Here is a 72,089-nt window from a genome sequence, read left to right on the forward strand (position 1 = left end):
TGTTTTCCTGGCAAATTGGTCTTTTTAGTTGATGGTCAATTCGTACGATCGTTCTGAGAAGATCGTGGTCTCACGATTAGGATCTGATCTTTTAAAAATCTCAACATCTATGGCCAGCTTAAAGGGATACTGTCGTGGGAGAAAAAAATTTTTTCAAAATGAATCAGTTAATAGTGCTGCTCCAGCAGAATTCTGCACTGAAATCCATTTCTCAAAAGAGCAAACAAATTTTTTTATATTCAGTTTTGAAATCTGACATGGGGCTAGACATATTGTCAATTTCCCAGCTTCCCCAAGTCATGTGACTTGTGCTCTGGTAAACTTCAATCACTCTTTACTGCTGTACTGCAAGTTGGAGTGATATCACCCCCTCCCTTCCCCCCCCCCAGCAGCTAAACAAAAGAACAATGGGAAGGTAACCAGATAGCAGCTCCCTAACACAAGATAACAGCTGCCTGGTAGATCTAAGAACAACACTCAATAGTAAAAACCCATGTCCCACTGAGACACATTCAGTTACATTGAGAAGGAAAAACAGCAGCCTGTCAGAAAGCATTTATCTCCTAAAGTGCAGGCACAAGTCACATGACCAGGGGCAGCTGGGAAACTGACAATATGTCTAGCCCCATGTCAGATTTCAAAACTGAATATAAAAAAATCTGTTTGCTCTTTTGAGAAATGGATTTCAGTGCAGGATTCTGCTGGAGCAGCACTATTAACTGATTCATTTTGAAAAAAAATGTTTTTTCCCATGACAGTATCCCTTTTAAGCTCTAGGCTACTTTGCTTTGTTCCAATGAAGGGGTAACGTCACCTTTGCGGATAAAAATAGAACTGGCCCTTTAAGAGCTCCCGATCCCATTTTACTCTATGTTTACATAACAATATGGACGCTTCCACTGTTCAATTGATCTAGGGGGGGGGGTTTACCTGGCGGAATGTGTCACAGGTTACTGTTTTAGCTTATCCTTACGCTTGTTGGTCAGAGAGCGACTATCATTGACTGCAGCTTGTTTTCCTGAAAGCAACGAGATAGATACAGGGCAGGGAATGTCTTGGGTTTGATTATGCAAACTCCTCCCAGTTCCCTCCCAACGCCTAATCCAGAGTCCTGTTGCCACGGCACTTGGAAAGCAGCAGGGTTCCATTTGTTGTCTAGAGGGGGAGGAGGAAGAAGGTCGCTCCCGCGAGTCATTCGCAGCCTCTCTCTGTTGCTATCGCGTCGGTTGCAGCAGGGCAGGAGGCAGACGCGCGCGGCTTGTTCCTCGGCAGTGTTGCTGTTGTTTTGGGCCGCTGGAGACAGGCCGCGGCGGTGCGGAAGGATTATAACCTCAGCTGGAGCTGGAAGAAACGGCTGTGAGGGCCGAGCGCGGTGGTGTCTATAAGCTGCGCCACAGGGAAGCCTCTTTGCTTCGTGGATTTATCCGCCAACCGGGCTGGTGTGCTGCGGCATCCGGTGTGTATATGAGCTGCCATGGATTAGAGAGGGTGCGGAAGTGGAGCTCCCCGAGGGATTGTACGGCTGGACGGGGACCGTGCATTGGCAGAGGGTGACGGGGACCGTCTTCTCCATGTTTTCCCCCAGTCAGGAGGAACATTGCGCCCCCAGTAAGGAGCCCGTGAAATACGGAGAGCTGGTGGTGCTGGGGTGAGTTGCACTGACGCTGCACAGAGGGCACCTGCCTGTCTCCCAGTGGGACAACACAAATACAGGCCATTTATGGCTTATTACTATGTATAACACTATAAAACAGCAAAGGGGTCGTTCTCCTTTAAATTAACTCTTAGTATGATATACAGGATGGTATTCTGAGACAATTTGCAATTGGGTTTCATTTTTTACTATGTGGGGTTTTTGAGTTATTTTAGCTTTTTATTCAGCAGCTCTCCTGTTTGCAATTTCAGCCATTCAGATCCCTGTCTCTTATTCAAATCGATTCATGGTTGCTAGGGTAATTAGGACCCTAGCAACCATGCCTTGATTTGAATAAGAGACAGGGATATGAATAGGAGAGGCCTGAATAGAAAGACGGATAATAATACATTTGTAGCTTAAGGGTCAGGGCACACGCTTCGATTCGGGGAGATTAGTCACCTGGCGACAAATCTTCTCTTCGGGGCGACTAATCTCCGCAAACTGCCTCCCGCCGGCTAAAATGTAAATCGCCGGCGCAATGGCATTCGGAGCACTAAATTTTCCGTTGCCTCGCGAGGAAACTTCGGAAAACGAGGCGCTCCGAGTGCCATCCTGCCGGCGATTTAAATTCAGTTCGGGGAGATTAGTCGCCCCCCGAAGAAAAGGATCTCCCCGAACCTGAGCGTGTTCCCTGACCCTTACACAGCAGTTGGTTTTAGAATGGGTCAGTGACCCCCATTTGAAAGCTGGAAAGAATCAGAAGAAAAAGTCAAATCATTTTAAAACTATATATAAAAAAAATAAATAATGAGGAACAATTGAAACATTGCTTAGAATCAGCCAATCTGTAACATACTAAAAGTTAACTGAAAGGTGAACCACCCCAAGGAGAATTCAACCCCCATATAATAAAACCCCCTACCCTACATAGTCCCTGCTCCCGCCTGCACAGGTGATAAGTCAATTAATTGCCCCATATGCAGTAATTACCCCTCGTTGCGGAGTAAATGTTTCCGAAAGATCTTTTCGTTATCGTTCGACCAAGATTATCTTGAAACGATCGTTTAAATGTACGATTTGTCCATCAACTAAAAAGACCATTTGAAGCGAGGTTGTCTAGTTAAAGCCAGGAAAACGGAGGGGAGCTGCCTGCTTGGCCCAGCAAACAATTGGACAATAGATTTCACTGTGACCAATGAAAATTTTCTAACTTGGCCGATCAATTTTCTGACCGAAGTCGGACAAAAGAAATCGCTAGATGAACGATCGTTCGATTCCCACTAACCTCACGATAATGTGACGGATTGGTTGGATTGCACTAAAATCGGTTGTTCGTTAAAGAAAAATCTGCGTCTACTGGGACCTTAAACGCAATGGAGCTCACGGGCACCATCTTCAACGCTTCGGCGATCTTCGGAAAGGAAGTGCCGCATCAGCGCATGCGCAGTTGAACAATCTTCCTGTTCCGGACAACTGCGCATGCGACGGAAACAGCCGAAGATCTGGAAGAAGACACAAAGATCAACAAAGCGGTGAAGAATGGCGCCTGTGAGCTCAGCTGCACTTACTCTGCAACGAGGGGTAATAACTGGATATGGGGCAATTAATTGAGTTATCACCTGTGCGGGGCAGCAGCAGGGAGGGGGGACTATGTAGGGTAGTGGGTTTTATTATATAGGGGGTTGAATTCTCCTTTAAGCTGCAGCCTTCAAACTGTTGTTCAACTGCAATTTCTCATCATCCTACCTGCAAGAAGGTTAGTGAGTTGCACTTGGGCATTCCTCATTTAATGTATCCGCTTCTACATGGGCTAGTAAGCCATTCTGTATTGCTGGGGGGCCCACACTCATAAACACTGGCCCAGACAAAGCCAGCAGCTCAACAACAGGTGTTGATATAAAAGTCCAGCAAGATTCCCAGTATATATATTTAGGGTTTCCCAGAGGTGGATTTTTTTTAGAAACATATACACTCCGGCAGAAGAGCTTACACTTTAGTGAGAGGGTGGTTGTTTTCTATAGGGCATATCAGACCTTCCATGGCAAGTAAAGCAGAGAATCGTAAGTGCCAATTAATAGGGCTAGTTCCTAACCATGCTGGTTATTATTGCACAGTTCTCTAAAAGTTTGTGGGGCACTTATAGAGCAGTGGAACTGGCTCAGTACAATAACCAGTGCACAGTAATGTGAATCAGATATAAATCTACTCGAGGCTAAATGATAATGGCCCTGCTCATAACACCTTAAAGGGATCCTGTCATCGGTAAAAATGTTTTTTTTCAAAATGCATCAGTTAAAAGTGCTACTCCAGCAGAATTCTGCACTGAAATCCATTTCTCAAAAGAGCAAACAGATTTTTTTATATTAAATTTTGAAATCTGACATGGGCCTAGACATTTTGTCAATTTCCCAGCTGCCCCATGTCATGTGACTTGTGCCTGCAATTTAGGAGAGAAATGCTTTCTGGCAGGCTGCTGTTTTTCCTTCTCAATGTAACTGAATGTGTCTCAGTGGGACCTGGATTTTACTATTGAGTGCTGTTCTTATATCTACCAGGCAGCTGTTATCTTGTGTTAGGGAGCTGCTATCTGGTTACCTTCCCATTGTTCTTTTGTTTGGCTGCTGGGGGGAAAAAGGGAGGGGATGATATCACTCCAACTTGCAGTACAGCAGTAAAGAGTGATTGAAGTTTATCAGAGCACAAGTCACATGACTTGGGGCAGCTGGGAAATTGACAATATGTCTAGCCCCATTTCAGATTTCAAAATTGAATATAAAAAAATCTGTTTGCTCTTTTGAGAAATGGATTTCAGTGCAGGATTCTGCTGGAGCAGCACTATTAGCTGATTCATTTTGAAAAAATGTTTTTTTCCCGTGACAGTATCCCTTTAAATATACAAGGTTTCCAGCCATTAGTCTTTTTTTGTTGTTGAATTATAATTCTGAGCATTCCCTGCTGATGTTGTATTTCAGTGCTGTCCAACTTTACAGCTTTGCTCTACTGTGATCTTATGATGAGCTGTTCCATGCTTGCAGGCCTGATGATGCCATACATAGAACTCTGTAGAGTGCAAACTGGAGGCCTGAAAACATTTGGGGGCTGCACGTGAGCCTCCAGTAGGGAAGTTCTGCTTCATGTTGGATCATATTGGCATATATATACTCAAGAAGGGATGTGCCACCTTCAAGTCATTGAAGTGCACAGTACAGTTTTCACTAAAAGTCACATACATAAAGTTTATTCTAGCAACAGTTTGAAGGGTTAAATATTTGACATCTATGATCTAGAAAGATAAATATGTTTTTGGCCCAGATGTCAGGCAAACAACACCCACCCCATGTATTCAGTATTGGGAAATCCTTGTACAACAATCCGTAAGTGGGAAATCTGCAGTCTCGTTTTGTGTTTTAACCCTGCTCTTTACTTTGTAACCCTGACCAACAGCCGTTTCAGTGTTGTGCCTGGTTTCATGTTGCAGGGGTTAATTGTGCTGACCAGGCAGGGCAGGTTCTACTTCATTGTGCATCAACCTGCAGCCCTTTTGGAGTTCTTTTCCTATTCGCTCCGGGTGATACTGCTCAGCATTCAGGTTTAGCTTTGTCAAATCAACATACTAATTAATTCATATATAAACCATATATAAAAAAAAGCTTTAGTTGAAGTTATTATTCATAGGTGCAAATGATTGGAAACCTGTTCTAGATAATGTAACTCCCAATGTAGCCTGTATTGGAGCTGGGCAGTATAAGTGGGCGATTACACTGGTTATCAATATAACGGAAGTCATTTTGTTTGCTGTTTTAGGTCTCTATCCCAGGGGTTTTTTCATGCCCCTTCCTTATTCTATGAAATCCAGTATTTCCGGTGTGAGATCCTCAAACATCTGGATTCCTATTTCTGCTGCATGTTATTGTTTACCTATACGTAATGCTGCAGAGTTTCTCCATATTGCTGTAGCACAAGAAGGGGGTGGAAATATTTGAATACAATTACATATAAATGCAATTCAGGAGAAATGGGATATATTGTTAATTTTTTTTTGCTGCTTGCCTTTCCTTTTATGTCATTGGATTGGTAAAGTGCTGGGGAAATTACAAAACCCCACGCACAGTAACGTGCTCTGTGTGTGTTTCTCCCTTTTTCTGATTGGAACAGTCTGGTGAGCGGATTGTTCCAAGATAAATAGTGAGGGGTAAGATTGGTAAATGCAAGTTTTATGCACATATATGTCATTATCACCCAAGCAGTAACCTATTTTGCAGGCCTGTGCAAACCGCCTATTATATATGTGACAGCTGGGACGTGGTGTATTTATGATTTACTTAAAGGGCTCAAGGCCTGGCCCTGAGCACTTCAGATCAGATTTAGAAGAGATTTCCTAACTGACATGCAGATGAAATGATGCTGCTGTTTCACTTTTAAGTGCTGGTAGGAAAGAAAGAATTAGGAAGGAATTTAGCAAATATTTTAGGCTTGGCTTTTGATGAGAGCAATGTGCTCTGGTATTTTATTTACCACTAAGGTATTTTATTTAGCCCACCCCCTCCATCTGCTATTGCATAAGCAGCAGCTTTTCAAGAGTGAAACGGAATCATGGAAAAGTGAAAGCAACAATGCCGATTACTGGAATTCAGTTTAATGAGACATATGCTTGATTTTAGAGACACCTTCAGGCTGACCTCTATTAAAGGAAAACTATACCCCCCAAACAATTTAGGTCTCTATTAAAAGATATTGCATAAAACAGCTCATGTGTAAAACCCTGCTTCATGTAAATGAACCATTATCATAATAATATACTTTTTTAGTAGTATGTGCCATTGGGTAATCATAAATAGAAAATTGCCATTTTAAAAAATAAGGGCCGCCCCCTGAGATCGTAAGATTCACTGTACTCACATACAAACCACATGTTAGGTCACATGAGCCAATTAACAGACAGAGTTCTGCCTTTTGCTTCCTCACTTCTTCCTGTTACAGTTAGTGTTGTAGTATTTCTGGTCAGGTGATCTCTGAGGCAGCACAGATAGAGTCACGAAATGGTGGTTCAAGGCAAGAGATGTAAAAGGGCAATATTTATGTAAATATATATTCCAGTTTGGTAAGATTCTTTAATATGTCATTCAATTTGATATAAACTATCTGTTGCTTAAGTATTCATTTTGGGGGTATAGTTTTCCTTTAACTAGAAACTAGAGGTAGAGTGGACATGGAAATAGTCCAATGTAAAACAAAACTCAGCAGTAAAACAATGAACATTAGTATAGGTGCTGGTAATATATATATATATATATATATATATATATATATATATATATATATATATATATATATATATATATATATATATATATATATATATATATATATATATATACTGCATTATCATATTTATTTAAGGATCCATGTTTCTGTCTCCAATGTGATATATTTTCCTGTTTATTTCTTTTAAAGGTGTTGTTCACCTTCCAAACACTTTAAGTTCACATTATTTCAGATTGTTCACCAGGTATAAATACTTTTTTTGCAATTACTTTCCATGTTTTGTTTTTGACTTTTTCCAAAAGATGTTTAGGACACACAGTAGATAACAGATAAGTACTACTATAGTTTTATAAACAAGTTGCTGTGTATCCATGGGGGCAGCCATTCAAGCACAGGATACACAGTAGATAACAGATAAGTACTACTATAGTTTATATAAACAAGCTGCTGTTTAGCCATGGGGGCAGCCATTCAAGCACAGGATACACAGTAGATAACAGATAAGTACTACTATAGTTTATATAAACAAGCTGCTGTGTAGCCATGGGGACAGCCATTCAAGCACAGGATACACAGTAGATCACAGATAAGTACTACTATAGTTTATATAAACAAGCTGCTGTTTAGCCAGGGGGCAGCCATTCAAGCACAGGATACACAGTAGATAACAGATAAGTACTACTATAGTTTATATAAACAAGCTGCTGTGTAGCCATGGGGACAGCCATTCAAGCACAGGATACACAGTAGATCACAGATAAGTACTACTATAGTTTATATAAACAAGCTGCTGTTTAGCCAGGGGGCAGCCATTCAAGCACAGGATACACAGTAGATAACAGATAAGTACTACTATAGTTTATATAAACAAGCTGCTGTGTAGCCATGGGGACAGCCATTCAAGCACAGGATACACAGTAGATCACAGATAAGTACTACTATAGTTTATATAAACAAGCTGCTGTTTAGCCAGGGGGCAGCCATTCAAGCACAGGATACACAGTAGATAACAGATGCACTCCCATCATATTCTATTGCAGATCATATGTTATCTGCTAAGTATCCTGTGTATTTTCTCCTTTTTTAGCTTAAATGGCTGCCCCATGGCTACATAGTGGCTTATTTACATACTGTAAACTATAGTAGTCTTTATAAAGCAAATACATATTTACCAATGCATAACAACAGTACATTATATTTTAATTACTTTAAAATGCTTTTTCTGTGTTACTGTTCCTTTGATAAAACTCAGATTCTTCACAGTAGGGACAAATTTAAAAAATGTACCAGCTAAATGTATCAATTTAGAACAGTTTACAGAGTTTGTTACCTTCTAGAGCTGCTTCAAAAAAACTTTGAACTTCAATTTGAGAGAAATGGTCTCAAATAGCAAATATAAAGTATTTGAAAAAAAGTCTCTTTCTGGTGAACTATCCAAAAACAACTGAACTGAAAACAAGTAGATATTCTACTTTCTTCGTATCGTTGAGAATTCCACAATTCCATTTTGCAACCATTCCTCTTGTTTTAGTGATCCTAGCTGAAGTATCTGGCTTTGCCTGAGAAATGTAATGTTTGCACTTTAGAGTAATAGAATTAAAAAAAAAAGCAGCATTTGTCAGCAATATTATGGAATGTTAGTGTTATTGGCCTTTGCTAGGTAGTTGGGCCTTTATCCAGCTTTATCCAGTCCTTTTGATTGCCACTACTTGTGCCTGTGATAAAGAAGTTGCTGCTCTCCTTATATCGCTTGCTATTTAGTGGAATGTATCGTAATACTGGTTTCCCTGGCATCTACTAGTGTTAGGTAATACAGAGTGTAAGTAGCTTTGCAGGGTGAAGGTTTATTGCTCTTGTTTAAAGGAGAAGGAAAGGATAAAACTAAGTAAGCCTTATCAGAAAGGTCCATCTAAATATACCAGTAAACCCCCAAAGTAATGCTGCTCTGAGTCCCCTCTCAAAAGAAACACAGCATTTCTTTCCTTTTATTGTGTACTCATGGACTTCTGTATCAGACTTCCTGCCTTCAGCTTAAACCTCATTGCCCTGGGCAAGAGCATGCTCAGTTTGCTCCTCTTCCCCCGCCCCCTCCCTTCTCTACTGTAATCTGAGCCCAGAGCAGGGAGAGACTCAGGCAGGAAGTGATGTCACACCAAGTTAATACTGCAGCTCCTATCCTAAACAAACAGAGAGTTTCTAGAGCTTTTTACTCGGGTATGGTAAAACATTCTATAGAATAAATATAGCATTCTAGCTTGCACTATTGCAGCTAATCTATTGGCAATAAAATGCCTCCGTAGCTTTCCTTCTCCTTTAATATCTGTAACAACTAATAACATGCTAACCTAACAATAGACTAGATATGCTAATACAGTAACCCAGATTCCAGTACATAAGAATTGTAAAGGTCTTCTGAAGTTGCTAGTCTTTATAATGTAGCTTAAATTTAAGCATTTTGGCGCTATAACTATGGATGTTCCAGCAAGCCCCCAATATAACAGCAAAACATGCTTTTCACACTTAATTACCCATTTTAAGACTTTTTATTACAACTAGAAGATGCTGAGAATACAAATACCAAGTTTAAATCTGGTTCCACTTTATTTTCATAGTCATGGGGCTGCTATGCCTTTGCCCGCAGCTAGCAGCCATGTTCCAGTGGATTTAGAAGCCCACAACCTTCCTGCATGGCTCTCCTTCACCAAGTCTCTTTGTGCATTGCATTGCCATTGAGAGACCCATTTATCATTATTTTATGCCTCCGGATCACTGTATTTTATGCCAGGAATTAAAAAAAAATAATAAAAAAAAACAAAAAGAAAGAAGCAGATTGCTGCAGGATTGCTTTTTTTTCATAGCATTTTCAAGCAGCTGCTGTTTTTTTTAGGGATGCACCGAATCCAGGACTCGGCCTTTTCCAGCAGGATTCGGCCGAATCCTTCAGCCTGGCCGAACGGAATTCAATTTGCATAAGCATGAATTTGCATAAGCAAATGAGGGGGGGGGGGAGGGAAATCGCGTGACTTTTTGTCACAAACAAGGAAGTAAAAAATGTTTTCCCCTTTCCACCCCTAATTTGCATATGCAAATTCGGCCGTATCTTTCACAAAGGATTCGGGGGGTTCGGCCGAATCCAAAATAGTTGATTCGGAGCATCCCTAGTTTTTTTACATGAAATACCTAAATATTATACAATATATATTAAATATATATTATATAGTAGCTTGGGGTACATGGAATGTTGGCTCTGCTGCTCTGTCTGAGGACCAAGTATGGGAAGCACAAGGCCTTTAACTTCAATGGATTAGGGCTTTTGGCTTTAGATAATGGTAAGGTAGCCCCATGACTGTTAAATCAAAGCAGCATTGAAGTTGTCTCACGGAGGCAACTTCAGGCGACTATGGAAAACGCATTGCCGCGTGTGCTTGAGCACAGGCAAATTTTCATTATAGCCTATGAGGAAACACGCTGAGGCAGTTTTTCGCTCAGAAGACGAGGCGATTAGTCACCAGGCTACAAAATCTCCACGAATCTCCTTGTGTGAACTAACCCTAAAGCAGTTTACTTAGAGGCAATTTCACATGATTATGGGATTGGTATTTTTGGTTGTTTTTAAATAACAGTCGGGCAACAAAAATGTCCTGTGTCCAATTACCCTAAAGAGCAATATAGTTTATACTGTGATTTCTTTTAGCAACAGGATTGTTTGTTGTTCATTAGCAAGTGACCCCTTTAAAGCGAATTGTCCTTGTTTACTCTGAGATGAAGAAAAGTCCAGCAACTTCCACTGTTGTGTTGTTTCTAGCCACCATTTCCCCAGAAGTCTTGCATAAAACAAATGTTATCCTACATAAAATAAATATCAAAGAAGTTGTGGACAATATTTTTGTTTGCTGAGCAGGTCGACTAATCTCGCGAGTTGACTTCCGCCGGCTAGAATCGAAATCGCCAGCGGGATGGCACTTAAGAGTGCTAAGTCTTCCAAAGTCGCCCAAAATTTCCTTGTGAGTCAACTTCGGGTGACTTCGGAAAACGAATCACTTTGAGTGCCATTTCACCGGAGATTTATATTATAGCCGGCGGGAAGGCAGTTCGGGGAGATTAGTTGCCCGAAGAAGAGGTGATTTGTCGCCGGGCGAATGAATCTCGTCGAATCTCCACGTGTCTCTTTCCTTAAAAAGATTGTTCACCTTCCAAACACTTTTTTTTCCTGTTTAGTTGTTTTCAGATTGTTCACCAGAAATAGACTTTTTTTCATCTGCTTTCCATTTTAAATTTTTTATTAAGGCCCCCATAAAGTTTTTTTTGTAAAAAAAAATTGATGATCAGGGCCCCCCTACAAGTTAAAAAAAAAAAAAAAAAAAAAAAAAAAATTGGTGGTAGGGCCCCCCTAAAAGTTTTTAAAAAAAAAAAAAAAAAAACATTGGGCCCCCTTACAAGTAAAAAAAAAAAAATTGGTGCCCCAGAGAATATTTAAAAAAAAAACATTAAAAACTGCTGTTTGCTTCAGAAACACTACTATTGTTTATATAAATAATCTTCTGTGTAGCAATGGGGGCAGCCATTCATAGGAGAAAAGGCTCAGGTTACACAGCAGAGCTCTGTAGAACATAATGGTGTTATCTGTTATCAAAAATGCAAATAACTTGTTGCCACAAACCGTATAAATCAGTGATAGCTCAATCCAACAGTGATCTGGGTTTGCCACGTCCAGAAAAGCGATATCATGTAGAAAATGATTTCACTGGAGAGCTTTTTTAGTGAAACAGTGAAGACGTTTATTCAAGATGCATTAAAGCACTACATGTTTCGGACCTTCTGCACCAGAAGAAGGACCCTAGAGGTCCGAAACATGTAGTGCTTTAATGCACCTTGAATAAACGTCTTCACTGTTTCACTAAAAAAGCTCTCCAGTGAAATCTTCATTTTCTACATGTTATCTGTTGTCCACTACTTATCCTGTGCCATATAGCCTTTTTTTCAATTTCCACCATTGCTACACAGCAGCTTGTTTATATGAACTATAGTAGTGTTTCTGAAGCAAACAGTTCAGTTTTACCAGTTCAGAGCAACACTACATGATATCTTTATCACTTTAAAACTCTTTAAATTTTTTGGTGTTACTGTTCCTTTAACTAAAGTCTTCTAATTCAGTGATAAAAACAAATATTCCTTTAGCTGCAGAGAATAAATCTTTATCTGCTTCAAGATCTGTTACTTGTGAGTCAACTATGGCTGTGTTTGTGCATGTGATAAAGCTTGTGCCCATGTGGCTGCCTTTTGATGGTGGTTTTAACAAACTGATACAGCAGATGAACAAATACATTTGCAGCTCTTTGTGTTTGCAGATGCTCTTGTTGCACAATCCCTGCTGTTTAAAAAGAAAGACACTGCTTTGCCATTTATAAATCAAGCAACAATACCACTGCAATCGATTCTCAGGTCCTTTTCTAGACTAATACTGGGCTGGATGGAAGGCAGTAAAGCAGACGTGATGAAAAACAAGTCCAAGGCAGATGTTAAGGGGAAAAATAAACATTTTGATTGTGTTCCAGGAAGTAGGCTGGTATGAGGCCATATGTATACACAGTGTTACTTGTCTTTATAACAATAGAACCCCTAAAGTACTGCTACGTAGAGCTACTCATTTAAGGCCACTATTCAGGTACAATATTGTATGCTGGTTATGTGATCCTGACCGATACATATGTAAGGGTATGGGACCTATTATCCAGAATGCTTGGGACCTGGAGCTTTCTGGATAACAGATCTTTGCGGAATTTGGATTTTCATACCTTAAAGGAAAACTATACCCCCAAAATGAACACTTAAGCAACAGATAGTTTGTCAAATTAAGTAGCATGTTAAAGAATCTTACCAAACTGGAATATATATTTAAGTAAATATTGCCCTTTTACTCTCTTGCCTTAAACCATTTTGTGATGGCCTGTGTGCTGCCTCAGAGATCACCTGACCAGAAATACTGCAGCTCTAACTGTAACAGGAAGAGATCACCTGACCAGAAATACTGCAGCTCTAACTGTAACAGGAAGAGATCACCTGTCCAGAAATACTGCAGCTCTAACTGTAACAGGAAGAGATCACCTGACCAGAAATACTGCAGCTCTAACTGTAACAGGAAGAGATCACCTGACCAGAAATACTGCAGCTCTAACTGTAACAGGAAGAGATCACCTGACCAGAAACACTGCAGCTCTAACTGTAACTGGAAGAGATTACCACAGAAATACTACAACTCTTAAGGTGGCCATACACGGGCTGATAAAAGCCGCTGACAGACCAAGTTGGCAGCTTATTGGCCCGTGTATGGGGCCCCCCGACGGGCTTCCCCGATCGAGATCTGGCCGAAAGTCGGCCAGATCTCGATAGGATAGGACATCCCCATGCGTTGGGATCCGATCGTTGGGCCCTAGGGCCCACGATCGGATCAGCCCGATATTTCCCACCTCAAGGTGGGCATATCGGAGAGAGATCTGCTTGTTTGGTGACATTGCCAAACGAGCGGATCTCTCCGTGTATGGCCACCTTAACTGTAACAGGAAGAAGTGTGGAAGCAAAAGACAGAACTCTGTCTGTTAATTGGCTCATGTGACTTAATAAGTAAAGTTTGTTTGGTGTGTTTGTGTGCACCGTGAATCAGAATCCCAGGGGGACCCCCTTATTTTTTAAAATTACAGTTTTCTATTTATGATTACCCAATTGCACATACTACTAAAAAAGTATATTATTATGAAAATGGTTTATTTACATGAAGCAGGGTTTTACATATGAGCTGTTATATGCAATATATTTTTTATATAAAACATTGTTTGAGGGGTACAGTTCTTCTTTAAGTCTCCTAGTAAATCATGCAAACATTAAATGAACCCAATAGGCTGGTTTTGCTTCCAATAAGGATTAGTTGTATCTTAGTTGGGATCAAGTACAATCTACTGTTTTATAATTTTTAACAATTTGGATTATTTGGATAAAACTGAGTCTATGGTAGACAGCCTTTCCGCAAATTCTGTGTTCTGGGTTTCTGGATAACTGATCCCATATCTGTACTATGGATATTGGTCATTTCATCATTTGGGCATGTTTGAAATTTGAATCTACCAATGCACCATGTTGGCCTGTGTTTGGTGCATTAGCAGATAAGCAAGTGAAGAGAAGCCACAGCTCTTGTCTCAACTATTTTTTTGAGCTGTCCGCACCAGAACAATACAGTGAAAAGACCCTCATACAGTATGTATCCATCAATTAAGCTTGTGGTCAGATACTGGATACGGTTGGAGGCCATACAGGGTCAGTACTGTATGTCTGCCTTAAAGGGGAAGGAAACCTAGTCGGCGCAAACCCCCCTCCCGTTTGTTGCACACCCTCCCTCCTCCCCCCTGGCCTACCAGTCCCGCTGGGCAAATGCCCCTAACTTGTTCACAGACGACATCTTCTTCCACGTGATCTTCTTCCTGCTTTGAACGGCGCATGCGCAATAGGATCATTTCGCCAGTACGATCTACTGCGCATGCGCGTGACTTTTGGCGCATGCGCAGTAGATCCGTACCGGCGAAATGATCCTACTGCGCATGCGCCAAAACGCCGTTCACAGCAGGAAGAAGATCGCGTGGAAGAAGATGTCGTCTGTTAACTCCCTGGACTGGACCTGCGCAGAAGGGTAAGTAACAAGTTCGGGGCATTTGCCCAACGGGACGGGTAGGTCAGGGGGAGGAGGGAGGTTGGCCAACAAACGGGAGGAGGGGTGGGGGCTTTGCGCCGACTAGGTTTCCTTCCCCTTTAAATCAAATGGCACATAAGATGTTTCTTCAGGGATGTATTCAGTTGGTTGAGAAGTGCCAGTACTGATGAGTCTTGGCATAAACATACTCCAGTGCTTGTTTTCGGGCAGAGCACTGCGTGTCCTAGCCTAAGAGTAGAACTGGATGCACAACTTTCTCTCATAATTATAGATAAAAATCTGCTGAGGAATTCATTAATTAATGAAATAATGTAGGTTTACCCTATCATCCTCTTAGCACTAGAGTGAAATAAAATCTATGTGGCTAATTGTAATTTTTTCTTTTCAGCACTTTGGAATATGCTGCACTTTATAAACACTTAATTAGATATGTGTGCGAACTGCACTGGTTTCTATGCCACAATTGAATATATTCCAGCTCTCTGCTTATGGTTGTTAGAAGTACCCAATGCGGGATAAATAGGCTTCTGCACCAGTGGTGCCCCACAGAGATCCCATACATGAAGTTTCCTTGAAAACTGCACTGTTGTTTGTGCATGGATGTTTTGCTGTCCCAATTGGTGAATATTCTGGTAACTTCCTACTCAGTAACTTTGAATGCAAAATGAGTTGCACGGTGCATATTAATACACTTGTTATAAGGCTCATAGCACAATGTTTGTTGCTGCCCCCCTCCTGTGTAGCATCAGCTTATATTACAGCCAGGGAAGCTCATTTTCTGCTGGATAATTAGTGACGAGCCCTAAGCTTAGCTTCTCAACAGCCAATCAGAGCCCACTGAGCATGTGAGTGTCACAGACACTTTCCAAGATGGTGACCCCCTGTGACAAGTTTGAAGTCCTGGATCATTGCTGCTATTGACAAGCTGAAACTTTAGGCCGGTGCAATAAATTCACTATATAAAGTATGGCATTTTTAACCATATTCATTTTTAGGGTTTAGTTCTCCCTTAACAGACATTTTTCCCAGAGGGCACCCATTAGCCCCATGTTCTCTATTTATGAGATGAGTACATTTTCAGTCTGTGTAGGTCCATCTTCTCTTTATAGATGAAAATGTGTTCAGGCCCTCCCTTATAGCTCATAACACAAATAGTTGTAATAAGTCAAATAGTTGTAACACCCACTGTGTAAAACAGGCAGGGTCAGACTGGGCCGGCGGAACACTTGGAAAAAACCTGGTGGGCCCTGGCTCCCGTCGGCGGAGACCCGCTCCCTGTTCGGACTAGGGATGCACCAAATCCAGGATTCGGGATTCGGCCAGGATTTGGCATTTTTCAGCAGGATTCGGATTCGGCCTAATCCTTCTGCCCAGCCGAACGGAATCCTAATTTATGTATGCAAATTAGGGGCGGGGATGGAAATTGCGGGACTTTTTGTCAAAACGAGGAAGCAAAACATTTTTCCACTTCCCGCATGTTTCGGTATTCATCAGAATCTTAAAGGTCAAGGAAAGGCAAAAAAATAAAATCCCATTTTTAGTTTCTTTAATGAAAAAGAAACCTATCTCCAATATACTTTAATTAAAAAATGTGTACCGTGTTTATAAGAAACCTGACTGTATGCAGTGAAATTCTCCCTTCATTTACTGCTGTGGATAGGAATTGTCAGACGGTCCCTAACTGCTGAGCAGGGAAACAATCATACTTATGAACAGCAGGGGGAGCCCTCGCCTTCCCAGCCATGCAGAACTCAAGCAGCTTTGTTTATGACGATCCCTAAGCAGCCCAGACCACACTGAGCATGTGCAGGGTCAGGGGCAGGCAAAGATGTTTAACAAAGTTACAAGATGACAGCCCCCGGTGGCCAACTTTGAAAGCATAAATTATTTGTTTGATTAGGCTTGTGGTGCAGTTAGTTCATGCTTATGTTTAGTATACAAAATACAGCATTTCTAGCCTTATTCTATTTTACACTTTCCTTGTCCTTTAAGCAAAGGATTCGGGTGTTCGGCAGAATCCAAAATAGTGGATTCGGTGCATCCCTAGATCGGACAAAAATAAAAAAAAAATTGCGGTACGGCGCGCCAGATTTTGCACATGCGCACGGGCCCCTGAGGTTTGGAACCCGGTGGGCCCCAAATACGCCAGTCCGACCCTGAATAGAGGAGAACAAATATGCAATCACATGCAGTCTCCCTTGTTGGCTCTGAGGCTTGGCCCTTAGATCTTAGAATAGCCACTGTGTTCTAATGCATGCACCAGTTGGCCACTATGAATGGTGGGAGCCTGGTTATTTTTCCCATTGCTTTAGAGGAAAAAGCCGATATTTAGGTTACAAACCTCTGTTTTGCTGCCACCCAATGTCTAAAGCAGGTTAGCTGGCAGACAAATAGCTGCTGCAGCTGCTTCCCAAATATAGTGTTCCTTGTCGCTGTTATTTAAGCATACTGAAGTGTTGACGCTGCATACGTGGGCAAGATCTATCCATGTTTACAAATGTGTATTTAAAAATAACCTTCAGCAGTTTTTGGTCGTGCTACTTGCTTAAAAATAAATCTGCAGCTCTTCATGTTCTTGATATCATGGAAGGACTGCATTGCTAAAATGCATCGTATAGATGAACATTCTATATTGCACAAACATTTTTATATTATAATACAAGTTAAGATCAGTCACGGTGCATATATTGTACAAGCCAGAGGAAACTATTAACACTGGAATTATTATTCCACCTGGAGACCTGAGGAGCAGACGTGGCCCTCTTAAGTAATTTTATAGTTTACAGCCTGCTTAAAGGGCCAGTAACACCAGAAAAAAATGCCCTAAAGGAATCAACATTTTAAGCTATTTTTTACTCTTGAAGATTTTGTGATATTTTTGTTAAGCTTTTTGGGGCATGAAATTTGAAGACCTAAAAGTGTCCTACAACAGACAACAGATAAAAGTTGGCTAAGCAAAACAGATCTAATGACAAACACACTGCAGTGAAAATCGGGGAAACATTTTGACATGCACCGGAAAGGAATGAAAACTATCGCAGATCAAAGTCATTTTCATTTTTTTGTTTCTTATTCTCGTAGTATTACAGGAAATTCTTTGAAGTTTTATTATTGCTGGGCCTCATGTTTTATATTGAATAATTGCCCCACTAAATAGGTAAATTGAACATTTTTGTTGAAAGCCATTCTTTTTTTAAATAGCAAAGTCTTGCATGCCACTATCTAGTTGCTCTAGTTTTCTCTTGTCTGCAGTGTAAGTACTAAAGGTGGCCAAACACTATAAGACCTGCTCATTTTGTAAGTTCACCAAACGAGCTGATCTTTCTCCTGATATGCTCACCAAAGACAGGCCAATACCGGGCCAACGACCGGATTACAGCGATGGGGATGGGTGCCAACGGGACATGGACCACATCAACTAGCTGAGGCTGTCCTTGAACACGGGCCTAATCAAACCTGACGATCTATACATTTTTGGGCAGATATCAGTTGGGGAGGCCCTTTGGAAGGCCCCATACATGTGCAGATACGCTGCCAAATAGGTCTACAGGACCCAAATCGGCAGCTTAAATCTGCCAGAGTAACAAATTTAGCATCAACACTATTAATAGGTTTTAACTGTTTTGGAAGTGGCCTAAAGGTGGCCATACACGGGCTGATAAAAGGTGGTCCTCAGACAGGCTTCCCTAATCGATATCTGGCCGAAAGATGTCGATCGAACGGGACTCAAAATCCCGTTGGATCGCGGACCGCATTTTTTCGTTGATACAGTCCCGCGATCCGACCGTCCGTTTACCCATCGTTATGATCCGATCGTTGTGCCCTAGGGCTCATGATTGGATCAGCCTGATATCACCCACCTCAAGGTGGGCATATCGGGGAGAGATACGCTCGTTTGGCGACATCACCAACTTTCATTACAGAATCTTTAAGTCAGTACTGTTTAACTGCTGTACTCTTTAGCATATAGTCCTTTGTGGTTCCAGTTAGGCTGACCCATGTCTTAACTTACCATCCAATGCACAAACCCATAAGTGACATGACTCCAAAAGTAGATCAACCCGGAAATGGAAAATATTGGGGAAATATCAGGGGTAAATATCAAGTGGGGGGGCAGGGTTCACTGGCGCACTTTAGGAGAGTACCCACTTTACTGCTTTGCCGGTATTCTGTGGGTACCCGCTGGTACCTGATACAATGCAGGGTTCTACCATAGGAGGCAGTAGAGTTTGTGGTTTGATATTTATAAAGGACTCGGCTTGACCATGGGAAATTGCTAATTGTGGCATTTTCCTTCATTTAAGATGATCTCTGCGAGTAATGTAATTTACTGGTGGCAATTCTGATGTTGCAAAGGGGATGACATTTTTGTTGCCTGTGTAGATCAAACCATGGACAACAAGTCTTACCATGTTCCATCACCTTTGAACAGTGCTCCTTTAACATTCCTTTACAGGCAGTATACCTCCTTTTTTAACATTAGTTTAATAATTAGGACTTGTGCTGTACATACTTTTGCCTGTTGTTTTAATTAGGCAGTATTTATGCTTTTTATTATTTCTTGTACAGGTATAGGACCGGTTATCCAGAATGTTCGGGACCTGGGGTTTTCCGGATAACGGATCTTTCTGTAATTTGGGTCTCCATGCCTTAAGTCTACTAGAAATTAATTTAAACATTAAATAAACCGAATAGGCTGGTTTTGCTTGCAATAGGCAGGATTGATTATATCTTAGTTGGGATCTAGTACAAGATACTGTTTGGATAATTTGGATTATTTGGAATAAATGGAGTCTATGGGAGATGGCCATTTCATAATTCGGAGCTTTCTGGATATCGGGTTTCCGGAGAAGGGATCCTATACCTGTACTAAACTAAACAGCCTCAGCTACTATGTGACCATATTAGGACTTGTTATATATGTAGAGAAGCACCGAATCCACTATTTTGGATTCAGCCAAACTCCCGAATCCTTCATGAAAATTTGGCCTATTACCGAACTGAATCCGAATCCTAATTTGCATATGCAAATTCGGGTGGGAAGGGAACATTTTTTTACTTCCTTGTTTTGTGACAAAAAGTCACACGATTTCCCTCCCCATCCCTAATTTGCATATTCAAATTCGGTTCATCCGAGCAGAAGGATCCGTCCAAATCCTGCTCAAAAAGCCTGAATCCTGGCCGAATCCCGAACCGTATACTGGATTCGGTGCATCCCTAGTTATGTGCAGTGAACACAAAACATTACTTTGTGATGCTACTGGCTCTTCATTCTCTCTATGTGACACATTCTATATTACAAATCAAAGACCTTGCCATGGAATGGGGTAATGCTACAGTTTGCTGTTAGTACCCATCTGTGCTTTCATTACAGGGCCCAGAATTTACCAGCTCACTCTCTGATCCACAGATTGTCCGACATCTGCAGCCAACCATAGAGGTCAATCTTGCATTTTTTTCCTCCCCTGTTGATCCCAATAATGAAAAGACAAACCTTATTATGTGTACTGGCCTCTCTTTGCTGACACACAGGAGTTCAGTGATGGGTCACTATGCGAAGTCTAATGATAATCAGCAGAGTTAATTCTTTGACATTTGGTAATGATAATAATTGTAGAAGCCAAATAGTCTGACATTGATTATGCTAAAATATTGTGTGACTGAAACAGATTTTTTTCATATTCAATTTTGAAATCTGACATGGGGCTAGACATTTTGTCAATTTCCCAGCTGCCCCAAGTCATGTGACTTGTGCTCTGATAAACTTCAAACACACTTTACTGCGGTACTGCAAGTTGGAGTGATATCACCCCCTCCCTTTTCCCCCCCAGCAGTCAAACAAAAGAACAATGGGAAGGTAACCAGATAGCAGCTCCCTAACACAAGATAACAGCTGCCTGGTAGATCTAAGAACAACACTCAATAGTAAAATCCATTTCTCACTGAGACACATTGTTACATTGAGAAGGAAAAACGGCAGCCTGCCAGAAAGCATTTCTCTCCTAAAGTGCAGGCACAAGTCACATGACCAGGGGCAGCTGGGAAATTGACAAAATGTCTAGCCCCATGTCAGATTTCAAAATTGAATATAAAAAAATCTGTTTGCACTTTTGAGAAATGGATTTCAGTGCAGAATTCTGCTGGAGTAGCACTATTAACTGATGTGTTTTGAAAAAAACATGTTTTCAGATGACAGGATCCCTTTAACAGGAACAAGGATCACGGGGGAGGGTTGTTGGATACAAAGAAATTTGTGATTGGAGGATTAAATGTAATCACGTGAAAGGAGAAGTGGCGATAAGTTGCTTATTTCAATTCGGACCTTTAGTCTGGTGGAAGGCTGTCTGTAACACAGATCCCAGGTCACCACATGTCGCCACGGTAGAGGGAACAGATACACGCACACACGCACACGCTAGGGCCAGATGGGGCCGATTTCAGCCCCAAGCTGTTAGCTGAATACTTTTCGCTATGTTTCTGCTCTGAAAAAAACACTCAGTAGATTTCGTTGAACAAACGTGAGATTTCAGCAGGTTGATTTGGCCTTGTCGGGCCCTTGCCTTAAGCAGTCACCCTGGATAGATGGCTGGTAAGAGAGGCTGAAAATGATTGTTAAATATTAGGATTTTTATGATGTAGTTTTTATTTCTAAATTACACTGTTTACACTGCAAACAATTCACTCGACAATATAAAATGTAATTCCTGAACCAGCAAGTGTATTTTTTGTAATTGTAATATTGGTGTGTAGGTGCATCTCAGGTCATTTTGCCTGGTCATGTGCTTTCAGAAAGAGCCAGCACTTTAGGATGGAACTGCTTTCTGGCAGGCTGTTGTTTCTCCTACTCAAAGTAACTCAATGTGGCTGCTGGGTTGGAGGGAGGGGGTGATATTACTCCAACTTGCAGTACAGCAGTAAAGAGTGACTGATGTTTATCAGAGCACAAGTCACATGACTGGGGGCAGATGGGAAACTGACAATATGTCTAGCCCCATGTCAGATTTCAAAATTAAGTTTAAAAAAAAATCTGTTTGCTCTTTTGAGAAATGGATTTCAGTGCAGAATTCTCCTGGAGCAGCACTATTAACTGATGGGTTTTGAAAAAACTGTTAAAACCAAAAGAGCAAATGCTTTTTATATATACATTTAGGGTAGGGCCAGATGGGGCCCGAAATCAGCCTGCTGAAATCTCTAGGCCGATTTCAGCCCCAAACTGCTAGCTGAATCCTCTTCTTCTTCACCTCTGGGAGCCTTGTGTCTGTTCCAACAAAAACACACTCAGTAGATTTCAACGAACAAACGTGAGATTTCAGCAGGTTGATTTCGGTCTTGTCTGGCCCTTGCTTTAAGCATAATATTATGTTGCCAGTCATTGCTACAAATTGTGTTTGCTTTAAAGCTCTAATATTTGTTTTAAAACAAAAAACAGTAGGGCTTCAGGGAACAAATGTAAGTAGCAGAGGAGTTTTTTTTATAACACAGTGTTTTTAGCACAGGAATGTTAATCTTTTAACTAAAGTTGGCCAAAGATAGGCTGAAATAATTTGCTGACTTGGCCCCTGCAGAACATGTGAACAGCTTTATTAGCCTTTGTATTGGGTTTTAAAGGTGTGGTCAATTCTAGGCAACTTTTCAATTGGTCTTCATTATTTTTTTTTTTTTTTAGTTCTTTAATTATTTGCTTTCCTCTTCTGACTCTTTCCAGCTTTCAAAAGGGGTTCACTGATCCCATCTAAAAACCAAATGATCTCTAAGGCTACAAATTTGTTATTGGTACTTTTGATGACTCCTCTTTCTATTCAGGCCTCTCCTATTCATATTCCAGTCTCTTATTCAAATCGGTGCATGGTTGCTAGGGGAATTTGGGCCCTAGCAAACAGTTTGCAGAAATAACAAACTGGAGAGCTGCTGAATAAAAAGCTAAATAAGTCAAAAAACACAAATAATGAAAAAATGCAATTGCAAATTGTCTCAGAATATCATTCTCTACACCAGGGGTCCCCAACCTTTTTTACTTGTGAGCCACATTCAAATGTAAAAAGAGTTGGGGAGCAACGCAAGCATGAAAAAGTCCCTTGGGGTGTCAAAAAATATCTATAATTGGCTATTTGGTAGCCCCTTTGTGGACTGGCAGCCTACAAGAGGCTCAACTTGGCAGTATACTTAGTTTTTATGCAATTAAAGCTTGCTTTCAAGCTTGGAATTCAAAAATAAGCACGTGATTTGAGGACCCTGAGAGCAACATCCAAGGGGTTGGAGAGCAACATGTTGCTCGCGAGCTACTGGTTGGGGATCACTGCTCTACACCATACTAAAAGTTAATTTAAAGGTGAACAACCCATGCATGTTTTTTAACAATATATGGCAGGTGTAAAAATCCTGTAGGGGGGAACACCACATAAACACACTGTTGCTCTCCTTGTTTCATGGTTCTCTGTAGGCCTGCAGTATGATAATATTGTTAGCCCCCAAATCTCTCACTGGATGAACTCATTTTGGCACAACATAGGGTGGCCCAACGAAGCAGTGATTGGAGACCTCTACAGATTAGTGTATAGCACTGTGTGTAAGATCCACTTTTTGAATTTAGTGAATTTTTAGAGTTTAGTTTTCCTTTAACTACTTATCATTGCAGTCAACAGAATTCTATCAAAGTCCGTGGGGTTTTGGCCTCTAGTGTGACAAAGCCCTTGATAAAAAAAAAAATATCGCCTCTTCTATTTAATCTTCCATCTGGTATTTTTTTTTGAGACTTGTTTTATAATTTTGATACATACAATGGCCATTTCACATCAGTTTGACAGGGGAATCTGGGGATTTCCAAGAAATGTTAAAAAATAAAATCATAGACTCGAAGCATTTGTTTTTTTTCCGTTTTCCATGTTCTCTTCCAGTTTGCAAGTCTCTGCAGCTCTGCATGCGGGTGTATCAAAGTCTTTTAGAAAAGTTCATAAGAGGTCCAACAGATACCTTTGTCAATTAATGAAATGGACATTTCTTCCTTCTTTTTTTTTTTTTTTTTTTTTTTTTTTTAATTGTTGGAGACTTTTTCTTCTTCTTTTTTTTTGTCTGGCATACTGTAGCCTTTTTAATATCGTTTGCCGGTTAGGTTTATTAATAAATGAAAATGTCAACTTTATGGTGTAGACAACTAGCAATGTAGCAGGTAGGAAAACCCTTAATTTTCTGTGCAGTAGTCGTGTTACTGCTTTAAAGGAGAAGGAAACCCCCTGGGCGCAAAAATCCCTCCCCCCTCCCCTGTGTTCTCCCTCCTCCCCCCTGGCCTACCTGTCCCGTTGGGCATATGCCCCTAACTTGTTACCCCTCTGCGTAGGTCCAGTCCACGGAGTTCACAGGCGCCATCTTCTCCCAAGCCGTCCTTCCTACTTTGACCAGCGTTCTTGGTGCATGCGCAGTAGGGGCGTTTCACCGGTACGGATCTACTGCGTATGCGCCAAAAGACACAAAGTTTTCCTATTTCACTTTGTGACTTTTGGCGCATGCGCAGTAGATCCGTACTGGTGAAATGCTCCTACTGCGCATGCGCCAAAAACGCCGGTCAAAGCAGGAAGAAGACGGCTTGGGAGAAGATGGCGCCTGTGAACTCCGTGGACTGGACCTACGCAGAGGGGTGAGTAACAAGTTAGGGGCATATGCCCGACGGGACAGGTAGGCCAGGGGGGAGGAGGGAGGGGGAAACACAGGGAAGGGGGGAGGGTTTTTGCGCCCAGGGGATTTCCTTCTCCTCTAAGAGTCTCTAATTGCATTATAGTTGAGGGGAGAAAGCAATCAACTGTATAAACAGCCTTTATAACTGCTGCAAGGATAACACTGAGACACCTGAGTTTTGTAAAGATGAAATTATTTTCTTCAGAGCATTTTACCATATATACACATGTATAGAACTGCAGTCCTATCATTAAGAAAAATGAATGTATTTACAGGTACAACGGCTGTCTCCCAAATGGGGATCGAGGAAGGCGGAAAAGCAGATTTGCACTCTTCAAGCGCCCCAAATCTAACGGGGTGAGGGCCAGCAGTGTTCATGTGATTTCAACCCCGCAGGCTTCCAAGGTGAGTCATTTCCTTCAGTTACTTCCTGGTTTATTGTTACCATTAAAGGGCAACTAAAGTCTAAAATAGAATCTCAGAAATGCTGTATTTTGTATACTAAATATAAACATGAACTTATAAGACTAATAAGACAAATGATTTCTGCTTTCAAAGTTGGCGCAGGGGGCTGTTATCTTGTAACTTTGTTAGACATTTCTGCAATATCAAGACTCGCACATGCTCAGTGTGGTCTGGGCTTCAGTTGGGAGTTTAAGCTTAGGGATGGTCATAAATGATCAAAACAGCACAAGTCAAATAGTATCTGCCATGGAAGCCAATACAGCAAGACTGATTAATAATCAGAATATAAAGACTGCACGGAGTCTGTGGATACAAATCTCTACAGGGAATCCAACAATGCTGCTCAAGTTCTGGGACGTAAGGTGGGGGGCTCCCTCTGCCATTTGAAAGTATGATTGTTTCCCTGCAGAGCAGTTGGGGACCGTCTGACAATTCCTATCCACCGCAGTAAAAGAAGGGGGAATTTCACTGCATACAGTCAGGTTTCTTATAAAACCATACACATTTTTTAATTAAAGTATATTGGAGATAGATTTATTTTTTATTAAAGAAAGTAAAAATGGGATTTTATATTTTTGCCTTTAGATCCCCTTTAAGAGTGTTGTATACTTTTCTAAACTGTAATTTTCTGGAATACAGTTAACGCAGCATATATTATTTATTGTTATGATTAAAGGGGTTGTTCACCTTCAGATAGTTCACCATAAATAATGACTTTTTCCAATCACTTTCTAAGTGTGACTGTTTTTCACCTTCTAAAGCAGCTCTTGGAGGGGGTCGCTGACCCTAAACTGTTCTAAATGGATACATTTCGTTGATACATTTCTTATTTCTCAGAATCCCTGTATTTCATTACAGGCAGCTGTTAGAATTGAATTGCTGCTGAGAAATCTATCAACTAAATTTTGTAACCGTTTTGGGCAGAGACGCACGCTGCGATTCGGGGAGATTAGTCACCCGGCGACAAATCTCCGCTTCTTCGGGGTGACTAATCTCCCCGAACTGCCTTCCCGCCGGATAGAATGTAAATCGATGGCAGGGTGGCACTCGGAGCACTTCTAGAATGTAAATCGATGGCGGGATGGCACTCAGAGGACTTCATTTTCCGAAGTTGCCTGAAGTTTCCTCGTGCGGCAACTTTGGAAAACGAAGCGCTCCCAAGTGCCATTCCGCCGGCGATTTACATTCTAGTCGGCGGGAAGGCAGTTCGGGGACATTCATCGCCCGAAGAAGAGGAGATTTGTCGCTGGGCAACTAATCTCCAGAAATCTGACTGTGTGTCTCTGCCCTAAAGGGCAATTCACATTCATTAGCAAAATTGTTATAACACAAAACATTGCACTAAAACTCCCAGAAATGTCTTGAAACTTTTTTAACCTGACACATTTTGTAAAATGGACATGGTAATTAGGTGTGGCCATAAAATGTTCACCACACTGCGTGCAGCACACGTTTTTCCCTTTCTCCATTTGTGGCTTGTATTGTTTGTGTGTAAATTTGCTTTTAGAATGCGTTTGGTTTATTGGGATTGCTTTTAAAGTGCTAAATGTCAACATTTGGCCTGTAGGTCTTTTTGGCTGTAGTAGTTTATCTAACTTGCAGCCATTATTGAGTGCACATAACAGGAGCAATGAGTAAACACAGCAGCGACTAGGGTTGCCACCTGGCCGGTATTTTACTGGCCTGGCCGGTATTTTACTGGCCTAGCCGGTAAAACACCCACCAAGGCCGGGGCCGGTATTACAAATTTACCAGCAATGTAGCTGCCGGTAAATTTGTAATATCCCTAACTAAATCCCTTGGCCTGCCCCAATGTGCAGAAAATCTACCTTTTCTTCTGCGCCTGGCCAGTTGCACGCCGCCCCCTTTGACATCTTGCCCCGCCCCCTTTGACGTCACATCCAATTGTACGCTGCGACTCCGCCCCATTTGCAGTCACTCCCCGCCCCCTTTGACGTCACATCCGCCTCTTTTTACCGCCAGTACGGCCAGTTGCACGCCGCCCCCTTTGACATCTTGCCCCGCCCCCTTTGAAGGCACATCCAATTGCATGCTGCGACTCCGCCCCATTTGCAGTCACTCCCCCCCCCCCCTTTGACATCACATCCCGCCTCTTTTTACCGGCCCCAGCACCGGCTGGTGCAAATTTTATTGAAAGGTGGCAACCCTAGCAGCGACTTGGCTGCAAGCTAATGGGCTAAGGCTGGTTCCAGCTGAACCCCAAAACAGTTTAAACATCACTTTCACTTAAAGTCGTACAGTTGCAGCCTGTGTATTCGTTCAGCCCCAGGAGAGAGAGTACTGAGCTAGTTACCTCCTTTCTATGCCCAGCTGATTATTCAGTGGCCAGTAAACTAGAATCTAACTTTGTGATAGATCGACAGCCCTCTGTCTCTCCCAGATTAAGATTTTACTTTTACTAGAACCTTTCCTGCCATTGTGTTTGAAAGTTTGTACAATCTAATTTAGTTTTGCCATCCTAATCCATATAGTGATGTAGAAGTTCCAAAAGAAGCAGCCTTTTAACCTTGTGTAAAATCATCAGAGGCTTTAGATAATAACTTAATAACTTTTAAGGGCAGTTTTTTGTCCCTTGAGTATTATGAAGAAAGCAGATTAAAGCGGAGCACTGCTGTGTTACATATTATAAATGCCTTGTTCACCCATAACCTTGAACTGTGCCATTACAGGCTGGGCTTATAAATGCATTACAGAGACAGTTAATCATTCATCATTTAGTACGTGCACCCTTCTGTTGTATAGCCCTGCTGAATATGTTGGTATTTATAAAAAAAAAAATGTATAATAATAATCATGGAGTGTCATTTGAAGAAACAATCTCAGCCTAACGGTAAACATTTTTATCCAAATAGCATGTTTTAGACATATTCACCCGCATATAATTTAAAGGAGAAGGAAAGCTATGGTGGCATTTTATTGCCAATAGATTAGCTGCAATAGTGCAACTAGAATGCTATATTTATTCCGTAGCATGTTTTACCATACCTGAGTAAAAAGCTCTTGAAGCTCTGTCTGTTTAGGATAGCAGCTGCAGTATTAGCTTGGTGTGACATCAATTCCTGCCTAAATCTCTCCCTGCTCACTTAGAGCTCTGGGTACAGATACAGCAGAGAAGGGAGGGAGGAGGAAGAGGAGCAAACTGAGCATGCTCAAGCCCTAGCCCTGGAGGTTTAAGCTGAAAACAGGAAGTCTGATACAGAAGCCCATGAGTACACAATAGAAGGAAAGAAATGTGCTGTGTTTCTTTTGACAGAGGACTCTGAGTAGCATTACTTTGAGGGTTAAGGGTCAGGACACACAGGCAGATTCGGAGACAAATCTCCTCTTCTTCGGGGCAACTAATCTCCCCGAACTACCTTCCAGCTGCTTAAAATGTAAATCACTCTTTATCTTCAGAGATAACAGGCTGTATCTGGGGCAGGGATTTATTTATACAGAGACTTCTCAGGGGGATGCTGGTTTGTTTAGCTTTGCTCTTTGGGATCAGGAAGTAAAATGAGGCTTTCGTTTCATTTTCAAATTTTGCCCTGTTCAGAACAAGAAATGACAAAAGTCAGAGATATTTCCTAATTACAAGAATAAGTAAAAAGAAGCCCTGTTCTTTCTACCAATGCTGAAAATGGGGTGTACTATCATTTTAATCATGAAGGTTTGAGGTTTAAAAACTATTCTTGTGCAAATACTCATTTGCATTTTTCAGAATAAAAAATCAGCCCCCTAGGTAAGTGCCATTTTGCTGCTAAGGTTTCTACTCTTCACTAGTGATGTGCAAGTCGGGATTTCCCTGACCCGCACCCGACCATAACCCGTCTGCATCCAGACTTCTGGGTTCCCCGACCCGCTGATGACTTTACAAAAGGGGTGGGGCGAACAGGCGCACCGTCTATAAAAGACGAACCCGGAAGTTGGAAGCCAGCATTTGAGGGTGGCGTGCTGGGAGAGCAGCAGAAGAGCTCAACCCGCACCCACCCGCGACGAATCGTGCGAGGTTGGCCCGGGGGGGTAAACCCGCAGGTATCGGGTTGGCCCACACATCACTACTCTTCATGGTTCATACCAGGGCCGTAATTAGGGGCAGGCAAAAGATGCGCCTGCCTAGGGAGCAATAATGTGGGGGCGCTGACCAGGTGCCTGTTCAAGATTCGGGCCTGTTCAAGATTCGGTTAGCTGACCGGGTTGCCTAGGGCTCTCAGTAGGCTTGACCCAGCTCTGGTTAGTACCCATATTTTATTCATCCCAAATATTCAGTAGGCCAAGTTGTTGAATGTGCTTTTGGCTCTGAATTGACCAAATCTCTCTGTACAATTTGAAACGAATAACCTAAATCAATCCGATAAAGGACTTTGTGCATTCTCAAGCTAATTACGTGACTTTATTACTTTTCTTGTGCTGATAAATAGAAATTGCCATGTAAAAAAAGTTATCATAAATTCTTAATCGCTTCTAGGAAATGGTGCATAATAGATGACCGAAAATGGAAACTATTCTTATGGCCTGACTTGAAGATGTTCCTATTGATTAAATAAACAGTAGTGGCATTGAGAATAAGTTGAATTTATGCTGCATCCATTTCGTTACTGTGTAAAACTATCTCTTTCATTGTATACATTGATAACGATATTTGAGGTGACAAAGTTGACAAGATTAAAGTTCAGCCTTTGTTTTCTAAGGGTTAGTTCACACGAGGAGATTCGGGGAGACTTTGTCGTCTGGCGACTAATCGCCTCTTCTTTTGGGCGGCAATCTCCCCAAACTGCCTCCGCTTGTCTCCATATCCACTATAATGAAAGTCGCCTGCACTAAAGCACACGCGGTGCTTCGTTTTCCGAAGTTACCCAAAGTTTCCTCGTGAGTCGACTTCGGGAAAACACAGTCGTGCCGCGTGTGCTTTAACGCAGGCGACTTTTCATTATAGCGAATGGGAAGACACGCGGAGGCAGTTCTGGGAGATTGTCGTCCAGAAGAAGAGATCTCCCCGTATCTCCCCATATCTCCTCATGTAAACTATAACCCTAAGTGAGCCTGCCTAACTGCATGTTAAGGTAGGTTGGAGGGGGAACAACCTTATGTGTGATCCCTATATCTTTGCAGATGTTACAATACCTGTTTTAAAGCTTGTTTAAAGTTTTTTTTGTTAAAAAAAACCCTTAAGTGCTGAATATACTTCTCAATTGGAGGAATGTAAATTTTTACTAGTAAGGGCAGATATACACGCTTAGATTCGGGGAGATTAGTCTCCCAGCGATTAATCGCCTCTTTTTCGGGCGACTAATCTCCCGAACTGCCTTCCCGCCGGCTAGAATGTAAATTGGCAGCGGGATGGCACACGGAGTGCTTCGTTTTCCAAAGTCCCCTGACGTTGTCTCACAAGCAAACTTTGGGCAACTTCACAAAACGAAGCACTCAGAGTGCCATCCCACCAGCGATTTACATTCTAGTCGGCGTAAAGACAGTTTGGGGCGACTAAATCTCCCCGAATCTGAGCGTATGTCTCTGCCTTAAAGCACATAAGTTGTGTAAGGAGATTTCCCATGGCCAACAAAACAATCAGATCACACTATCAAGCATAAATGCCTTGGAAGGGATGGTTTTTCTTGCTTATTGGCCCATATACTGGTACAAGATATATTTTTGTAATATCATTTTGTTTCCAAAAACAAGATTGTAAATTCCAATGGGGCAGCACCATTGAATTGGTTGTTATACCGTATGTTTGTGCTCTGTTTTGCTTGATGGATACACTCTTCTATTGTACAGCATTGCAGAATATGTTGGTGCTATATAAATATTTGTTAATAATAATATTTCACATTGTTTTCAGACAAAGCAAACGTTGTATTCCTTTAAGAGAGTCAAGTTGAATTTGTTGCTTATGTGCACACATGGGTTTCACAAAATATTTGCTGAAAGCAGTAAGTTTATAAACAGATTTTTTTTTTTAAAGGCAATCAGCAGCAGAGGCCAACACAGCATCTCATTCACATTATCCAGAAGTCAGACTGTTGTGGTGGAATACACCCATGACAAGGACACAGATATGTTTCAGGTACTGGTCAAATAAAAGAGATTACAATGTGTCATGTACACTTCATTCCAAGAGTTTCCTTATGTAAATGGGTCTCATTTTAAAAAAAACTTTTTTTATTCAAGCATTTCATATCTCTAACCACTCCATATGCACGGCAGTGGATCAGTGTATGGCTCACATATGCTTGATGCTTCTTTGGTCTCTTAAGCTCCCCATAGACGCGACGATTCTTCTTGCCGAACGACCGATTTGGGGTAGGGAAGCCCGACCAATCCTTCTAAATTATAGTGCGGTTAGTGGGATTCGAACGATCGTACATCTTACGATTTTTCGGCCGACATCAGTCAGGAAATTGATCGGCCAGGTCAAAAAATCTTTGTCGGCCCCAGTGCAATGTATCTATGTTTGCAGGGCCAAGCAGGCAGCTCCCCTTTGTTTTCCTGCCAAATTGGTCTTTTTAGTTGATGGTCAATTCGTATGATCGTTCCGAGAAAATCGTGGTCTCACAATGAGGATCTGATCTTTTAAAAATCTCAACATCTATGGCCAGCTTAAGAGACCGTTGTGATTTAGGCAGTGAGCTTTAATACTGTATAATACACAAAAGCCATGAATATCTTGTAAAATATATCCTTATAAACGGTGAGTTCTGATGTCATCAGTTATAAACGGTGAGTTCTGATGTCATTTCTGTCACATGACTCACTGAAACTTGTGTATTATAATAAATAAAGTACCCCAGTTGTAAAATATGAGGATATTAGAAGTTACCTTCGGCCTCGTGTTTTTTTATATTCATGAAACTCCTCAGTAACTTATAATATCCTTATATTTTACAAGAGGGGGTACTTTATTCACTATATATCAGATGCCTGAAAAACTGTGCATATGCAGTTTGCTAACACAAAAATTTTTTTTTTTATAAATGTAATGTTTTCCTTTGCTATGTAAACGGTTTTATGTATTTTGCCTCATTAGGGCAAAGACACACTCAGATTCGGAGAGATTAGTCGCCTGACGGCAAATCTCATCTTCTTTGGGGCCACGAACTGCCGCTAAAATGTAAATCGCCGGCAGGATGGCACTTGGAGCATTTCATTCTCCGAAGTAGTTCGAAGTTTCCTAGTGAGGCAGCTTCGGAAAACAAAGTGTTCCAAGTGCCATCCCACCGGCGATTTACAGTCTAGCTGGCGGGGAGGCAGTCCGGAGGGATAAGTCGCCGGGCGACTAACTCATACGTTTTTTTTAAAAAAAAAAACGTTTTCCCATGACAGCATCCCTTTAATAACTTCGTTATTATGCATTTATTAAGACGTTACCAAAGATCCCTGTTGCAGAATGAAGATTTTCTGAAAGGGGTGTTTTTGAAGAGCACAAAATGTTTCTGTGGCCTTCGCCAGTTTTTGGTGGTCTTTCTTTAAGAAATGCAACACTTTATTCCACAACTTATTAGCCACAGATCTTCTTGAGAGATTTCCAAGCTGAGACATTTTTAAGGTGGCCATACACAGAGGGGATCTCTCTCCGATATGCCCACCTTGAGGTGGGCAATATCGGGCTGATCTGATCGTGGGCCCTAGGGCCCAACGATCGGATCCTAACGTATGGGAAACGGGCGGTCGGATCGCGGGACCGCATCAACGAACAGATGCGTCCACGATCCGACGGGATTTTTTGTCCCATCCGATCGGCCAGATCTCGATCGGGGAAGCCCGTCGGGGGGGGGGGGCCATACACGGGCCAATAAGCTGCCAACTTGGTCTGTCGGCAGCTTTTATCAGTCCCGTGTATGGGCCACCTTTACTCTTTCAACATTCAGTTGTTGGAATTGCTTGTTTTCACTGTGGTAGCCAAGATATTGGCCACCGTTCTTGCTTAGGATTTTTGTACGTGATCCTAACTGTGATTGGTCATTTAATGAGTAATTATTTCAAGAAGCATATACTGTTCTTTCATTGTAGAATGCTGCTAATGTTTAAACATTCCATACTTTTCTTAAACGCATTGCCTTTTATTTATTGTTTCTAGATTGGAAGGTCAACAGAAAGCCCCATTGACTTTGTAGTAACTGATACGGTTTCTGGCAACCAGAACGATGAAACACAGATCACACAAAGTACAATTTCAAGATTTGCATGTAGGATAGTCTGTGATAGGAACCCGCCGTACACAGCTAGAATATTTGCTGCAGGATTTGACTCCTCCAAAAATATATTTCTTGGTGTAAGTATGTACTGTAATGTATTTAAATGAATAAACAACATTAACACGACCAAATGCGTAGCCATTTTTTTTAATTTTACCACTGTTGAAAAACATTCTGTGTTGCTGATGCTGTTTTAACCATATAGCCCTTAAAGGAGAATTAAAGCTTAACAATTAATAGGGCTAAAAATGGCATATTTTATATAGTGAACTTATTGCACGAGGCTAAAGTTTGAGCTTGTCAATAGCAGCAATGATCCAGGACTTCAAACTTGTCACAGGGGGTCACCATCTTGGAAAGTGTCTGTGACACTCACATGCTCAGTGGGCTCTGATTGGCTGTTGAGAAGCTAAGCTTAGGGCTCGTCACTAATTATCCAGCAGAAAATGAGCTTCCCTGGCTGTAATATAAGCTGATGCTACAGGTTTGCTGATTATTCAATTCTGATGCTAATTGCACTGGTTTCTGTGCTGCCATGTAGTAATTATCTGTATTAATTACTAATCAGCCTTATATTGTGACATTTCTATTCTATGTGTACTGTATATTGTGAGTGGGTCCCTAAGCTCAGTAAGTGACAGCAGCACAGAGCATGTGCAGTGAATCAGCAGAAAAGAAGATGGGGAGCTACTGGGGCATCTTGGAGACACAGATCTTTACTGCTAAAGGGCTGTGGTTGCCTTGGGCTGGTACAGAAGCACAAATCTTAATGTACAACATTTTAATCCTACTTCATTTAAGCTTTCGTTCTCCTTTAAATTATTGTAAGAATCATGTTTGCTCTAAATTTATTTAAGGTGCCATGTAACTGGGTGGCTCAATATAAATCCAGTAAATAGCGATGCAGAAGTTGTGTTAAAGGGGTGGTTTAACTTTAACTGTTAGTACAATGGCCAATTCTAAGCAGCTTTTCAATTGGTCTTCATTATTTATATTATATATTTATTATTATTTTTAGTTTTTATATTATTTGCCACCTTCTTCTGAATCTTTCCAGCTTTCAAATGGAGGTCACTGACCCCATCTAAAAACAAATGCTCTGAAAGGCTCCAAATGTATTATCATTGCTACTTTTTATTATGAATTTTTCTATTCAGGCCCTCTCCTAAACTTATTCTAAGCAATGCATGGTTGTTAGGCTAATTTGGACCCTAGCAACCAGATTGCTAAAACGTGCAAAATGCGAGAGCTGCTGAATAAAAAGCTAAATAAGTCAAAAACCACAAATAATAAACAAATAGAACCAATTGCAAATTGTCTCAGAATATCACTCTCTACGTCATACTTAAAGTTAATTTAAAGGCGTACAACCCCTTTAACTTCTTTTACTTTGACATTTATAAAGGTGGATCAGTCAGTGTTGTTTTTATAGATGTGAGGAAGAAAATAACACTTAATATTTATTGTTTTTAGGAGAAAGCGGCCAAGTGGAAGAATCCTGACGGTCATATGGACGGACTAACTACCAATGGGGTTCTTGTGATGCATCCAAAGGGAGGGTTTACTGATGAATCCAGGCCTGGTGTGTGGCGGGAAATTTCGGTCTGTGGAGATGTCTATACATTAAGAGAAACCAGATCTGCTCAACAAAGAGGCAAACTTGTAAGTCATTTAGGGTGTGCTCTGTTTCCATTAAGATTAAAGACTCCTGGGGGAAATGTACTAACAGGCGAAGTGGCTAATGCTAGCGAAAATTCTCCAGCGTGATGTCATTTTGCCAACAGTGTCCCTGGCGAAAATTCGCTAGCAAAGTAGATAGACTAGCGCAACTTCACACCCTAATAATGCCTGGCGAAGTTGCACTCTGGCGAAACTATGCAAATTTACAAGGTTGTTTTTTTTTTCTGAACGTTACCCCTTTTGCCAGAGTTTACTTTGCCAGGCGAAGTTCAATAGAGTAGATAGGAGTTTGGAAAAGTCCCAAAAAACACTGGCGTCTTTTCATTTTTACAGGGTGATAGGCTGAAAAAGATTGTTAATTTTATTTTAGGGTACCCGCCTTCCCCCCTACATTTGATAACATATGGCAACTAAACTATGCTGTGAGCATGTGTAGGGCATTGGAACACCTCTATATAATTTTATTAAGTTACCCTGGGCTTGTGTAGCGTTTTGTATGTGCTGCAGCATACACGTCCATTCAAATTTAAATTTCGCGCTTCATTCTGTCTTCATGCAGCAGTTGGGTGTCAGATATTCATTGACAGTTAGATCCAATATATCTTATAGGGGGGCTCCTTTCCTAGCTGATGAATTAGAGCTCACTCAAATAACTGATTCCAGTACAAACAAAATCTAACAAAATAACTGCCTTTTGCACAAATCCTGCATGTAGAGAGACATGATGTCTGGTGCTTTTAAAGGAGAAGGAAAGTCGTTTCACACTTGAGGGCGCCAAATGTTAGACACCCCTAAGTGAATATATTTACTTTACTGAAACCCGGGCCAGTGCTCCTATCAGCAGAAAACGGCACCAGCCCAGAGTTATTCCAGTGAGCACCACGGAGCGATCCTCTTCCGTCTTCTTCTTTCTGCTTGCAACTGCGGATCCGCATTAAAGTGAAAAGCTGTATTTTAACTAAAAGGTCAGCTATTCGTTCTACTGCATTTGCATCTGCCCCGGGAAATTTGAAGAAAAAAGAAGCCGGAAGAAGAGCGATCCGTGGTGCTTATTGGAATAACCCAGGCCAGTGCAGTTTTCTGCTGATAGAAGCACCGGCCCGTGGTATCAGGTAAGTAAAAATAATCCAAAAAACACAAAGTAGTGCTACACACACACACTCTCTCACCGCTCTTTGCAGCGTCGGGTGCCGTCTGTGACCCTGTCTGCCCAGGTCTGGTTCACGTACAAGAAAATACTTCAGCAGCCCTTTATCAAGCTTGATAAAGGGCTGGAAGGGCTCGAAACGTCGCTTAGCTTGAGGCACGAATAAAGTACCAATTTTTTCACCATAATCGGAGTGCTGCTGAAGTATTTTCTTGTAGGTAAGTAAATATCATCACTTGGGGGTGCATAACATTTGGCACCCCTAAGTGTGAAACGACTTTCCTTCTCCTTTAATAGAGTGAGCTCTAATACATTTTTTTAGGCGAAATAGGCAAAAGGAGCCCCCCTATAAGATATATTGGATCTAACTGTCAATGATTATCTGACACCCAACTGCTGCATGAAGTGAGTATTAAGAGAAACAGATGCTGAGCAAGGAACAGTGAAGATGAACGTGATTATTTAAGAAACAGTACAGAATTTTTAATTGCTTGTATTTAGAAAGTTTCTTATTGCAGTATGCTGAAGCTCATTTAAAATGTTCATAGTTCCCGTTTAAGCTTCTTACACACAAGCTGATTAAGTTATAACTGGTTCTCCAGTTCACGTGAGGAAGTTTAAATAATAGTCCGATAGTTTAAATAATGAAGCTGAAAGCCACAAACGTGACAGTTGCTTTGTAGTCCTATTACAAGCTATGCTGATGCTTTTCTTTTGTTTTCTTAGGTGGAAAATGAAACCAATATTCTTCAGGATGGTTCTCTTGTTGACTTATGTGGCGCCACCCTCCTTTGGCGAACAGCGGATGGGTTGCTCCATACGCCGACTCAAAAACACATTGAAGCTTTGAGACAGGAAATAAATGCTGCCAGGCCTCAGTGCCCCGTTGGATTAAACACTTTAGCTTTTCCCAGTATCAACCGCAAAGATGTTGTAGAAGACAAACAGCCTTGGGCTTACCTCAAGTGTGGTCATGTGCATGGCTATCATAACTGGGGACATCGCAGTGACACAGAAGCCAACGAACGCGAGTGTCCCATGTGTAGAACAATTGGTCCCTATGTGCCTCTATGGCTTGGTTGTGAAGCAGGATTTTATGTCGATGTCGGACCTCCTACTCACGCTTTCAAGCCTTGTGGACACGTCTGCTCTGAAAAATCTGCCAAATATTGGTCCCAGATTCCACTCCCACATGGTACACACGCGTTTCACGCCGCTTGCCCTTTCTGTGCAATACAATTGACTGGGGAAGAGAGCTGTGTCAAACTTATTTTCCAGGGCCCTGTTGACTAATGCTATTTATAAGACATAACAGTTTTGTTAATAAATAAAAAAAAAAAAATCTAAAAAAAAAAACAAAAAAAATACTGTGAAGTTTTCACCACTAATATTAGGATTTACTTTTTTTTTAATAATTTTATTAAAGGGGAGCAAATTATTCCAATTAGGGTTGCACCGAATCCAGGATTCAGTTCAGGGATTTTAAGCCGAATCCTTCTGCCTCGATGAATCCAAATCCTTATTTGCATATACAAATTAGGGGTTGGGAAATCAAGTGATTTTTTTTTAGTCACAAAACAAGGAACTAAAAAATGTTTTCCCAACCCTAATTTGCATATGCAAATTAGGATTTGGTTCGGTATTCGGCCAAATCTTTTGCAAAGGATTTGCAGGTTCTCCCGAATCCAAAATAGTGGATTCTGTGCATCACTAATTGCAATGTCTTGGAATAGATCTGATGTCAATGCTATGGCATGCATACCAGCAGATTATTCATTGAAGCTATTCATTTCCTTTTTTTTGTCTAGATTGTTATGTTCGTAATTCACCTTTAATACAAATCCTTTGTTTGAAAGAGAGATGCTTTCTCCGTCGTTAACACCATTGATTTGGTTTATTCCCTTACTTTATAGGGCATATAGTTTCTCTTTGGCTTAAAGGAAACCAAAAATCAGCCTGGAGCTGCAAAATCCAGCAAGTAGTTTTGTTATTGTTGGAATAAATAAATTATATTTGCAGGTCGCTTAGTCTTCACACACTGTCCGATTTCTCTTCTTTTGGGATTTATTATACAGGCTCATTTAGCTCCTCTGTCTGTAATTATTTTCTACTGATGGTTAGAAATGATTCCTATTAACCACATGCCATCCGCATCTTTACAGAATAAACGAGACATCCCCCGAATGAGTATCGTACAGCTAATCGTTTTATAAAAATATAGTTTAAAGAATTAGAGGTTCCCTTTTCTCACAATAAATTGTCTTCTTGCCTTAAGAAAACCACAGCAATTTAATGAAGTTGTCTTTGCCTATTTTATGAATGTTCAAAAACGTATTTGATAAAACTTGGGTTGGATGGAGTTTTGCTTTCTGTTAGAGACCATCTGAATTGGTGGTATCGGAAGGTATTCGTGATAGGTTATCTGGTCACATAATGCGTTGTCATCCTAAAGCATATAGTGCAAGCAGCACCCCTAATATGACTGGAGATCTGCATGGAAGTGTCCAGTAGTACCCTCTACTAATGCTCTTATGCTTGTAGCTGATCACCAGCCAGATAGGTTAGTGATAAGAGTATTCTACCAGATTGGGGTAATCTCACAGATGGAGCACTTTTCATCTGAGCTTCTTGAGCAGCACCCAACTAGAGTTGCTAGGAGGCAGTTGCAGTAAGCCTCCTGTTATGGCTTTTACTGGGATTTTGATAGTCGCGAACAGAGGGGTTAGGAGCCATAGGTGGTGTGGGCAGTGTATTGTAGCTGAGTGGGGTTGTGGGCTTTTCTTGTCCTTTAATTCAACGTATATCAAATGCAAGCCTTATTTATTGAACACAGGGTTGAGCACTAGTGTAAACTGTCCTCTTTCCCAATAATGCAAACCTTTAGGGCAGAGACACGCTTAGATTCGGGAAGATCGGCCAGCGTCAAATCTCCTCTTCTTCAGGGCAACTAATCTCCCAGAACTGCCTCCTGCCAGCTAGAATGTAAATCGCCGGCGGGATGGCAATCGGTGCGCTTCGCTTTCTGATGTTCCCTCATGAGGAAACTTTGGGCGACTTCGGAAAACTGAAGCGATTCGAGTGCCATCTCACCAGTGATTTAGATTCTAGCCGGCGGGAGGCAGTTCGGGGAGATTAGTCACCCCGAAAAAGAGATTTGTCGCTGGCCGACTTATCTCCCCGAATCTGTGTGTCTCTGCCCTTAACTGACAGATAATTCTCATTCATTTTAGCTAATGCTCACAAGTCCAAATATAAAGTATTTGAAGGCTCCTCAGAATATTTTCCTTTTCAAAAAAAGAAGCTATAAGAGTTTACCTGTGATCTGTGGAACTGTCTGCAACTTAAAGGCTCCACGATTAGGAGGATATCGCATGTAGTGTTCTTAAAGGAGAAACAAATCCCTTATTAAAAAAAAAACCCTACCCCACATAGATCACTCCCTCCTCCCCCCAGACTAACTCCCTTTGATATAGTCAGATTGGCAATGCATGCGGAGAGATTATCGTTAGTCGACAAATGTCTGATTGACCAAATGACCGATCTCCATGGTACGAAAAATGTTGAGACTCACCACACATGGTCAGAAAATCGTACGAATTGAGGATTCATACGATTATATCTGCACGTCTATGGCCATCTTAAAGAACAGCACGAAATAGTGAAATCCAGGTCCCACTGTGACCGTTTCCTTGTGAGGCAACTTCCTGTGTCTTCGGAAAACTAAGAGCTGCGAGTGCCATGCCGCAGGCGATTTCTCATTCTAGCAGCTGTAAGACAGGGGGAACCAGTTAGCGGAGATTATTCGCTCCAAAGAAGAGGCAATTAGTCGCTGCTTCAATTTCCAGTGTTTGATTAGGGTATCCTTTAGCTCATGAAATAAGTGAAGATATAGGAACTATTTAGTAGTCACAGGCAACAAATCTATATTCAACCAAAATCTCACTGTAATTGACACATAAGCTGGGCATTCATGTGTATCTAATAGAGAAAATGACCTTCATAATTCTCACCCTAACTGGCCTTCAGGCTGAGCCCTCCACCCACACCGTTTTGGAAGCACTGACTTAACTGAAATCGGAGGGCCAAATAACATGAAATAAGTCTACGAAGTGGATGAGCTGACTGAGCGCAATATACAGTTGTGTTCAGAATAATAGCAGTGTGTTAAAAAAAAAAAGTGAATAAAGCTCAAAATCCTTATAATTACTTTTTATTTCCATACACACAAATGCATTGGGAACACTGCACATTCTATTCTCAATCAAAACATGAAGAAAAAATGATCAAATTTGTGTTATTCCTTTACAGAAAGTGAAGAAAGGGAATATTAGTTACAAAAAAAATGTGCCTGCATCTTCTTTACAAACCCAAACATTCACTGTATAAACTGAAAAATGTTTCAAGACTTTTCTTTCCTTTGAATGAGTGAACTAATATTTAGTTGTATAATCAGTGTTTCTGAGAACTGCTGCACATCTGTGTTACATGGAGTCCACCAACTTCCAACAACCTGTTACATTCCACAATTCTTCTGCATTTCTTGCTTTTGCCTCAAACACCATTATTGATGTCAACCCCTCAAGTTTTCTATTGGATTAAGGTCCAGGGATTGGGCTGGTCATTCCATAACATCAATCTTGTTGGTCTGGAACCAAGATGTTGCTCATTTACTGGTGTGTTTGGGGTCGTTGTCTTGTTGAAACCCCCATTTCAAGGACCTTTCCTCTTGGGCATAAGGCAACATGATCTCTTCAAGTATTTTGATGTATTGAAACTGATCCATGATCCCTGGTATGTGATAAATATTCCCAACACCACAGTATGAGAAACATCCCCATATCATGATGCTTGTGCCCCCAGCTTCACTCTCTTCACTCTGTACTGTGACTTGAATTCAGTGTTTGGGGGTCGTCTGACAAACTGTCTGTGGCCCCTAAACCCAAAAAGAACAATGTTGCTTTCATCAGTCCACAAAATGTTGTGCCATTTCTCTTTAGGCCAGTCAATGTGTTTTTTGGCAAATTGTAAGCTCTTCAGCACATCTTTTTTTCAACAATGGGACTTTGCCGGGGCTTCTTGTCGATAGTTTGGCTTCATATAGACGTCTTCTAATTGTAACAGTATCACAAGGAACTTTACTCCTTCTTTGATCTTCCTGGAGCTGATCATTGGCTGAGTCTTTGCCATTGGCTATTCTTCTATCCATTCTAATGGTAGTTTTCTGTTTTCTTTCAAGTATTTCAGGTTTTGGATGCCATTTTAAAGCATTTTAGATCACTTTTTCTGCACTTTTTTTATATGTTTTCCACTTTCCAATTGACTTATAGAGAGAAATACACTATAACCAGCACAACATTTGCTCCTTCCTTATATAAGAGCCATAATTGACACCTGTTTTTTCACAGAATGAATGACGTGACTAATTGAACTCCACACTGCTATTATTTGGAACAAGCTATTATTATGTTGAACACTGCTATTATTTGGAACAAGCCTCAATGAATGATCCAATGACACAGAATCAGCCTCAGGTCATGACTGTTGGGTTTCTATTACTCTACTACACCTACTAGTAAATTATTTGCCTTGTAGAAATAGAATTTCTATCCAAAACAGTGATTTATCAGGTTAGATTGCTATTATCTGTAAATGCCTTGTGGGGCCACATCTACCTGCCAGCCGCTAGTTGGACAGCCCTGTGTTATGTGGCCAATAGAAGCAGCTGATCAAAGGAAGTGGCAGTTTTCCCAGTATCCAAGATGGTACTGAAATAGTTCTTTATGGGGTACATTTACTAATGGTCGAATATCGAGGCTTAATTAACCCTCGAAGTTAAATCCTTCGAATATCGAAGGATTTAGCGCTATTCGTTTGATCAAAGGAATAATCGTTCGATCGAATTACTTTAATCCATCGATTAAAGCAACGATTTTCTTTCGATCAGAAATTGGCTAGAAAGCCTATTTGGACCTTCCCCATAGGCTAACATTGATGCTCGGTAGGTTTTAGGTGGCGAAGTAGGAGGTCGAAGTTTTTTTTTTAAAGAGACAGTACTTCGACTATGGAATGGTTGAATAGTCAAACGATTTTTCGTTCGATTCGAAGTCGAAGGTCGAAGTAGCCAATTCGATGGTCGAAGTAGCCAAAAAAATACTTGGAAATTCGAAGTATTTTTTATGTGCCCCTAAGTGTCTCCTTATGACCGGCTGATGGTGATGATGTTTTAGCATTGGAGCTCGGCTCTGCACGGACTGACATAACAATACACCAGGGATCCCCAACCTTTTGAACCCATGAGCAACATTCAGAAGTAAAAGGAGTTGGGGAGCAACACAAGCATAAAAAATGTTCTTGGGGAGCCAAACAAGTGCTGTGATTGGCTATTTAGTTGCCCCTATGTGGATTATCAGCCTACATTGAGGCTCTGTTTGGCAGTGCACCTGGTTTTTATTAGGGATGCACCGAATCCACTTTTTTGGATTCGGCCGAACCCCCGAATCCTTCACGAAGGATTCGGCCGAACCGAACCCAAATTTGCATATGCAAATTAGGGGTGGGAAGGGGAAAACATTTTTTACTTCCTTGTTTTCTGACAAAAAGTCACGCAATTTCCCTCCCTTCCCCTAATTTGCATATGCAAATTCGGATTCGGTTCGGCCGGGCAGAAGGATTCGGCCGAATCCGAATCCTGCTGAAAAAGGCCAAATCCTGGCCGAATCCCAAACCGAATCCTGGATTCGGTGCATCCCTAGTTTTTATACAACCAAAACTTGCCTCCAAGCCTGGAATTCAAAAATCTCCTGCTTTGAGGCCACTGGGAGCAACATCCAAGGGGTTGGTGAGCAACATGTGGCTCACGGGCTACTGGTTGGGGACCACTGCAATACACACTCACACCTAATGAGAGCATTTTATTAGACATCTATATCATTTCATGTTCACCAATCAATAGTTAGTACTGTTTTTATTACTCTTGTGGCTCATCAATAAGCTTTGGAGCATGTCATGTATGGCCATTTATCTAGAAAAGCAAAGGGGCAGGCACAGGGACTTTAAGCACTGATTCGGGACACATTTGTGTGTGTTTGGATAGAGACAATATACTTTCACTGCTTACTCAATGTGTTACTGAACAAAAATCCATAGTGGGGATTGTTTTCTTAATTACTTATTGAACAGCTCCAGCGCTTTCCCTTTGCACTTCACATGCCTCTAACCGGCTTTATGATCTGTGATCACAGAAATATTCTCTAAGCTTTGATATGCTACAGCCGTTTGGGGAAAATGGTCAAAGGATCTTTTCCTCTAGCGTTTTAAGCGATTTTTTTTTTTTAACTAAAAAATAACATGCCTGTGTGTGTGTTTAACTGCACTAGAGTGAGTGTTCGGAAATGGACATTTAAAATGTTATAGCTGGATTAAGCCGTCATATAAGTAAATGAATTGAATATTTCACTTTAGCAGACATCTGGGAATGCATTTATAGAGAAGCTTGTCTTGCCCATTTCATTTGCGCCCAGGTCTCCAGCTCTGTAAGACGTTTAGGCTTCCATAATGCTCTGTTACTGTACAAGGAGCAGCACAACAATTATTCTTCTGTGTTGCAACTAAAGGTGGCCATAGACACACAGATCCGATCATACGAATCAAGGATTTGTACGATTTTTGGATCGTGTGTGGCGTGTGCCGACATCTTTCGTCCGGCGGAGATCGGTCGTTTGGTCGATCGGTCAGGTTTGACATACGACCGAACAATCAGATTACCCCCGATATAGCCATGCCTGTTAACGGCATATCGGGGAAAGATCCGCTCGTTTGGCAACATCGCCTAACGAGCGGATCTTTGCATCTATGGCCACCTTAAGGGACATTGCAGAAAGGGTTTAAGGCCAAGTATTTCTCCTAACATACAATATAAAATGTGAAAATTCATGCTACAGGCACTGCCCAATAGAAACATACGGTGTCGACCAGTTTCAACAATTTCCACCAGACTGACGACGATTGTTGATGATATTAGTCAATATTCTCATAACAGCATTATCAAACTTGTTGTTTGCTTCTACGGCATTGACTGAGTTGACCCTATGGTTTCCTTGAGTGAACTGGTTGCTCAACCAGCTGGCTAAAGGCTGTGTATTTATTTATTGATTTGGGCCATTACTAGTGATGGGCGAATTTGTCCCGTTTCGCTTCGCCGAAAAATTTGCGAATTTCCAGCGAAATGGTGAAAGATTCTAAAAAAAAATTGTGAAACTTGAAAATTGACGCCTACCTTAATTTTGAAATCGGCGTTAAAGTCAGTGGGCATCCGAATAGTGTTCGGATGCCGAATAGGCGCTCTGCGATTTCGACGTAAGCGACTTTTCGAAAAAAAAATTTGCCACAAATTTGCGGCAGCCCAATTTTATCGCCCATCGCTACCCATTATATATCAGTACAGGCCTATGTCGCCATCATTACATTTTAATAATCCCCACTGTCTGTATGGCTGGCATAGAACAACCTAGAGAAGTACCTGGCAGAATGACAACTACATGGGGAGTGGAGAGGTACCTATTTACTAGTGATTATACAAGAAAAATGGCTTAATATAGTATTACAGTGTGGCACCTGGATTTCATGGTGTTTCTACCATTTCACTCAAATGGGCTTAAAAGTTTTCTTTAGCTGGAACATGGAAATACATTCGCTGAAGGTTGCCTTCTCCCACCCTCTCTACAAGTCAATTATTATTATCCTTTTACTTTTAAATTGTGTTTATTAGTATTTTCAAATAAACATCACGAGCAAAAAGAACAACATTTTGACATATTAATTAAATGATCATTATCCTATTGTTTACCTAAGGGTAAATAATCTGACTCTGGCACAAACCTCTTTCTATTTTTGCACTCATACCACTGGTTGCATATGGGGAACTCTGATTATGTTGTACAGATTGTAACCTGGTGTAAAAATTAGGGATGCACCGAATCCACTATTTTGGATTTGGCCGCACCTCCGAATCCTTTGCGAAAGATTTGGCTGAATACTGAACCAAATCCTAATTTGGGGAACCAATTTGCCGCTGCCCAGCTATTGCAACTCCCGGCATCGCACCATCTCAGAATTGTAGATCAATAACAGATGGAGAGCTGCACATTGGACCTCCCAGTCTTGTCATGTTTACTCAAGATCCACATTCAACTGAGAAAAAAGATGGAGAGCAACAAAAGCATGCAAAAAGTTCCTGGGGGTGCCAAATATGGGCTGTGAATAACTACTGGTAGCCCGTATGTGGACTGGCAGCCTACAGGAGATTCTGTTTGGCAGTACACCTTGCTTTTTTTATGCAACCAAAACTTGCCTCCAAACCAGCATTTCAAAAATAAGCACCTACTTTGAGGCCAGTTGGAACAACATCCATAGGGTTAGTAGGCAACATGTTGCTTGTGAGCACTGGTTGGGGATCAGTGTATTAAATAATATAAGAGGTCCCCTTTAGCTAATAACTGAAAGTCTGGAGGGGTCAAGCTGGCAGATAGAACTGGACTGTGGAGGACATGGGCTACACCAATGAACCCCTAAAGAAGTGGGGCAGAACAAAGGGATGATACATACAATGCATTGTGCAGCCGCAGAAGCTGTAGAGGAGCCCAGAACATTAGTATAAACAAAAGGAGAGCCATTTGGGGTTTTTGTTTAGCCCAAACTAAATATTTAGAAACAAATAGAACATTTCAATAATAAATTAAAAAGAGAAAGTAATGGCCATGTTTAGCCACACCATAGTCCCACCTTTTGATCTCCTGAAAGAATCCAATCACACACTCCATTTATCCCAATATACAATGAGTTCAAGTCTGCTTGTCTTCTAGAAGTCTGTGTCTGCAGGAAGGGGAAGTTTTAGCTCAAAGCACTGCCTGCTAATCTGGGAGATGTTAACTGATTATCCAGAACACATGGGGCAAAGCTTACTAAGCAGCGTCCATTGTGGGACTGATCTACAGTTACGTATATGAACCTATCAACATTTAGTGGCAGATTTACTAGGGCGAAGTGACTAACTACCGCTCGCAGGGACTTTGCCGATTTACTAACGGGCGCAGGCGCCAATTCGCTAGCGAAAAAGATAGACGGTAGCGGTGATTCGCACTCTATCGCCAGGTTTTACTCCGCAAATTCACTAAACTGCGGATTTTACTGAACATTACCTCTTTATCACTCCAACTTGCAGTACAGCAGTAAAGAGTGATTGAAGTTTATCAGAGCACAAGTCACATGACTGGGGGCAGCTGGGAAATTGACAAAATGTCTAGCCCCATGTCAGATTTCAAAATTGAATATAACAAAATCTGTTTGCACTTTTGAGAAATGGATTGCAGTGCAGAATTCTACTGGAGCAGCACTATTAACTCATGCGTTTTGAAAAAAACATGTTTTCCCATGACAGTATCCCTTTAAGGTTCCCTGGACATGTGTAATGGACTTGTGTAATTAACAGTGGAAATGTAATGTATTAGATGCAACATGTAACATAAAGACGTCCATTCAACTTTAAATTTCCCGCCATATGCAAACTAGCCTGAGCACAAGACCTCTAATGAATTTGCGCTAGGCAGAATTGAGCGCATCTTTGCTTTGATTTGCTCGCATTGTCGAAGTAACGCTAGCGAAAATTCGCCAGTATCCGTTGGCTAGGACGAAACTTCATATTTTAGTAAATTATCATTGTCCCAGGGAATTTTCGCCAGGTGAAGTGTTGCTATGAGTGCAAAGCCGTTGCTGGCAAATTTTCACCGCTTAGTCATTTACCCCTTAGTTTTTATTGGTCAACTGCAAATTAGACAATGAATAGGAAGATCTGATTGGTTGCTAGGGTAGCTGCACTGGTAAGTTGATAAATTAACTTCAGTTTCTTAAATAATATATACAATATATCCATTTATATAAAGTTAGGACAAAACCACAGAAAGGCATGTGGCAGTCGGCAGATGACAGTCTTGCATTAAAGGACAAATGGCAGAGCTCCAGGTGGAAACACTTCAAAGACACAATGAATTTAGTGGGTTTATAACAAAGTTCACTGATGTTGGTTATCTGCTCAGCTGCTCCCTATGTCAACAGACAAACACAAGGTATTTTGTTTTTTTATCTTTAAAGGTTTCTGTAGGTGGCAGCACATTTTCATACCCACAATAAAGAACACGTTGTGCAGTAAGTAAATAAATCTAGAGTGAGATGTTGGAGCCCCTACCAAAATATCAAATGGCTGATGAAACTGATGAATATTGTTATAGGGTGACTGTCTGTAACAATAGCTGTGGTCTAGTGGGGTGGTCTCTCTTCTTACAGGGATACCCGCATCCTTGGTGTCCTGGTCCATATCCGTTTTTATTTGTAGCTCTACGTGACGTCATTGCACTTGGTGTGAAATTCAAATATATAGACGCCAGGTCCCTTTTCTTGTTGCCCAACGTACCCAAGTTCCTGGGTGCAATTCCTGTATTGATTCTCTTGTCTGATCCTGACGATTGCTGTCTGTCCTGATCCTGTTGCCTTTTCTTGATTATGTTTGGATTATAAAATGTCATTGCTGAACCAGCAAGTGTATTTAGTTGTAATATTGGTGTGTAGGTGCATCTCAGGTCATTTTGCCTGGTCATGTGATTTCAGAAAGAGCCAGCACTTTAGGATGGAACTGCTTTCTGGCAGGCTGTTGTTTCTCCTTCTCAATGTAACTGAATGTGTCACAGTGGGACCTGGATTTTACTATTGAGTGTTGTTCTTATATCTACCAGGCAGCTGTTATCTTGTGTTAGGGAGCTGCTATCTTTTTACCTTCCCATTGATCTGTTGTTAGGCTGCTGGGGGGGAAGAGAGGGGGTGATTTAAATGTTTAAATGATTATTAGCATGGAAATAAGATATAGTGATCCATATGGTGATATATATGTTACTGGTCCTTAATCAGGGCCACCACTGGGGACAGCCAGAGAGAATTATTATGCCATAATCAAAACACTGAAAGGCCATCTCTCATCGGGGTATATTTATATTTATCAAAGAGTGAAGTTAGAAGACGCCACAGTCCTCTAGAGTGAAATTTCACCACTCTCCACCACTTTGGCGACATCGCCAAACGAGCGGATCTTTCCCCGATATGCCATTAACTGCATGGCTATATCGGGGGTAATTCGAACGTTCGGCCGAACGATTGAATTACGATGCGCCAAGCGGCTCCGACGGGTCGGTCGGGTAAAAATCCAACCTTCCCAATCGATATCGTGGCCAGATATCGATCGGGAAGACCCGTCGGAAGGCCCCATACACGGGCAGATAAGCTGTCAAATCGGTCCAAACGACCGATATCGGCAGCTTTATCTGCCCGTGTATGGCCACCTTTAGGTGTCAGATATCTTCCTTTCTAAAGCTGGCCATAGACGCAACAATCCGATCGTACGATCTTTTACTATTTTATTTGATCTGAATGGTAAGACTTTGATCTGAATGGTTAGTGGAGGGTCGGGAGATGGGAAAGTCCGATTGTACGTTGATTCATACGATTGGATGGCCATAAAGGTGGCCATAGACGGGCCGATAAAAGCTGCCTACAGACCGAGTTGGCAGCTCATTGGTCCATGTATGGGGCCCTCCGACGGGCTTCCCCGATCAATATCTGGCCAAAAGTCAGGCAGATGTCGATCGGATGGGACTAAAAATCCCGTCGGATTGTGGCCACATCTGTTCGCTGATGCAGTCCCGCAATCCGACCGCCCGTTAACCATTGTTAGGATCCGATCGTTGGGCCCTAGGGCCCATGATCAGATCAGCCTGATATTACCCACCTCAAGGTTGGCATATCGGGGAGAGATCCGCTCGTTTGTCGACATCGTCAAACGAGCGGATCTCTCCGTGTATGGCCACCTTTAGTTTCTTTTCTTTCATATAGCATTCTTAAATCTTGCACAGGCTTGAAATTCCCAAGCATAAGGGACAGGGTTTGTACATTAAAATGGCTCTGTCCCTCCCTGAGGATTTATTATATCTGCAGTAAGAAGGCTTCATTGACTCTTCCTTGAGGTGACCTTAGAAAGCTGAGTCTGCTGTATCCCAGATTCAATTTCTGTTCAACAGATCCACTCAGATAGGAATAGAGCTGTCTGTACAAGTATTCCTGTTCAAGAGAATGTCTCCAGATAAAGAATAAAACATGATGGAATCAATGCACTAAGCCGCAGATCATACACAAATTATATATAAGGAAAAACATTCAAGAGTTAGTTATTTTATTGCTTAGTGATTAGCAAATAACTAAATACTTTCCTTAAAGGAGAAGAAAATATCTTTTAACTTGGGGGTGCCAAAAGTTAGGCACCCCCAGTTGATCGCATGTACTTACCTGAAACCCCGGGCAGGTGCACCTATTAGGAGAAAACTGCACCGGCCGGGATTCTTCCAGTGAGCACCATAGATTGGTCTACAGCGAAAAATCTGGCGCATAAAAAAAATGTGGCCGTGCATCAAAATAGTTGCGCTCATAAAAATTGTTGTGTGTCAAAATAATCCAGATGCCCATTGACTTGAATGCACTTGGACAAAATAGACTCGCGTATTAAAATTGTTGGCGCCGAAATTGATGCCCTCTGACTTCAATGTGTTTCACAAATTTTTCTATGATTTCATTTGCTATTGGCAACTGCACTTGTTAAATTTGCTACCTCATCAGCCACTGTATGTTTTTGGAGTGTGGGACGAAACCAAAGGACCCAATGAGAAAACCCACACAGACACAGGAGGAACATAGACACAGCATGTAGATCAGTGATCCCCAAACAGTAGATCGTGAGTAACATGTTGCTCTCCAAGCCCTTGGATGTTGCTCCCAGTGGACTCAAAGCAGGTGATTATTTTTGAAATTCCAGGCTTGGAGGCAAGTTTTGGTTGTATAAAAACCAGGAACACTCCAAACAGAACCTCAATGTAGGTTGACAATCCACATAGGGACTACCAAATGGCCAATCACAGCACTTATATGGCACCCCAAGAACATTTTTCACGCTTGTGTTGCTCCTCTTACTTTTGAATGTTGCTCACGGGTTCAAAAGGTTGGGGATCCCTGATGTGGATAGTATCTATGATCAGAATCAAATCTCAAGACCCCAACACTGCTATATGGAAGAAATGCTAAGCACTGCACCACATTGAACTGAATGGCACTGCAACTCTTTACCAACAATGTATTCCGGCTTGCAGACGAAATAATCCAATAAACACATATTTATATCTATGTAGAGCAGGTCCAGACTGAGCATTAAAATAGGCCCTGGCATTTCAGGTAAACAGAGGCCCAATCAGTCCACACAGAGGCCCACACAGTCCCCACCAGCCCACTAAATACTGACTTACTATGGCACCTTATAGCAGCCCCTTTGGCATTTGCCAGAACCCACAGATTGCCAGTCCAGGCCTGATGGAGAGGCCACATTTTAAATGATTTTTTGGCTTGACTGGTGCCAAGGTCAGTAAATGGATTGGAATTTATTGAAAGGAAGGCTTTAAACTGTGGCGGTAAATGTGCACTTCCAAGAAAAGCAGACCGTTAATGGTGGTGCATGGGGTTTTTGTAGCCACTTCCTAAGGGTAGGACTACATGGACGATTTCTGTGCGATCCAACGCCCTACTAAAAAACTCAGGCGTCACGTCGGATGCGACAGAAATAAGGTAAGTAATAGCATTGTCGGATGGTGTCGCAGCGTTGATTCGATGCGACACGACTATCGGATGCAGACGCTGCATGATGCGCCTGCATCCGACAGCTGTGTCGCATTGGATCAACGATGCAGCTTCATCCGACATTTCCATTACTTACCTTATTTATGTTGCATCCGACGTGACACCTGCGTTTTTGCGCTGCTCCTCGGATCGCACGGAAATCGTCCATGTAGTCCTATCCTTACATGTTTCTTTATAGAGAAGCTTAGGACACTGATGGAAAGGATCTAAACAATTGACAACTCCTTCTTGCACTTAGACATTACCCTATGGAGTGTCTAACAAGTCAAATTCCTATCAAACAGAAAAAGGTTTATATATTCCTTTTCAATTTAATTCCAATTTAATTGAAGACATATTAATCAGTACCGTATCTTCTATTCCAGGATAAGGGCTCTTACACACGGGCGTTCCGACCTGCGCTCCCCTGCGTTCCGTTTTTTGGTGTTCAGCCGCAGGGGAGCGCAGGAATAGACGCAAGTCATTATTTGAAATGGGGCTGTACTCACTCAGGCGCGTGTAGGTTGCCGAACGCAGGTTCAGACGCAACATGCTGCATTTTTCCTGCGTTCGGCGCCTACACGCGCCTGAGTGAGTACAGCCCCATTTCAAATAATGACTTGCGTCTATTCCTGCGCTCCCCTGCGGCTGAACGCCAAAAAACGGAACGCAGGGGAGCGCAGGTCGGAACGCCCGTGTGCAAGAGCCCTAAAACCGTATCTATTTGAAAGACATCAATAAATCAATAGAGATGAAGACAGAGTGATGGTAGAGGGCTGGCCAGACAGCTGACCTACCAGGCCTTTTCTTCATTTGTCAGTACATTAATCAGTCACTGATTCTACATGTTCTCTAGGATTTCATCACTGGGGGAATAATGGCCAATTAGGCTGTAATTAAGGTTTGCTACATATGGGGCAGGGATGATATTGCATTTAGTCTACACCCCACTGCAAAGTAATTGTTAAAAAGGATGTTTCTAGGCAATGGTTGACATAAAGACTATGCCTGACTGTAGTTACATAGTAACATAGTAACATAGTAAGTGAGGTTGAAAAAAGACACATGTCCATCAAGTTCAACCTTATATATATATATATATTTTTTTTAATTTTTTTAACTACCTATCTGCCAGTTGATCCAGAGGAAGGCAAAAAACCCATCTGAAGCCTCTCCAATTTGCCTCAGAGGGGGAAAAATTCCTTCCTGACTCCAAAATGGCAATGGGACCAGTCCCTGGATCAACTTGTACTATGAGCTTTTTCCCATAACCCTGTATTCCCTCACTTGCTAAACACCATCCAACCCCTTCTTATACCTATCTAATGTATCAGCCTGTGCCACTGATTCAGGGAGACAATTCCACATCTTCACAGCTCTCACTGTAACAAACCCCTTCCCAATATTTAGGCGGAACCTCTTTTCTTCTAATCGGAATGGGTGACCTCGTGTCAGCTGGAAAGACCTACTGGTAAATAAAGCATTAGAGAGATTATTATATGATCCCCTTATATATTTATACATAGTTATCATATCACCCCTTAAGCGCCTCTTCTCCAGCGTGAACATCCCCAATTTGGCCAGTCTTTCCTCATAGCTAAGATTTTCCCTTTACCAGCTTAGTTGCCCTTCTCTGTACCCTCTCTAATACAATAATGTCCTGTTTGAGTGATGGAGACCAAAACTGTACGGCATATTCTAGTTTCCTCACCTCGTCCGGCTTCCTGAATTCTACAACAAAATACATTTTGGACTTTGGGTCACATTATCTAGACTTTTTGGACTCTAAATTCAAATCTAGCACAAATTAGCTTTTTTGATGAATTTACTTCTAGGCAATTTGGAGTTTTAATTCAGGAACTCAAAGGTTGTTGGATCTATTCAGCCATGATGTACTAAACTTTTTATCTTACAGGCCATTTTCTGCTATTTAGGATGCCCTGTGCTTTCATGCAATTTAGTGCAGGACATCCTGGAAAATTCTTCGGCCTGCTTCTACAGAAAATCCCTAGAATTGGGTTGTGTAATAAAAGTAACAAAAAGATACAGATGTGTAAATTCTCTGTTATCAGAAAGAAGAAGTTATTGTATTAATATATTCTTACCCTCATATGAAATAAAATACATATCATTTGCCCAAGTGCCGTAATCCATAGCAACCAATCAGATGTTGGCTTTTCAATAGGTGACTGTTGCTGAGTGGTTTCTAAGGGTTACTGCACCTGGGCAAATTATGTATTTTATTACATATGAAAATATTAATACAAGAACTTCTTTCTGGAAACAGAGAATTTACATATCTGTATCTTTTAGTTCCTTTTATTACATAACCCAGTTATAGTGATAATTATTTTATGTGCTCGTTGCCCAGCTCAAGAGCTTGAGAAGCAGGGTTTCCATCCCCGGCCCAGTGTTTTCATCCCATATCCCATCCCATATCCTAGTGTCACGTGAAAATGTCATTACATTTCCTAAAGAGCGAATATCGATTTTCCATCTTTTTTAGAGATGGACAAAGGTCATGTAAATCATTAATTCTTCAATATAACTTTCATCATCTTCCCTTCTTGAGTACGGGGTGAGAGGGACCTTCCCTTCATTCCTGATTGTCCCCGCCTCCCCCTCTGTTTTTGCCCAATAGTCCCTCCCCAACTGTGACATCATCTGCCCCATACATATAGAAATTGTATTAATGTAAGAATACTTACTTATATATAGTAATGGGAGGCTAAATTTGGCAGGCGTGAATCCGCGACGAATTTCCGTGTTTTGCCACAAACGAATAAATTCACGAAACTGCGGCGAAGATTCTGCTGCATCAAAAAACATTTGGACAATAGTCGCACACAAAAAATTGCCACGCGTCACAATTATTTGGACTCCCCTTTGACTTTAATGCATTTGGCGTGGGTATAAAAATTGCCGCGGGCGTAGTTTTGATGCCCATTGACTAAGATGGGTTTTGCAAATTTTTCGCCGTTTTACGAATTTTGCCATAAATTCTAGGCAAAACGGGACAAATTTGCCCATCAGTACTTATATAGCAGCATATATCAAGCATTGATACTCACCATTAAATCTTTGCAGAAGTCAGTCTATTCCTGTAAATAGTTGCTGAATCACTGGACAGTCAGAGCCCAAAGCAATGACTAATGCAGCCCGCGCCCAGCTTTCCCTTAGCCGTGCCATGAATTTCTTCTCCTAAAATGAGGATGACAGCTCGGAGCTTCTGTGGTGCAATACAGTAAAATGTATAGTGGTCTCGCCAAGTGACACAAACGGAGAGCTTGAGACTTCATTCAGCCCACAATCTTATTCTGAACCTCAAGAGGAACAGAAACTGTTTATCTAAGAGAAGGAGAGTAAATCATTTAAGTCACATAGGGACACATTTACTTAGCTCGAGCGTAGGAATAGAATAAAAAAATTCTTAGAATTTCGAATGTTTTTTTGGCTACTTCAACCATCAAATTGGCTACTTCGACCTTCGACTACGACTTTGAATCGTTCAACTATTCGACCATTCGATAGTGGAAGTACTGTCTCTTTAAAAAAAACTTCGACCAACTACTTCGCCACCTAAAACCTACTGAGTCCCCATAGGCTTTCTAACAAATTTCTGATCGAAGGAAAATCGTTCGATCGATGGATTAATCGGTCCGAAGGATTTACCGAATATCAGTAAATCCTTCGACTTCGATATTCGAAGTTGAAGGATTTTACTTTGACGGTCGAATATCGAGGGTTAATTAACCCTCGATATTCGACCCATAGTAAACGTGCCCCTTAATCCCATTATCTTAACTTTGAAAAACAAGGGGGCTCATTTATCAACACTGGGCAATTTTGCCCAGGGGCAGTTACCCATAGCAACCAATCAGTTATCAGCTTTTTAAAGCCAGCTGCAAGTAGAACAATGAATGCAGCAATTTGATTGGTTGCCATGGGTTACTGCCCATGGGCAAATTTGCCCAGTGTTGATAAATGATCCTGATTGAGTCATGTCAATTAAAATATAGAGTAAGGTTAAGGGCACACAGGCAGATTCAGGGAGATTAGTCGCCCTGGTGACAAATCTCCTCTTCTTCCGGCAACAATCTCCCGTACTGGCTTCCTCTACCTTCCCGCCGGCTAGAATGAAAAACTGCCAGCTGGATGGCACTCGTGGCACTTCGATTTCTGAAGTCGCCCGAAGTTTCCTCGTGTGGCAACTTCAGATGACTTCAGAAAACAAAGAGATGCGGCTACCACCCCCGTTGGCGATTTTTCATTCTAGCCGGCGTAAAGGCAGAGGAAGGCAGATCGAGGAGATTGTTACCCTGAAGAAAAGTAGATTTGTTGCCAGGGTGACTAATCTCCCCAAATCTGCCTTCAAACAGTTGTTTTCAGATAGATCACCAGAAATAATGACTTTTTCCAATGACTTTCTATTTTCTATGTTTTTTTTGTTTTTCTAATATTCAAGTGTCATTTTTCACCTTCTAAAGCAGCTCTGGGAGGGGGGGTCGCCGACCCTGTAAACTGTTCTAAATTGATACATTTAGTTGATACATTTCTTACCTTTGTCCCTGCTGAGCAGAATCTCTGGTTTTCATTACAGGCAGCTGTTAGAATTGATACAATAGTTACTGATACTCCAGAGATGCTGCTGAGAAATGGATCAACTAATGTTGCAAAATTGTAACAGTTCAGAGTCTGCACCTGAATTACTGAGCTTTTGGAAAAACAGTAAAAAAAATAAATAATGGAAAGTAATTGAAAAAAGTCTTTAGTTCTGGGGAACAATCTGAAAACAACTGGACTGAGAAAAGTGTTGAAGAAGAAGAAGAAGAAGCTGAACAACCCCTTTAAAGTATGCAAAATCTTTCTGTATCTTCATGCTTTTTCCTGATTTTTGTTCTCCCTTATTCTTCTGTTTTGTCTAACCTGCACCTGCTAAACACATGCTCTGTGTATTTGGTAGAAAATCAAGTGCTTCGCAGACACCCACTATGGAAACAAATACACTGCAACAAAGGACACACAAGTTGTTGCACAATCAGCCTTAACTTGGAGCAGATGGGTTTTATCATTCGCCTGGAATGATTTTGGAAGTAGGATCCAAACAGAATTCCCTGGGGGGGACTCAAGAACTGTCCAATGGGAATTAGTCTGTCAGAACCCTATAAATTGGGTTTTGTCCTGTTTTTTTTCTGGTTGGCTTTGTTTTCTCTATCTGGGGTTTTGCACGCAGCAGATACTAACAATTCCAGCCCCTCGGAATCATTTGCCCAGAATTGCTCTTGCTCTTATGCAAGGGAAGGGATATGCATTTAAGGACTTTCTAAATTCTCTCTCCAGAATTCTTTTATTATGGTCTAAAATCAAAGCATAGAAGTGTGTTTTGGAGGGGGTTATTAGTAAATTATTCCTGATTTCTGTTAAGGTGCCTTTCTTGCCCAAATTGGCAGCTTGGAACCAAAACCAAGCCCCATTATAAAGCAATCGAACCACGATGATGTGGCAATGGCGGAGCTCATCCAACACGTCTGATTGCAGCTCTCGTGATAAACCGCCCACTTCTCCCCGACGGCAATGTCACATACTCACTCGCTTTAGATCGTTGACCAAAGCACATCCAGGAGGTGGTCAATGTAGTAACAACTTGACTTTATTAAGGCACATAATTAAATTGCATTCCAACAGTGAAGGTGCAAAAACGAAAGTGTTTCATGCCCACATACTTGGAACTTCATCATTATAAAGCAGCCCATACACTTAAAGGTCCGTTTGTTTGATGAGTGAATCTTCCCCTATATATATATATATATATATATATATACACCTTAGCCAAAACAATTGGATCACAATGAAAGTAATGCAGGCTGTAGGGGCAAAGACTAAATCATGTGGCCTTTGTTCCGATGGGATTTTTAAACCTGCCCAATAGATACCTGGCCAATTTTCAGGCAGATATCAGCTGGGCACTTCCATGAGTGGGCTCCATAGATGGGCCAATAAGCCACCACCTTGGTCCAGAAGGTGACCCATGTATGGTCGGTAACTTCTTGGACCATATATGTGGTCTATGGCAAACTATGGTTTTAATTTGAAAATACACTTGAAGATCTGCTTGTTTGGTGATGTCCCAAGTGATTTGGGAGACTCGACTTAGTTGGCCGCAGCCCGCAAGTTACCAGGAGCATCAAAAAAGCCTCTCTTGTTAAAGGGATACTGTCATGGGAAAAAAATTTTTTTTCAAAATGAATCAGTTAATAGTGCTGCTCCAGCAGAATTCTGCACTGAAATCCATTTCTCAAAAGAGCAAACAGATTTTTTTATATTCAATTTTGAAATCTGACATGGGGCTAGACATATTGTCAATTTCCCAGCTGCCTCAAGTCATGTGACTTGTGCTGATAAACTTCAATCACTCTTTACTGCTGTACTGCAAGTTGGAGTGATATCACCCCCCTCCCTTTCCCCACCAGCAGCCAAACAAAAGAACAATGGGAAGGTAACCAGATAACAGCTCCCTAACACAAGATAACAGCTGCCTGGTAGATCTAACAACAACACTCAATAGTAAAAGCCCATGTCCCACTGAGACACATTCAGTTACATTTAGAAGGAAAAACAGCAGCCTGCCAGAAAGCATTTCTCTCCTAAAGTGCAGGCACAAGTCACATGACCAGGGGCAGCTGGGAAATTGACAAAATGTCTAGCCCCATGTCAGATTTCAAAATTGAATATAAAAAAATCTGTTTGCTCTTTTGAGAAATGGATTTCAGTGCAGAATTTTGCTGGATCAGCACTATTAACTGATTCATTTTGAAAAAATAATTTTTCCCATGACAGTATCTCTTTAAGTTTAGGAGCTCAAATTCTGAATTTTGGATTTGCATGTGGAGAGAGCTTAATTGTGCTCTCGACACTAGCGAAGCGCCCCCCTACACCCACACTGGGTGCGAGGGGAGGGCAGCATATAATGATACAACAAATATAAATATAGAATATATAACAAATATAACAATAGAATTTATAACAAATATATAATAGAAGGAGGCAAACAAACAGCTGCAGCAGGGCTCCTATCTCTAGTGCTGTGGACTATATACATATATAATATAACATTAGCAAGGTAACCCTGAATGGTACAGTATAATCAATGTGCTCAGCTTGTGGGCAGCAAATGGTCTTCAACTGAATGTCATACAGAAAAGTTATTATAAGAGGTGTCTCCTATAATTAATGTAAAACCAATTACATGCAGAACTAATTATCAGACAGTGGATTCCAAGTAATTACTGCAATGAATGAAGATGATTTATGTTGGTTTCAGAGCTTGAAGGAAAGGGCTTGTGCTCGGCGTAGACGGTGTGACTGGCTATAGCGAATGCCAATCATGTCCCCAACTGTGAGACCAAATATTCTTTGTCACTAGTCACTGGGGTCAAGCTGAGCTGTTTCTTGTGGGAGCCCCTATACTGGGGACCTTTGGCTTATTAATGCATGAATGACAACCTAAAACGATTACTATTTGCTGAAAGGGAATGGGGCAAATGCGTTAAAAACCCTGGGTTCAGGCCAGTGTTCTGTCTCCCTTAGCCTATAACTGACCCTCAAAAACAGCACAGCTAAGGAGAAGTCAAACTTAGTGCATGTATTATATATTCAATATACAAATTAATGGCGGTATAGATGGGCATCTTTTAAAGACTGTAGACTGTAGGCAGGGGCTACATTGACTTCTTGCCACATCATTGCATAAAGTAGTCAACATATAAATAACAGGAGGTGTTCTGCTGGTTGGGGAAGATTAGGAGATACCTGCACTTAAAACCTTTCCAAGTTGCATCGTTAAAAGGTTTGATTGGCCTTATTTAATGTGAGTCTCAAGTTCTAAATCAGGTGGAGCATGTTTGGAGACACAGATCTTTACTGCTAAAGGGCTGTGGTTGCCTTGGGCTGGTACAGAAGCACAAAACATCATGTACAACATTTCTACCTACTTCTTTAGTTAGGCTTTAGTTCTCCTTTAACCAGGGCACCACTTGCAAGGAGATTCTATGTTCTCCCCAAATCTGTGTTGGTTTCTAGTGGTTCCCTGGTTTCCTTCAGCACTCCTGGATAGAAAAGTTACTTGGCTCCTGATAAAATTGCCCATAGTTTGTGTGACTGTGATAGGGACTTTAGAGTGTAAGCTCCACTGACGCAGGGGCTGATGTGAATGATGAACAATAGAAAGTGTAGTGGAGAAGAGGAGGCACAAAGATGTGCTTTCACTGTGGTTTCACAGAATTCCCTAAAATAAATGACCTTTGCTTGTTTCTCTCACAATCTGTGCCAACATGAGGGGACCTGTGACACTTTTTCGTTGCATTAAGCAGTAATTTGATCTTCTTGTTTTTCACTCGGCTTTCCAGATGGGAATGAAATGAGCAGAAGTCGTGCATTCATCTGGCAAATGAAGAATTCTAAGTAGAGCTTTGGCTTTTTTTAACCTATTTGTGATTTTATTTATGTCTTGCTAAATAAACATCTTATATTATTCCCGCGCTAGACACCCTATTTGCAGCGGCTTGTCATGAAGCTTTTACGATCCAGGGGCTACATAAATAGAGGGAAAATCAAGATAAAGATAAAGGAGAAAGATGCGAGTTATTGGGGCAGTCAAAATGTGTAGCATTTGCAGGCCCGGATTTGTGGCTAGGCCACATAGGCCCCGGCCTAGGGCGGCACATTTTTGGGGGCGGCATGCCGCCCAGCCGCTTTGTGGGGAGCCTGTGCTCCCCAGTGCTCCGACGCTCGCACGCTGGCGCTTTTGCTCCAGCGTGTGGTAGTGCGGGTGGGCGCTAGGACCGCGCTGAGCGCACGGCCTAGGGGTGCCCGCCCAGCAAATCCGGCGCTGAGCATTTTTAGAATTGTTATAAACCAAAATATAGATTTTGCACAACAAAAGTAGCTGTACTATTTATGGCTTGCACACTGCTGCTTTTTACAAGTCTGATAATGACATAACATACAAGGCAATGTGGGAGTTGGAGTCTTGGCTGGAGTCAGAACCAGCAATGCAGGGAATAGCCAAGGGCAAACAAATACTGATACCACTCGCAATTACATTTACAAATACCTTTAATGTTTCAAAATCTTTAATTGATTAAAGTTGCTTTTATGAAGCAAAATACTATATTTTGGGTTTATAAGTTATACCCCCCTCCATATTGTCACTACAAGGATAATTGTCTAACTGCTGCCAAATGACCCCTTCAATTATTTATAGACCTTGATGTACTAGAAACATGGATGGACATTATCCAGGTATGGGATCTGTTATCCGGAAAGCACCAAATTACAGAAAGGCTGTCTCTCATAGACTCCATTATATAGTGAATAAAGTAGCCCCTCTAATAAAACATAAGGATATTATAAGTCACCGAGGAGTTTTATGACCATATAAAAAAACGAGGCCGAAGGCCGAGTGTTTTTATACAGGTCATGGAACTCCGGGGTAACTTCTAATATCCTCATATTTTACAACTGGGGGTACTTTATTTATTATAATACACAAGTTTCAGTGAGTCATGTGACAGAAATGACATCAGAACTCACCGTTTATAACTGATGACATCAGAACTCACTGTTTATAAGGATATAATTTACAGGATATTCATGGCTTTTGTGTATTATAATGAAACAATCCAGATTTTTAAAATGGAATGCTTTTTTCTGTGTAATAATAAAACAGTCGCTTGTACTTGATCCCAACTAAGATATAATTAATCCTTATTGGAGGCAAAACCAGCCTATTGGCTTTATTTAATGTTTACATGATTTTCTAGTAGACTTAAGGTATGAAGATCCAAATTATGGAAAGATCCGTTATCCGGAAAACCCCAGCTCCCGAACATTCTGGATAACGGGTCCCATACCTGTACTATGAAAATATATATCTACAAGAGGTCCTCTGCACTCAACCCATTATCAATATATTAAGTAGGGATGTAGCGAACGTCGGAAAAAAAGTTCGCGAACATATTCGCGAACTTGCGCAAAAATGCGAGCGGTTCGCGAACGGTTCGCGAACCCCATAGACTTCAATGGGAAGGCGAACTTTAACATCTAGAAAAGACATTTCTGGCCAGAAAAATGATTTTAAAGTTGTTTAAAGGGTGCAACGACCTGGACAGTGGCATGCCAGAGGGGGATCAAGGGCAAAAATGTATCTGAAAAATCTGCCTGTGTGTGCTTGGAAGAGATAGTGTAGGGGGAGAGCTGTTAGTGATTTCAGGGACAGATGATAGTAAGCTTGCTGGCTAGTAATCTGCTTGATACTGCTCTGTATTGGAGGGACAGAAGTCTGCAGGGATTTGAGGGACATTTTAGCTTAGGTAGCTTTGCTGGCTAGTAATCTACTGTTCTCTTTAAACAACTGCCATACGTTGACCTTGTAGGCATTGTTTGCCCAGTTTTTTTGGACGCAGCCACTGAAGCACAGTTGCCAGAAAAAATATGCCATATAAATGCTGAAAATAGTAATTTTTCGCCATACGTTGACCTTGTAGACATTGTTTGCCCAGTTTTTTTGGTTGCAGCCACTGAAGCACAGTTGCCAGAAAAAATATGCCACATAAATGCTGAAAATAGTCATTTTTTGCCAAAAAAAGTGACTCCGGTGTTTTTTCTGGAGACGGTAATATTATGGATATTTAGACAGAATGGGAACAAGGTCACACAGCTCGATGGCGGGTTGAAGAAAACAGTGTGCAAATAATGCCTACAAGGCCAACGTATACACTACTACAGCGGTGGATACGGATTACGTAAAATATATGAATGCTGCTTGAAAAAAGTGACTCCGGTGTTTTTTCTGGAGACGGTAATATTATGGATATTTAGACAGAATGGGAACAAGGTCACACAGCTCGATGGCGGGTTGAAGAAAACAGTGTGCAAATAATGCCTACAGGGCAAATAATGCCTAAAAGGTCAACTTATACACTACTACAGCGGTAGTAAAATAAAAAAAAGTAAAATAAAAAAAAATGAATATTAAAAAAAAAAAATTAAAGTTGGTGCTGCTGAACTACTAGGAGCAGCAGATTAGCACACCAGTCCCACTCCCCAACACTGCTAGACTAATAGCACTGGGCTCTTATAGTAGTAGTAGTAGTAGTAGTAGTAAAACAACAAAAAAATAAATAAAAGCAGTCCTTACAAGGACTACTGTTATTGCAGCAGTCAGCAGATGAGATCAGAAGCAGGACAGCTGCCCACTGCAGCTACATACAGAGCACTGCAGTAGAAGGTAGATTACTAGCCAGCAAAGCTACCTAAGCTAAAATGTCCCTCAAACCCCTGCAGACTTCTGTCCCTCCAATAACAGAGCAGTATCAAAACGATTACTAGCCAGCAAACTTTCAACTGTCCCTGAAATCACTAACAGGCAGCAGCTCTCTCCCTACACTATCTCTTCAGCACACACAGGCAGAGTGAAAAAACGCTGCAGGGCTTCGGTTTTTATAGGGAAGGGGAGTGGTCCAGGGGAGAGCTTCCTGATTGGCTGCCATGTACCTGCTGGTCTGGGGTGAGAGGGCAAAAAAAAGCGCCAACAATGGCGAACCCAAAATGGCGAACGTCGCGCGACGTTCGCGAACTTCCGGCGAGCGCGAACACCCGATGTTCGCGCGAACAAGTTCGCCGGCGAACAGTTCGCGACATCTCTAATATTAAGGACATGGAAACATTTTGTGCATACTGCTACTAAAAATGCCTTACCCTTTAAACAAAACAGGGATTGTTTGTCCATATCTTCATTCCTGGTCATTCCTGGTCTGGCCAGTCCTACACTCAAATTGCATCTCATTCATTAAGAATTCTATTGCTTCATTATACATTTTATAAAGGGACCAAGTTTTACCTGCATCTTACTTGCTGCTTTCAAAGTAAAACTCCCAAACTTAGCTGCCCTTTTATAGCCTTCCCTGGGATCACCTGACTATAGCTGGGAAGGGTGGGAGCTACAACATGGAGCTGGTCACTGCTCCTGTATAAACTATAACAAACAAGGGAAAGTTGTCTCACCGCTAATTTTTAAAAACATTAAGCGGGGTTCAATGACCACAAAATGTTAGCATCTATCTCCCATGCTCTAACCCTGTGGCTGTTGCCTTTGCTGCTGAGAGTTCATTTGGAAGAATTAGCTGACCTCAGCATCTGTTCATTTTATGGTTTGCAATTCCACCATAAGAAACCGCTCCAGGCCTTGGCTTGCACCAGCCTCATTGATTTTTCTGGAAACTAAAATCAATACAAGTGCTTAATGCCAGTGCAGTTTTAGATTTCATTTGTTAAAGGAAACTGCTAAAGGGAACATAGGAATAAAAGAAGAGAAAAACACTTTGAAGCCTTTGGCTTTATTTATAAATGGTTATTTTTCCAAACGGCCATTTTTTTGCCATTTTGCACCCTCTGTGCCTTTGCTGAATGGTGGCAGGGCTCTGTATTCCATTTTAGAGTACAGAGACATGCGACCAGCCAGTGGCGGAACTACAGGGGGAGCAGGGGGTGCGAGCAGGCCAGGGCCCGCACCCCCTCAGGGCCCCCCGGCAGTCCGCGCATATTCCCGGCCAGTTCCGGGTGTACGGAGGGGGGTGGGGGGCCCGGCTGCGCGTCCTGCGCCAGGGCCCGCCCCCCTCTAGTTACGTTTCTGCGACCAGCCCTCTAAATACAGCACTGCCTGTGTTATCCAAAGGGAACAGGTGAGAGAAGGTGTATACGCAGGGCCCCAGGCGCACAAGTGCTTCTTAAAGAAGAAGGAAAGCTACTGAGGCAGATTATTGCCAATAGATTAGCCACAATAGTACAAGCTATAACACTATATTTATTCTGTAAAATGCTTTACCATACCTGAGTAATCAGCTCTAGAAGCTCTCTCTGTTTATTTAGGATAGCAGCTGCCATATTAGCTTTCGTGACATCACTTCCTGCCTGAGTCTCTCTATGCTCACTCATAGCTCTGGGCTCAGATTACAGCAGGGAGGGGGAGAGGAACAAACTGAGCATGCTCAAGCCCTAGCCCTGGAGGTTTAAGCTGAAAACAGGAAGTCTGATACAGAAGCCCATGAGTACACAATAGAAGGAAAGAAATGTGCTGTTTCTTTTGACAGAGGACTCAGAGCAGCATTACTTTGAGGGTTTACTGGTGTATTTATATAGACCTTTCTGATAAAACTTACTTACTTTTAGCCTTTCCTTCTCCTTTAAGTCAGCACTAAAGGGATGTGCTCTTGCACCTCTTAACGCTCTGGCACTTGCCCCTGGGGGTAAGAAAATGACACCTATAGAATATATATATATGTAGCACTTTTACCTCCACCGTCTGACCACTTCTGTCTCCCAACTTGGTTATGGGACACTATACAAACACAAGGGGTCATTTGCAAAGCTTAACACAGTGTGCAAAGAATAAAACAAGACAGCACTAAGCCATTTCTTTGCACATTACGTTACATATAGTCACAAGCCTCTGCTCTTCGCCATAGACACCTTAATTGCCCCCCTCCTGCCTCCTGACATTGTTGGGAGTTATGATAATAAGATTGTAGGGGTCAATTACTCCAGGGTGCCAAAGCTTGCTAAATAAGCACTAAGGGGTGGACAACTGAGCACAGCGGGGCTCATTTATCAACACTGGGCAAATTTGCCCATGGGCAGTTACCTATGGGGTGCCGTTTGTTCCAAATACATTCTGTATACAAAACTATCCCTAATACACAGAATGAATGTCTCTCATGTTATTTAAGTATTTGTGACCATACACAGAGAAAACAAATATACGAAAGACTTATTTCTATTAAAGAATGAAAACAAAATCTGGTTAGTGCACAAAAGGATGTCATTTATCACAAACTCCATTCTGTACAGTTTAACAAGCAATCTGTCTCACAAATGTATAACCTCCATGTAACGGACACACTTATGTGCAGAGTTACTTACAGAATGAATTATGTAAAAACAAAGTTGGACATAATATATAATAGTGTAACTAACTAGTGCTTGTCAAGCTAGATTTGACTGACAAAATAGATATCTGTGACAGAAAGCAAGATTTTATATTTTTTCCACAAAATGACAGTTTTGTTTCACAAAACAGATAAAATAACCATTCTGTGAAGCAACACTGTCAGTCACATTCCTGAACCAATAAGAACAAAGCTTATTGCCATATACCAACAAGATGAGAAGTGGCCAGCTCTGCTCCACATGGCTAAGGCAAAGTATCTGACCCGCTATAGAGGGCGCCCTCTAATGTCCCCTGTGCTGCATAGTAATAAACATGAACAAACCTTTCCTTAAAGAGCTGCTGTTAAACACTACAGGTTCATAAATGGAAGTTTTTACAAATGGCTGAGAAATATAATGCTGCACTTATAATGATTGTAGAGAAAGAAAAGTATGCAAAACTTATATAAATATGATCATTTTAGGTGATATGGCTATTCTTATTGTGTGGCCATTTTGGTTAAGGGCATTCCTGCTGTTTTGCCATTATCTTATGACTTACTCCTGTTCCTCTTCCTGTCTAAGCTGAGAGTAATTATGGGACAGGCCACACCCACCTGCAATGTTGTATTAAATGTACCAGAAGTTACTGTGCTTGTCTGGCTCCTTTGCCAGACTCTCAGAGTCAGTTATAAGTTTTGTATATGATAGTTAGACTCCAATGTCTCCTCCTAGCTGTAATCTTGCACCAATTAGCTTGTAGTAGTCTCTTAATAATGTGCTTAGCTATAGTTCAACTACTATATAATAGTTTTAGCCAGAGACTTGGGACTGATCATGTGCACACACATTGTGTTTAGTATGATGTGTAGGTTATATGAGCAGCCACTCCTGAGTACTATGTGTAAACAAAAGGCTTTAGGACTTCAACTTCACCTCCTTTCATGAATTTGGGTCTTTTCGCCGCTTTGGGACTTCAGCTTCGTCTTTTCGGCACTTCCGCATTCTGTAATATGCGAAATGGCCGCATGACTCGGGTGCTCGTAAAGGGGACCCGGCTCTTTGAAAAATGCAGCACTTCTGGGCCCCCCTTCAGGCCCGGAACACTTGTCCCCCCCCTGCTGGCGGCCCTGGACATGCATGTGACATGGGCACAGTTGTGTTCTCTGCTCTAGTGTTGTGCCCCCCTCGACCCACTCTGATGTGAAAGGGTTAAGCACTGGGCAGGTAAGGGGACGGCATCATTAGTCTTTTGTTATAAATAAATATAAAGCATTGTGCAGCTTGTTGCTTCTATATAAATAGATTATGATCCCCTAAAATTGCCCCTGCCTTAATGACCCCCTTTTGTTTACACACAGTACTCAGGAGTGGCTGTTCATATAACCTACACATCATATTATACAGAATGCGACTGTGCACATGATCAGTCCCAAGTCTCTGGCTAAAGCTATTATGTAGTAGTTGAACCATACCTCCCAACATTTTGGAAATAAAAAGAGAGACAAAAAATTATTTTGCATGTAGTGCAGCAATTTTTTGACCACACCCATTTTGTGGCCACACCCCCTAATTACCATGTTCATTTTACAAAGTTTGGCAGGTTATAAAAAATGTGAAAATATTTCTCCTTATCTAAACTGTTAAAATTACTTATTTTCTTATCTCAAAATTGTTATAAAGCATTTTAGTTGCACCTGTTAGCTGTACTGGCCTCTCTGCCAAAAGCCAGTTAAATTAGAAACTTTGTTTTTTTTCTGGCTGTTCAGTGCAGAGAAAATAGGGACTTTCCAGTACAAATGAGGGACCTCAGGTTGAGCTGTCAAAAGAGGGACTGTCCCTCTGAAAAAGGGACAGTTGGGAGGTATGTGTGCACATGATCAGTCCCAAGTCTCTGGCTAAAGCTATTATGTAGTAGTTGAACTATAGCTAAGCACATTATTAAGAGACTACGACAAGATAATTGGTACAAGATTACAGCAAGGAGGATACATTGGAGTCTAACTATCATATACAAAACTTATAACTGTCTCTGAGAGTCAGGCAAAGCAGCTAGACAAGCACAGTAACTTCTGTTACATTTAATACAACATTGCAGGTGGGTGTGGCCTGTCCCATTATTGCTCTCAGCTTAGACAGGAAGAGGAACAGGAGTGAGTCATAAGATAATGGCAAAGCAGCAGGAATGCCCTTAACCAAAATGGCCACACAAGCAGGTTACTACAATAAGAATAGCCATATCACCTAAAATGATCAAATTTATATAAGTTTTGCATACTTTTCTTTCTCTACAATCATAAGTGCAGCATTATATTTCTCAGCCATTTGTAAAAACTTCCATTTATGAACCTGTAGTGTTTAACAGCAGCTCTTTTAGGAAAGGTTTGTTCATGTTTATTACTATGCAGCACAGGGGACATTAAAGGGCGCCCTCTATAGCAGGCCAGATACTTTGGCTTAGCCATGTGGAGCAGAGCTGGCCACTTCTCATCTTGTTTGTATATGGCAATAAGCTTTGTTCTTATTGGTTCAGGAATGTGACTGACAGTGTTGCTTCACAGAATGGTTATTTTATCTGTTTTGTGAAACAAAACTGTCATTTTGTGGAAAGAATGAATCCTGTACTATAAAATCTTGCTTTCTGTCACAGATATCTATTTTGTCAGTCAAATCTAGCTTGACAAGCACTAGTTAGTTACACTATTATATATTATGTCCAACTTTGTTTTTACATAATTCATTCTGTAAGTAACTCTGCACATAAGTGTGTCCGTTACATGGAGGTTAAACATTTGTGAGACAGATTGCTTGTTAAACTGTACAGAATGGAGTTTGTGACATAATGAAATCTTTTTGTGCACTAACCAGATTTTGTTTTCATTCTTTGATAGAAATAAGTCTTTTGTATATTTTTTCCTCTGTGTATGGTCACAAATACTTATATAACATGAGAGACATTCATTCTGTGTATTAGGGATAGTTTTGTATACAGAATGTATTTGGGACAAACGGCACCCCATAGTTACCTATAGCAACCAATCAGTGATTAGCTTTTTAAAGCCAGCTGCAAGTAGAACAATGAATGCAGCAATTTGATTGGTTGCCATGGGTTACTGCCCATGGGCAAATTTTGCCCAGTGTTGATAAATGAGCCCCAGTATCACCTGTGTCCGTAGGTAAAGCAGACGACAGTGGAGTAACTATGAGGGCCCAGGCTCCACCCCACACAGTTTTTACCTTGCCCCTCCCCACTGTAATTGCAGATCACCTGTATTGTGAAAAAAAGACGTAAACCAGCCCACCGCTTGCAGGGTCTGCTCCCTCCGTAGTTAAAGGGATTCTGTCATAATTTTTATGATGTCATTTTTATTTCTAAATGACACTGTTTACACTGCAAATAATTCACTCCACAATATAAAATGTCATTCCTGAACCAGCAAGTGTATTTAGTTGTAATATTGGTGTGTAGGTGCATCTCAGGTCATTTTGCCTGGTCATGTGATTTCAGAAAGAGCCAGCACTTTAGGATGGAACTGCTTTCTGGCAGGCTGTTGTTTCTCCTACTCAATGTAACTGAATGTGTCTCGGTGGGACCTGGATTTTACTATTGAGTGTTGTTCTTAGATCTACCAGGCAGCTGTTATCTTGTGTTAGGGAGATGCTATCTGGTTACCTTCCCATTGTTCTGTTGTTAAGGTGGCCATAGACGTAGCGATCCGTTCATTTGGCGATATCGCCAAACGAGCGGATCTCTCCTCGATATGCCCACATTGAAGTTGGGCTGATCCAATCGTGGGCCTTAGGGCCCAACGATCCGATATGGGCGGTTGGATCATTGGACCGCATAGACACACAGATGCGGCCGTGATCCGAGGGATTTTTTAACCTGCCCAATCGAGATCAGATATTGATCGGGGAAGCCCGTCAGACGGCCCCACACACGGGCCAATAAGCTGCTGACTCGGTCTGTTGGCAGCTTTTATTGGCCCGTGTATGGGGGCCTTTAGGCTGCTGGGGGGGGGGAAGGGAGGGGAGTGATATCACTCCAACTTGCAGTACAGCAGTAAAGAGAGACTGAAGTTTATCAGAGCACAAGTCACATGATTGGGGGCAGCTGGGAAATTGACAATATGTCTAGCCCCATGTCAGATTTCAAAATTGAATATAAAAAAATCTGTTTGCTCTTTTGAGAAATGGATTTCAGTGCAGAATTCTGCTGGAGCAGCACTATTAACTAATGTGTTTGGAAAACCATGCCTATTTACCATGACAGTATCCCTTCAACACCACTGGTAAATAGGGATACACCAAATCACCGATTAGGCCTTTTTAAGCAGGATTCGGATTCAGCCGAATCCTTCTGCCCGGCCGAACCGAACCCGAATCCTAATTTGCATTTGCAAATAAGGGACGGGGAGGGAAATCACGTGACTTTTTGTCACGAAACAAGAATTAAAAAATGTTTTCATCTTCCCACCCCTAATTTGCATATGCAAATTAGGATTTGGTTCGGTATTCGGCCGAATCTTTCGTGAAGGATTCGGGGGTTCATCCCTACTGGTAAATGACCCATATATTCTCCTTCCTATACCTCCTTATCCTTAAACAGGATGTCCCCAGCAGAGCCGCCATTAGAAATCACGGGGCCCCGTACAACAAAATTTTTGGGGCCCCCTGGGCCCCGCCCACACTGACGACCAAGCTCCACCCCATATCCCGCCCACTCCACATCGCAGTTAAAAGACCACACAGACATCAGCGCTAAAAAAGTAACCCCCCCACACACAAGTTGTAAAAAGCTATTGATGGTCAGGGCCCCCTTATAAAAAATTGGGGCCCCAAAAACAAAAAAATAAATTTTTTTTTTTTTTTTAAACATTGGTGGCAGGGGCCCCCTTATAAGTTAAAAAAAAAACTTGGGGCCCCAACAAAAAGAATGTAAAAAAAACTAAAAAATAAACAAACATTGGTGGCAGGGGCCCCCTTATAAGTTAAAAACAAATTGGGGCCCCAAAAAAAATTTGAAAAAAAAAACTGGTGGCAGGGGCCCCCTTACAAGTTAAAAACAAATTGGGGCCCCAAAAAAAAATTTGAAAAAAAATATTTTTTTTTGAAAAAAAAAAAAACATTGGCGGCAAGGGCCCCCTTATAAGTTAAAAACAAATTGGGGCCCCAAAAAAAAATTTGAAAAAAAAAAAAAAAACTAGTGGCAGGGGCCCCCTTACAAGTTAAAAACAAATTGGGGCCCCAAAAAAAATTTGAAAAATAAATAAATTTTTTTTTGAAAAAAAACTGGTGGCAGGGGCCCCCTTACAAGTTAAAAAAATTTGGGGCCACCAAAAAGAAAATTAATTTTTTTTAAAAAAAACAAACAAAAAAAAAAACAATGGTGGCAAGGGGCCCCTTATGAGTTAAAAAAAAAATTGGGGCCCCAAAAAAAAAGTTTTAAAAAAAAGATTGGTGGCAGGGGCCTATAGAATATTAAAATAATACATTGGTGGCCAGGGGATTAAAAAAAAAAAAACCACAAACTGGTGTTCAATAGAATTGAACTCATGGCTTCAGTACTTCAACTTCGCCTCCTTTCGTGACTTCGGGTCTTTTCACCGCTTCAGGACTTCAATTTCGGCTGTTTTCGTGACTTCGGGTCTTTGCGCTGCTTCAGGACTTCGGCTTCGGCTGTTTTCGTGACTTCGGGTCTTTTCGGCGCTTTGTGACTTCGGGTTTTTCCGTGACTTCGGGTCTTTTCGGCGCATCGGCTTCGGCTTTTCGGCACTTCCGCATTCGGCACTGAAGAGGCAAGACGTACGGCTCGGGCGCTCGTAAGGGGGGCCCGGATCTTCAAAAAATGCAGCGCTGCCGGGCCCCCCTTCATGCCCGGGCCCGGTACGCTTGTCCCCCCTGTCCCCCCCTGATGGCGGCCCTGGTCCCCAGTATATCCAGTAACACTCGATAAATATATATTTAATGATTGTATAACAGGTGCTTACTGCCCACTGCATTGTGGGTACCGTGGGCCTCATTATAGTATGGACAACTCCACATTAGAAAATGACTGTAAGCTAACTGGGTTTATTTGCACTAAACTCAATGCAAAAGCTTCAACGTATTTGAATACATGGACAGGCCCGGATTTGCGGCAAGGCCGCATAGGCCCGGGCCTAGGGCGGCAAAAAAATAGGGGCGGCATGCCGCCCAGCCGCACTATGGGGACGCGTGCGTCCCCATTCAATTACAGCAGCTGCGCCGGCGAAGAAACGCCGGCGCGCTGGGAAGGGGAGGTGAGGTGGGCGCTAGGACCGCGCGGCCTAGGGGCGCCGCACACTGAAATCCGGCGCTGTACATGGAACAATAGAAAATGTGACGTTCAGTAAAAATAACAATTATTTCTGTTAATGTTAAAAATGAAAGGAAAAACATGGAGCTAAATATTTTTTTTTATTCAGTCTGCCTGGAGCCGCTGGAAATTCTTTCTTTACTGAGCAATTGGAGCTGCTTTCTGCTGTTAACACCCACTTTTAAATGGCTTTCCACTGCAAATCCTAATGCGCTGAGTAATTACACTAATGAAACGAGGTATTCAATCCATTGTGATTAATTGATGAGGAATGAGTTTATCACCCTCGGGTCCCAGTCACATTGTTGGCAAACAAGAACTTTAATTTCCTAATAGTTTCTTTTTTCTGCAGCTCTACCTCTTTTTTTTATATAAACAGTATAGATAAGTAGATAACAGATAAGTACTACTATAGTTTATATAAACAAGCTGCTGTGTAGCCATGGGGGCAGCCATTCAAGCACAGGATACACAGTAGATAACAGATAAGTACTACTATAGTTTAGATAAACAAGCTGCTGTGGAGCCATGGGGGCAGTCATTCAAGCACAGGATACACAGTAGATAACAGATAAGTACTACTATAGTTTATATAAACAAGCTGCTGTGTAGCCATGGGGGCAGCCATTCAAGCACAGGATACACAGTAGATAACAGATAAGAAATACTATAGTTTTTAAACAAGCTGCTGTGTAGCCAGTTGTTTGGCGAGATCGCCAAACGAGCGGATCTCTACGTCTATGGCCTCCTGAAGAACAGAACAATGGGAAGGTAACCAGATAACAGCTCCCTAACACAAGATAACAGCTGCCTGGTAGATCTAAGAACAGCACTCAATAGTAAAATCCAGGTCCCACTGAGCCATTCAAGCACAGGGTACACAGTAGATAACAGATAAGTACTACTATAGTTTATATAAACACACTGCTGTGTAGCCATGGGGCAGCCATTCAAGCACAGGATACACAGTAGATAACAGATAAGTACTACTATAGTTTATATAAACACACTGCTGTGTAGCCATGGGGGCAGTCATTCAAGCACAGGATACACAGTAGATAACAGATAAGTACTACTATAGTTTATATAAATAAGCTGCTGTGTAGCCATGGGGCAGCCATTCAAGCACAGGATACACAGTAGATAACAGATAAGTACTACTATAGTTTATATAAACAAGCTGCTGTGTAGCAATGGGGGCAGCCATTCAAGAGAGAAAAGGCTCAAGTTACACAGCAGAAAGCAGATAAGCTCTG

At 41.5% G+C, this 72,089-nt stretch overlaps 1 protein-coding gene across 1 annotated transcript; it reads left to right on the forward strand.

Moving 5' to 3' along the window:
• Positions 1-1,236: 1,236 nt before the first annotated feature.
• Positions 1,237-37,084, forward strand: peli2.S (pellino E3 ubiquitin protein ligase family member 2 S homeolog). The gene is given in 6 exon segments (NM_001092059.1): positions 1,237-1,648; positions 24,545-24,674; positions 30,700-30,801; positions 32,812-33,006; positions 34,403-34,591; positions 36,483-37,084. Coding segments are annotated over 6 exon segments (1,260 nt in total). The 5' UTR covers positions 1,237-1,571; the 3' UTR covers positions 37,050-37,084.
• The last annotated feature ends 35,005 nt before the right edge of the window (positions 37,085-72,089 follow it).

Source organism: Xenopus laevis, chromosome 8S (genome assembly GCF_017654675.1).
Source record: "Xenopus laevis strain J_2021 chromosome 8S, Xenopus_laevis_v10.1, whole genome shotgun sequence".
NCBI lineage: Eukaryota > Metazoa > Chordata > Amphibia > Anura > Pipidae > Xenopus > Xenopus laevis.